The following is a 72089-nucleotide window of genomic DNA, read 5'->3' on the forward strand; positions in this document are numbered from 1 at the left end:
CAGGTCCTGTATACTTTTCCTCGTTTCATCATTATGTCTAGGTGAGTTTTTTTGTATCTCATTCAGTTTCCTTAGAATTATCACTCGAAATTCCTTGTCAGTCATTTCAAGGGCTTCTTGTTTTATAGGATCTAGAGTTTGAGATTTATTAACTTTTGGTTGTGTGCTTTCTTGATTTTTTGTATTTCTCGTATCTTTTTTTTGATGTTTATTCATTGTGGCGGGGGGTTTCACAGTCCACAGTTTGAGACTATTGACCAACTAAGATGTTGCTGTGGTTGCCAATTTGGTATGGCTACCTCCATGACTGCTCAGTTGGCCTCTAGTGCCTTGCATGTGTGGTTGCCTCGGGCCTTGGGCCTCTCCGGGGAGCCGCCTCTCTGGTCAGCTTGGACTCTGCTGGGCTGTTGGATCACGGGGCGGTACCGCAGTGTGTGTGGTCTCTGCTGAGCTTCCACTTCCCATGCAGGACTTCTCCCTGTTCCATGCACTCTGGCCCGGGCTGTTGGATCACGCAGTGGCGACCCCACAAGGTGTGTGGTTTCTGTCGAGTCTCTGCCTCCCTAGCCGGACGTCTCCCTGCTCTGTGTGCACTGGGCTGGGCTGGGATGTGTCTTCTGCAGCCCTTGTCTATCAGCTGGGCCTTCAAGACCCTGCTTGGCACCACCTCGCCCAGGAAGTCTACCAGGTTTCTGCTAGGCACAGATGACCGGTCACTCCGGGTGCCTTTGTAGCACTGTGTAGATCTTTGTCGGGACTTATCACCTTCCTCCTGGTATCACGGTTATTTGTGTACTTGTCTTATCTCCCACACCAGAGCATGAGCACCTCGGGGGAGGAGCCCGCAGCATATGGTTCACCTTTGAATCCCCTGGCGCAGACTGAGTCCGTTGCCCACCTGCAGTCAGCTCTCTGGCAGGTTCAAGCGAACTCAGGAACTCTCCAACCACACTGTTCCTAACCAGAAATAAGTTAGGCGTTTTTCTTAACTGGTGGCCGCAGAGATGGTATCTGCCTCCCGGTAACAGGAAATTTACTGGGGGCCGGAGCCCAGGGTGCGGTGGAGTGACAGTCAGCCCAGCCCATACTTCCTTGTCCTCCCAACGCTAGCTGGGACGCCCCACGCCACCATCCCCGCCAGAGAACCGCGGAGGGTGTGGGAGGGGAGGCCAGCCCGCAGGCCCCGGGAAGCCCCGTGCCAGGGCAAGCAAGTGGGAAGGCTCAGTAAGGAGCCGAGCCGGGCGAGGAGGACAGGCCTGGCCGAGCCAGGCCAGAGCCGCCACCACCTGAGAAAATGGAGGCAGCCCCGGGGCCAGTGAGTGGCCCGGTGGGGCAGGCAGAAGCCGGGCGGGCGTCCGCCTTCTGAGCAGGGCCGGGCCGGGGTCACTCACAGGGCTATGCCGGGTCGGGCGGCTGTCTCTCTGCCTCTGCGTAGTCACTGTCCCCGTTCTCAGCCGCCGCCGCCTCGGGCTGCTCACTCAGTCCCACGGTGTGGCTCGGGCACTCCCAGGAATCTTCTTTTATGCCGGCCTGAAACCTCGAATCCTGAATAGGGCAGCTGGCCACCTTCAGCGCGGCCCCGGCCTCCGGGATCCTGGCAGTGTCAACAGCAGCCCCGGCGCCGTGTTCCCTGTTTTGAGACTCGCTTTTGCAGCTAAGAAACAGTTCTTTTCCTGCTCCATACTTCAAAGCTGTTGCCTGTAAACAAGGCAGCCTCTCCTGCCAAGGGCAAAGTGGTGGTCAGCCCCCACGACCAGCCACCAGGAGCAGTCCTCCCATAAGAGATGGCAAGAGCCTGTGCCAGTTTTGAATTTAGAAAAAAATTAATTTACAAAGTTTTTCTTTCACAAGCCATACTTCATTGAATAAGAAAGGCATGACAAGATATTTTAAAGTGTTTTTTCATATATTTTTCACAGAATATTGCTTTCAAATTTATTGTTTAGTGGGTTTTTTTGTTATTCATTTTTACTTCCTGTAGCATTTTTTTAAAAAAATTCACCAATGTTTTTTGGTCTGATTCATTATTAAGGTAACCATTTTTTTTTTAAATGAGCAACATTGTAATATATTACAAGCATTACTTAATACCAGCAATGAATATGATATTTGGTGTCAAAACTTTTACATATGTGGTAAATGTGTTTATTTTTCTTAATTTAGAAAAATGTCTGATCAGGAGGAAGAGTTTGATGCTCAGAATATAATTTATTCAACAGAAGAAAGTAATGGTGATGATGCTTTTGGCATTGTCAATATTCCAGTTCCTTCAGAAGATCTTCAAGAGTCAGATCAAACTGAAGAAGGTGAATTTGAATTAGAACCATTCAGTGAGGGCCATGACACAGGTGTTAAGGAGCAGAGTGACCAGAGTTCTTCAAGACTGGAGCCAACTAATGAAGAACAACTGATAGAAGAGGTTTCGTCACCCAGACAAGTTTCACATACTCCAGGATATGATACAAAGCCGTATACAGTGCAGCCAGCCAAACAGAGTCCAAGTGATGATACTATGACATTTCTGGACAAAATAAAGGCTATAAAGGACTCTTTGCAAACATCAGCAAAAGATTCCTTAGCAACAGGTATTACCTAGGGAAGATAGGATATTACATTTCCTCATTTTGAAGTATGGTTGCTTTTCCTTATGTGTTTGCTTATTTTTGTTTGATGATTTGTTTTGTATTTGATATTACTTTCCCTTTTCCTTATCCACCAAGCTTTCATAGCCACCCAACCTCAGTCTCTTCACTATGTGTGAGAGGTTCTCTATTCTTCCTCAATAAATGAGCATCATTAAATTATAAATTGATATTCATATACTTTTTAAAATTTATATATTTTTCCAACTAAAGTAGGTTTTAAAAATGTTTAGGAACTTTGGAAAGTGGTGAGTAAATTCTTGAGAATTATTGGAATTATTGTGCATGACAATTTGGAATTAATTATTGTATATAGCCAGCAAGAGGTGGGATGAGAACTGGACTCCAGATTTCCTAGTTTCATATCCAGTGTTAATTCCACATATCATATTGCTTTTACATATTTTCGTAGTCTGATTAGGGTTAACCTTATATTTAGCTTCAGAAAAATCATCGTTGTCTTTGTTGTAGGTTAATTTTAAAGTACATACAAAAAATAATATTAATAGCATGTAGGAGTTGTTGTTCCATTCTGGGTAACAGAGTGAAGAGGGAGCAGTAATAATGTGGTTACACAGAGAACCGTTCTACTTACATGGTTAACTGACTGCTCCTTTTTCTCTCTTGCCATGAGTTTTGAATTTTTACCCACAGTGTAGAGAACATGGGCCATCATTTCTTTTTTTTTTTTTTTTTTATTTCTAACTTCTCAAAATACATTGTAGTTGATTTTCGTGTCCCTTTACCCATTATGGGCCATCATTTAACAATAATAATAACAGTAGCTTAGTTTGGCTGGTAAAATGTAGCTTTTGAATCCAGTGGGGTAGTTTACCCTTGTGTGGTGTGTTCACACAAGTAAAGAATGAAAAGGAAGAAGGAAAAGAAACTAACTAAGCCCAACTATACCTGACTGAAGCAGGTGTCTCTCAATTTCATTACTCAGTGTAAATTTGGGTTATTTATTTGGATATTTCTGTTATTCCCTGATATTGTCACTTATAACAACATGGTGATTAAAATAAAGTTGTCTTGGTCCTGTACTTCCTGAGGTTCACAAATTCCTTAATGTACTTCCCTTCCCAAAGCTTAAGAAGTCACTACTGTGAAAGTTTTAAAATATATTTATCATAGCTTTTTATACCCAGAAAACAATTAAAATAGCCTCCTGATAATTTAACATCCATGAAAGTGTTCTCTTTTTTGATAGAGAACTATGAAAAAATTTTCATTTTGTTGGCGGCTGGCTGGTACAGGGATCTTAGTCTTTGACCTGGGTGTTACAACACCGTGCTCTACCAACTGAGCTAAACAGCAAGCCCTGAAAACAAGTTTTAACAAGCACAAAGAATCTTAGTATCACCAATGCCTAGCTGAATTTTGTCATGGGATTGTTGATAAATGTCTCAGTACACTTTATGAAAATTGTCATGTTAGGCATCTAGAAATATACAAAACTTTTTGGCCTACAATGTTCATTCTATACTCCATCTTACTTATTAGATCTTCCCCACTAAAATTTAAAATCTATAGATGTAAAAGAAAAAAGTTACTCCATATTATTAGTTTTTAAATACTGTATTTCCTTCCTATAATTTGTGAGCAAGCAATCATTTTATGATAAAAGTTTTTATTTTTAATATGTAAGCATCTTGATTTCCTATGTTGTAGAGTGGGGAGTGAGTCATATAATGTCCACTTTTGTGAAAAGTAGTTACAGTGCATTTCTAAGTTCTGGGATCTCATCTCAAGGTCTCCCTTTTCTATACTTGCTACACAAAAATACTTGATTTTCTGGGATGTTTCCTTGCTTATGTACGAATAATATATACCAGATGTTTAACACTGGTGCTAATTCTTGAGATTACGGATTAATTTTCAAAGCAAAAGGTTGCAACTGAATGTTGGTCATGTCTCCTTATAGAAAGTTAAAAGTAATTCTTATAATTAGAGTGTGGTGGGGAAATATGGCAGAAGCAACTTGCATTTCATGTTGATTAAAAATTGGCCCATAATTCTATACTTATTTGTGGACCTTAGGTTGCTGACCATTGCTGTATTTGACTATGATTCTTTCTCTTCTCTTTTTATCTACAGTAAAAGTTGTACTTATTCCTGTGGGCCAGGAAATTACCATGCGTTTTAAAGTTAACACTATTTTTAAATACCTCAAGGACCATTTTGCACACTTATTAGGTGTCCCACCTTATATACTGCAGATAAGATATTCAGGTAAGTTTGGAGGCTAATAAAACTTATCAAGACTTATCTAGTTTTAACATGTAAACAATCAAGATCATTGATATCTTGATGTTTACTATTTGAACATTACATTGGGTTATGCATTCATTCATTCAGCATTTTTATTGAGGACATACTTTGTTCTAGATACTTTGCTAAGAACTGGAGGTACAAAGAAACGTGAAACAATATTCCTGTTTTCAAGTTGTTTATAAACTAGTAAGGAAGAAGATACTAGTTACCACATAATATATAAATGCAATAATTGCCACATAATGCATAAATGCTTTAAATGGAAATATTCACAGAAAGCTATGAGTGGAGAAAGGAACTTGGGAGATTCTAGCAAGTTTCATTTAATAAAAGTGATAGTACTTGTTCTAAGTTCCAAAGAGGTGAGAAAACCTGGTACTTTGGGGATGTGGTAAGTAGTTTTGAGTGGCTGGACATAGTATATGGGGAGTGGGAGGAGATGAGATTGAAAAAATAGAAGATGAAAATGAAGGAGAATGTATTGAACAAAAAGAGAACTATAAATGGTTTATGAGTATTCTATACATTAAGGTCAATTCACATTCCCATGATGTCAGGTTTGTTTATATTTTGTGGATGAAATTGAGCAGCCCGCTGGAGTTATATTACCCTGTGTCATGAGAAAACACAGTCTTTGTAACTGCAATAGAGTTAGCCAGACCAACATAGCTAAATATATGTTTCTATTAAATGTGTATGAACAAATCCTAATATTTTAGTTTTAAAAGTTTTGGTATTAACTAGTAAAGATGCCACAAAAAGTTTCCAGAGAAAAAAAGTAGTTTAATTTCAAAATTATTTAAAAAAATCTGTTATAGTGAATGTACTCCAAAAGTAAGATGTTCATGTATTTGAATAACTGATTATTAAAGCTTGATGGGGGAAACAAAAGTGAAATTTAAATAATTATTAGTAATAATAATGAAAATGATCATGACCATGTTGATGATGATGATGGTTAATTTATTGAGCACTTACTATGTGCTAGTACTTCTACAAAATGTTTTGCCTACATTATCATTTAATCCACAGCAGCCCTTTGAGGTAGCTATTATTATTATTATCAACTCTTTTTTTGAGGGAAGGAAACTAAAGCTCGGAGAACTTGTGCAAAGTCAAAGAGCTGATAGGTGGCACAGTCTGAACTTAAATGTAGGTATGACTCCAAAGAGGGAATTTGGAACTGCTGGGCATTAACTATAAGGTGAGGTTCAAAACTGAAGAAGAGAGAGAGTACTTTGAAACTGGAGTAGCCAACCGGTGGTACTTAAGGATCTCTCTGTTCTTTGCACTTCATGACCTGTCTTCTTTAACTGTAAGTACCAGGCATCACCACTGGGTAACAGCTTTATTCAGCAGCAACTACAGAAGAGTTTGATTCTCTGCCAACTGTCCTTTAGGTAGGTACTTTCTTCTAGTGCTAGAACTGGAGCTCAAGTTTGGTGGGACTACACCCACTAGAGAAACATGTAAAGGAATGAAGAGGGCTCCGGGAACCTGTATTAGTTTCCTATGGCTGTGGTAACAATTAAACACAAGCTTAGTGGTTTAAATGCTAAATCAAGTTCACTAGAATAAAGTCAAGGTGTCAGCAGGGCCACTGTCCCTCGGTAGGCTCTAGGGGAGGGTGTACTTTCTTGCCTTTCCAGCTTTGAGTTGCATTCCTTGTACTCTTTGGCTCATCGGCTCCCTTCCTCCATCTTCAAAGCCAGCAATGTAGCTTCTTCAAATCTCTGTGTTTCTGTCATATCACCTTATCCTCTGTAGTCAAATCTCCCTTTTCCTTCCTCTTATCAGGGCCCACGTGATTACACTTAAGGCCCAACCAGATGATCCAAGATAATCTCCCTATCTGAAAATGCTTAATCAAATCTGCAAGGTCACTTTTGCCCTATAAGGTAACAATCCTGGAGATTATGAGGATGTGAATATATATTCACCCTATCACAAAGCCTGTATGACACTCATGCTAATTTTTAAATTAAAAATTTAGGTTGTGAAATTGAAACTCAAAGGTCTTAGAATGTATTTTTTTGAACATAGACAAAATTGAGTGGTGGTGTCTGATGTATTTCTAAGAATGAGTATAGCTTTTGCTGTGGTCAGATTCCTAACTGTAATTTAGGAAGGCCATACATTTGGAGACTGATATAGTTCCTGTGACGCAAAATAGTAGCCGGTAACATTATTACATTTTTGGATGCCTTAAAAATAGAGAAATAAAATTAGCTAATTTATTAAATACACCAATGGTGGGGTGGAAGGTAGAAGAGGGAGTAGAAGTTGAAGCAATGTGACATAAAAATAAAGTGTTGTACACTTTTCCCAGCACAAAACTGAGGCTTACCTATACCTTGACATGAATTAATTTATAATGAGTTTCTGATTAACAGAAAGAGAGAAAGGAAGGGATTCTTTGGAATTATGAGTATATGCTTTTCTGTGCTGGGGAGTGGGATGGGTATTAAAATAATCATGCTTCCCCTGACATAGATATGTCTTGTGCTTATATAGAACAAATTATGGTTTTTTATAAAGTCAATGTTTAGAGTATGATTCTATTTATCCTATACAATGTTTTTATTTTTAAATGTTTATAGAATTTCATCGTTATTATATATTTGTATTTCTGATGAGTAGAAAGTTGTTGCTTTATTTAAAATGTTGAATTCCTGCTCAAGATGCCACTATAAATCTTACTATTGTGGAATTTTCTATACTAACATTACAGCAAGAGATGTGAACCATTAATACTATCTTTAGTAAATAAATAATATGTGTTCCTACAAGCATCTTTGATGTTTTCTATACCATCAAAATGAGCACATGTAATTAGCCATTTCTAGAGACCTACTGTACATCATGGTGACTATAGTTAATAACAATATATTGTATGCTTAAAAATTGCTAAGAGAATAGATTTTAAGTGTCCTTACCACAAAAAAATGATAAGTATGTGAGATAATGCATATGTTAATTAGCTTGATTTAGCCATTCCACAATGTATACATATATCAAAACATTACATTGTACACCATAAATATGTACAATTTTTATCTGTCAATTAAAAAAATAAAAAAGAAAATAAATAGCCATTTATTTGTCATAAAACTTCTTAAAATTTTATTTCATTTTTTTTAGGAATAATTCTTAAAAATAATGAGACTCTACTGCAACATGGTGTTAAGCCACAGGAAATTGTACAAGTGGAAATCTTTTCTGTCAACCCAGATCAATATCCAATCAAAAGAATAGTTGCATTAAATGAAGTCTCTCAGATCATTACTGTTACCATACAAACTGGTTAGTTATTTGATATCTCTTAGATAAAGTATTTTAGAGTCCCTTTGTATTTAAACTTTCACTCAATCTTGGTTTTATCTACTCAGGCATTGATCAGTACCAGGAGGTAGCTGTTGAGATTACAAAATCTGACTTTCACAAACCATTTCTTGGGGGATTCAGACATAAAATAACAGGAATAGAATATCACAATGCTGGAACACAAACTGTACCTAAAAAGATTCCTGAAGGAACCAATGTATTTTGTAGGAATACACAGGTAATGTTTTTATTTTTCCATTTAGGTTTTTAAAACTATAGAATCAATACTGTTGTACTATATGACTCTCACAAATTCAGTTTTTCTAATTATATGACAGTTAAAATAATAAAAGAAAAATTAACTTAAATATGTAGGAAAAATATTCTCTTCACGCACTTACGTGAATACTTATTTAAATTTTTTATGTTTGTATTTTAGACAGTTTTTCAGAAAAAAAAGATTCAACAAACTACAAATACAACATCTACACAGATGACTAAAATTGGTGTATATGTATCAAATATGACTGATAAACTTGTAAAACCAGGAAAATATTTTTCAGCAGCAGAATACCATGCTCAAAGATTAAAGGCGGTAAGATAACTTTTATTGTAGATGAATACTAAAAATTGAGTATATAAGCCAATTGTTTTGTGTGTGTTTGTGTTTGTTTTCCTATGCCACATTAGCTTGAGAAAGAATCCACGTTAGTGTGGGTTATGTTTTACTGGTAATAAAAACAGTCTTTATCTCCAATATTCTCCCATATACTGAACCAGAATTCTAAATGATCCTAATTCTTCACTTTCCCTTAGGGAAATCCAGGTGCCTTGTGTGTTGCCTTTGGCCATTATTAGCCTTCTCAACACCTCTGTCTCTCGGTCTTAATATTTCTCACAATACAATCACCTAGGGAGCTTTCTAGACTAATTGAAACCAAATAGCACATTAAAGTCTGTTTTCTCTGCTATTAGTATAACCACTCCAATTCTCTTATTTCATTGTTTGCATGGTCTGTCTTTTTCATCCTTTTACTTCCAGCCTGTTTGATCTCTTGTAGACACATAAAGTCGGATCCACTTCCTGTAGTAAAAATGACCTGAAAACAGTGATTTAAACAGATTTTGTTTTTCAAATGACAATAAATCTGGAGCTAAACTATTGCTCCAGCTTAACAAATTTTTATTTTTTCAGTCCAAACTAATTTTCACCAAATAAAGGAAAAAATGGATCTATTAGAGAATTTGGGGAAAGAGTAAAGGTTAGGTGAAATTTAAGTGAAGTTTAAATTTAAACGATGTGAAATTTAAAAGAGATATAAAATATTGTTTCTTCTCTGAAGTTCAGCACTTTGGTTGTAAATTGAGGCTGCTTCTCTCTGTTAAAGTGGCTTAGATTGTGTAGGCAAGAGTGGAATGTTTCATGCTTACTGATTTAATTTCAAACAGCAAAGTTTCTGATAGTTTATGATTTTAGAGAATGAAGTTTCTCAGTGAGTAAGAAAATAGTAGTCACCCAAAGAAGGGGCCTATTATGACATTTTACAGCTGCAGAGTGTTCTTGGGAGAAATATTGTTTCCTGTTAACTTTGTACTGACTTATCAGTGCCTGTTATTTCAGCCTGGTGATTTTTTACTTTCAGTTTAAACTAATTTTTGCTTTCTTAGTGTACCGGGCTTGGATAGTGGCTCTACAATGTTATCAGGAACATAAAGATTTTCACTCCATTAATCTCATCTGAGCTTGTTACTGTATGATGATAAAATCATTGACCAACCTTCATCATTGTGTCTGCATTCTGTGCAGGAAGAAGGAAAAAGTCAAGGCAGCATGCCCCATGTATGCCACCTTCATGGGTTTCCCCTGAAAGCCTCACCCAGTTACTTCCACTTGCATCTCATTGGTCTGAACTATGTCCTGCAGCTGTCCTTACACTAGAATGTGTGATGAATGTATTTTTAAAGTAGCATTTTCTTAGTAAGAGGACGTAGGGGAAACTGGATATTAGGTAGGCAAGTAGAAGTGTCTATGACACTTTCCGAACTCCAATAAAATAATATTAAAGGAATACAAAAATATAAACATAAAGGGACAAAAAAAAATGTGAAAAGAGAAGAATAAATGCCAGTTGATCTTTTTGAAGTTGTACACCACATAGAGAAGTGCTAACTTGCCTTACCAGAGCAGAGGAAGTGAAAAGCGAAATGCCTGTCAAGGGGGATGACATCAGGAAGCAAGTCAATCTGCCCCATGGAATCTTGGAAAGGGAATTAAAAGGTTGTGTGGGAGATGGAAGTGAGGTCTGAGATGCAAAGAGAAGGATTAGTTAAAAGCCAAATTAAGAGTAAATTTCCATTTAATACTTTCTTCTTTTATCATCATCGATTCCTTTCTACTTGGGGGGGTGATGTTTATTTTATTCTTCATACTGCTTCTTGAATTCAGTGCTTAGTAATTATTTTAAATCCTGTTTTAGGCAAGGTTATATTATGTGTGACTACTGTTATTTTTGCACTCATTCCCACCATCTCATTTTGTCTTTATGTACTCATCATTCTTGTTTTTTATTATTATTATTATTATTTTCTTAACCCTTCCTTCTTTTTATTAGTTTGACTAAATTTATCTTTTTCATTTTTTTTTCTTTCATAATTTGGAAGCAGGTACTTTATCTCTATTTTTTTAGTGGTTACTCATAAATTTTTTTAACACACATAAGTTTTTATACCAAAGGCATATGTAATATGAACAAGCCAAGAACCTTAACAGGCTTTTCTTCTCTTCATTTACTTGCCCTCTTCCCTCATTCCTCTTATCCAGCGAGGATTTTATCTGGAATTGTAATTATATATAATTTACTATATAATTATAAATTCAGATTGTTGTTTTTGTATATTTACATTGATAAATATGATTTTTTTCAAATAAAATATATTTAGCTAAATAACTTTTTGAAGTTTTTCTCAATGCTTTAATTTTTCCCCTTGAATTTATTATTCTTGCTGGAACACATTCTGTAGTCATTCTTTCAGAGATTATGCATGAGAAGTAAACCATCTGAGTCCTTATTGAATGAACCTTATATTTGGATTTTTGTTTGAGTGGATGTAGAAGGTTAGACTCCAACTTATTTTTAGGATTTTTTTAATAATAACTTTAAAATTGTATTTGACTAAAAATCTGATATCAATCTGATTCTCATTTCTTTGTTTCCCCTTTCTGGAAGGTTTTAGGATTTTCACATTATCCTTGGTATTTTGTAATCTTATTGTGATGTGCTTGAGACTTGGTGATGGACCCTTTTTGTCTGAGAACTTATGTCTCACTTTGGGAAATGTCCTCTATTATGTTTGAAGTAGTGTCTGTAATACACTTTCCTCATTCCGTCTGCAACTTGTATCAGACATATTTTGGAATGTCTGGATTTATCTTTCATGTCTTTCATTTTTTCTTTATTCTTTCCAATTTTTATGATTTATTCTTTTATGTTCTAAAAGATCTTCTCACCTAAGTTTCTTGCTTACTAACTCCTTCTTAGGCTCTGCACACTGCAGATCCATATATAATAAAGTACTTGTTCTCTGCCAATTTCTATTCTTCCTTTCTCTACTTGTAGTAAACACATGCTGCCCCACTGAAGACCACATTTTATAACCTCCTTTGTATATCAGTGAGACTATATAACTAAGATCTGGACAATGAAATGTGAGGAGCAATGATGTGCCACTTCCAGATATTGCTCTTAAATTGCTCTTTGTTCCTTTCCCCCTCTTTACTGGCTGGAAGAAGATAGGAAGTGGAGCAGGCCACTGGGACATACAAGTAGGAAGCCATTTGTTAAATATGGCAGCGCTTTCTACCTGCGTGCCAGTCCTTGGATTATTATGTGAGAGGCGAAAAACTGTTGTTTAAACAGCTGTGTTTTAGTGTCTTTAATGAATTTAACACGTTTAATAGCACCCAAGGTAATACATATTCTGTTGACTTTTGCAAATTTCAAAAATAAAAATTTTGCCAGTCTTTTGTTTGTTCTTTTATATTGATTATTTAATAATTATTTAATATTATTTTTATATTAATTATTTTATATTTTATAGCCATCCCTTTTTCCCTGAAAATGTTGACTATATTTAGTCTGGTTTTGTTTTTTGTTTTGCTTTGTTTTACTCTAGTAAGGTGGTTCTAAAACCTCAGCATCAGCATCACCTGGAGGCATTGTTAACATGCAGAATACTGTTCTCCGCCCCAGAGTTTCTGGTTCAGTAGCTCAGGGATGGAGCCTGATAATTTATAGTGCTCATAATTTTCCACGTGCCACTGATGCTGCTGGTCTGGCCACCACTCTTTGAGAACCACTGTCGTAGTAATTCTGTTTCGCACAAGTATGTATTCTTCTCTTTATTGAGTGAGGGACCTTTAATGTTGTTGGCTCTTCTCAAATGTTCAGTTATTCTTGGGTGTGTACTCATAAAATATTTGAGATTTTTAATGTCCCCTGTGCTAGCAATGTATTTGTTTACCACAGTCTGACCCAGTGGTTTTAGGGGATGTGTAAGGCTTGATTTGGGGCGAGAGGTAGTTTTCTGGATAGAGATTTTCTATCCAGCCTTCTAGTACATTAACTACTGTTTCCTAAGCACAAATATCTCTGTTGCTCATTGCCTAAATTGTTTCAGAGAAGCCTGTCCCTTTTTCAGTCTTCAAGCAGTTGCCCCGTGAGTTGCCTTTCTGTTCAGAACATCTACCAGTTTTAGATTTGAAGCAGTCCTAGAACCACTTCTATATTTTCTAGCTTGCCTCTCCGGTGTATGATTTGGTTATAGATTCCTTCTTCAATTTATTCCACCTGCCTCTTTTCTTGAAGGAATTCTTCAAGGTTTCTATTCCTTGGGGGTCTTCTTCAGTATGACCCAGTGTCTTTATTGATTTCTCCTGTATGTAATTTTTCTATAATTATGAGGCATTAGGATAAGGGAAAGGGATGTGTCAGCTCTGTCCTCAGTCTCCATCCAGCCTCTCCACATTTTATTTTTATTTATGTTTTGTAAATAAAATTATAAATTCTCTCAGCTATATCATGAACTTTTTGAGGGTCTGGTAGTATGCCGTACCCTCAAACCTATTTATATTTCATACAGTTTAATAAATACCCATTTGCTTAAGTCTTTCTTTTATCTAACCTGCCTTTGGTGGTTTCCACACATACCTACCTGCTGTGTGTTTAGAAAATTCAATTTTGTTTTAAATATGAGCCTAATCTAATGGCAGTTAAGATAAGCTAGAGACAATTAACATTCACAACAATACTAATATTTACTGAGGGTTTGTTATGTACCAGGCTTAGGCTAAGCATTTTTTTTTTTTTTACTGTTATTATTACTGTTTTACAGCTGAGGGTACTAAAACACAGAGATAGCAAGTAACTTACCCAAACTCAAACAACTAGTGAATAGCAGAAGGAAGATTCAAGAAAAGTTTTACTCCAGGGCTTATGCTCTTAAACGTTGTACTAACAGCCTCCTATGAAGGTGTATTTACTAGATTCCAAAGTCAAATAGCAGTGACATGCATTATCCATGGTTTTTATTTTGGTGTATGTGAGAATAGATTCACAGTATGTTGCTGTTGTTGTTGTTGTTGAATTGGAATTGAAATAATCATTATTGCCTTTCTTTATTGTCTGATCAAAAAGTCGATGACAGACACTTTTTATTTCCTTCTAATATAACTATAGGTGATAGTGATACAGACTTACTACAGGCAATGGCATGCTAAAATCTTTGTGGAGAACTTAAGAACACAGAAAAGATTGAGGATGGAGTGGGAAGCACAGGAAGAACAAAGGAAGATAAGGGAAAAAGAAGAATGGATGAAGTTGGATTATTACAGGAGGCATAATCCTAAAACAAATGAAGATTTTGAACTTCTTTATAATGCACTAGAACGTAAGTTTGTCATAGGCTTTGCATAAAATATTAATTTTTAAATATTTTATTGATAGAAAAAAGGTTTACTGAAGACAAAAGGAAGACTATTATTATTTTAGGGAGATATCTTGGGAATCTGAACTAGAGAATATAGAAAGATGAATAAAATTTTACATTTGGGACAGGAATTAAGTCTGGAATGAAATTGGAAGTGCTTTTATACTAATAATTAATAAAATGTGCATACTGCTCTGTGAATTATGCAGTTTTAGTATATTAATTTTACTTGATCCTCATTTATGTGAGATTAAGAGAAAAAGTGCCATCTAATCTTTCTGGTGGCTTCTCAACTCAGAGTTGAGGTGTCCTTTAATCCCTCAACCCAGCATCCTGTCTGATTTTACTCTTGAGAGCAGTGGCTTTGCCATACCTTTTAAATTCTCCTCTGTTAATAATAACATATAAACGTGTATTCTCTGCACACTGACTTTTATTCCCCATTTCTTCCACAGTATGTGTGCTAGTCATTGATAAATTAAAACATGTTACTTGCACAAGCTAAGCCCTCCTTCCTCAGGACAGTAGATACACCATTCCCCCTTCTTGGAGCCTTTTCCCCATTGCCCACCTTCACATCTCAGGTTGAATGTCTACTACTGACAGGTTTATGTGACTGATAATGTAATTTGGATATCCTATTGTTATCTCACTGTCCTCATTGCACCTCAGACTTATAATTTATATCACCACAGTTTGTATTAATGCATCTTTTGCTCAACATTTTCACCACTGGATTGCAAGCTCTATGAGGGAATAACTAATTTATTTTTTGTCAATTTCACTTTCTGTGCTTAGTTCACATGCCCAACAAATGTTGGTAAAATGAATGAATGAATGAAGGTAAGAAACCCAGGGATGTAGTAATGCAAGTGTCTCTAGCTTCTGTTTTGCCAGCAATACCTACAAAAGTACATATAAATGGCACAGAAGAGTTATTTTTTATACTAGATGTTTGAGAGTGGAGAAATTGGACTCTTGTGAAGACATAGAAGAATTTTAAAAATTAAATATAGCCTTAGTTTTTTTTTTTAGTTCAACAGAGTCTTCATTTGAAAAAATAAGTCTAACTTCTCTATGATTATTCATAACATTAACTTTGTTTATGTACTATATTTTGTGGTTGTTATGATATATTCTATTACTCAAGTCACAATTTCCTCTCTAATTAAATACATTTTATAGGTGTTGGATATTGGGTCTATTTAAATAGCTGTATGATAATATGCTGTGTACTGAAGATAATATACTTAAACTCTAGGTCTAACGAACAATACTTATAAATTTATCTCTTTGGTAACACACAAAATTGAGTGGCTTTTTAAGGAATGTTTACAGCATCTATAGCAGTGTGAGGTAACTGTTAAACCTGCTTCTTAGATTTGTATGTCTGTTTCCCCCTTTCTCCTATTGTTGAACTCTGGAAATACTGTTTTACTTTAAACTTCATTTTTACTTCCATTTTCTCTGTCAGAGGATAACAAAGATTATTTCTAAGTGTCAGTAGTTCAGTAGAGAGCTTTGTTAGCCAGGTATCTGTGAAAGGTCTTATTGACAGTGTAAAACTGAAGTTCTATGAAAGCAGAGCTCTGTTAAAATACTCCAAACTCCTATATGAATAAACAAACGATACCATAGTTATTTTTGTTTGGTTAATAGGCTACTGTGCAAAATAATAGAAAATATGGTGAATGAGTTTCTACCTTTCTTCTTATTAGTGGTGTTATCTAGGACAAGTTACTCACTTCTTCTAAGCCTCAGTTTCTTCATCTATAAAAAGGACTTAATAATTTCTGGCACATCTTCTTCAGAGGTCTTAATAAAGTGAAAAATACAAAATATTAAATTTAAGAAAGTACTTTAAAAAGTGAAAAGATCTGTACAGATATGTGTTAACATTCTATGGCAAATAATTTTATACAGAATTTCAATATTAAAGTAGAACAGATATATTATAAATAAATCCACACATGATTGGTTGGGAGGAAAATGAAAGTGAATCAAATGAAATTTCTTACATAAAACAGACATCTCTCAGTTTTTTCCAGTGCTGAAATTCTAATTAAAATCCTCATAATAATGATTTTTAAGTTCTCTTTTGTTGTAGTTAGAATCTCTGGTTCACAGGCTTTCTATATTGCTCTTCTATTTAGTATAGTTTTCTTCATTCCATTATCATAACTTCAGTCCTTGGAACAACTGCCCTCTTGTGGCTCATAGTGACAATTGTATAGTATGAACTATAATTCAGAGTATGAAACTTTTCACTTTAGGATAACCTGTCCTTCAGTAATAAAAGCAAGATGGTATTAATTAATTTAAGAAAATAAATTTAACTACATAAGATAACATGTCAAAGACAAGACGACCTCTAGGCAACAATGTTTGATTTTTATGTCATTTTTTCTTATAGCAATATGTTGAGAGTGACTTTTTCATTGATCTGAATTGTCACTAGAGTTGATAGTTGAAGAAATAAACAAAACAAAACAAAACAGGCGCTGAGTATCCCTTATTCTATAGAAAGCCTGCAATAACTAGGTTTGTTTTGCCTGTTTAACATTTTTATATAAATGTGTTAAAAGAAAAATTTTAGACAAATTAAATTTAACACAGTTTAATTAAGCCAAGAACAATTTGGATGCAGCAGCCACTAGAACCAGAATAGGTTCAAAGTGACTCTGGGGTTGTCACGTGGTCAGCTAAGATTTATAAATGGAAAAAGGAAGGCGATGTACAGATAACGGAAGTGAGGGACAGAAACAGCTGGATTGCTTACACCTGGGCATTTGCCTTATTTGAGCATGGTTTGAATACCTGGTTGCCTGTAATTAGCTGAGACTTGGCTACTTGTTACAAGAGTAGGTTACAGTCTGTTTACACATCAGGTTAGGTTAGAGTTCACTATGTCTGAAGAAACCTTTAGGTCAAACTTAATTTAACAATTCCCTCATTTTGGTCAACCTCTCAACTCTGAGAGATAGACCAAAATTTTAGGCACTGAAATCACTCTGTGTCACCACTGTCAATTGACATATTTGGTCTCAAATTTCACTGGGAAATAGCATAACTGTGGGTTTTATAAGGTGAAATCAAGGAATCAGAGCAATAGGAAAAAAACTGATTAACATCAGGTTACTTTTTCATAAGGGTTTAGAGCAGAGGGGACTTCCTTAGTCTGGAATCTCCTGTTTACAGGAGGAAAAAATGGTTTTGTTTCAAAATCTATCTGCTTTTTTAAAGTTTCAGTTTGATTATGTGGCACTTAACATGAGTGCCTCCATTTTGGTTTCATCTGATTTGTTGCTGACGAGTGCAGGAGCTCAGTCCCATAAGTTTGTTTAACAATTGCAATTACACAGAATGATTTTTTTGTGCCCAGCTTTTATAATTCGTATTTGTGTCATCAGACTCATTCATGCTGTTGTGTGTAGTTGAAGTTTGTTTGTTCTCATTTCTATATAGTATGCCATCACATGAATTTACCACAATTTATTTGTTCATTTTACTGTGGCTTTTTTTTTTCCTCCCCAGTTTTTTGGCAAATACAAGTAGTACTGCTACACATATCTTTTGGTGAAAATATATGTGCACTTCTCTTGGGTGTAAACCTAAGAATGGAATTGCTGGTTCATAGGATATGTATATGTTCAGCTTTAGTGGATCCTCCTAGATAATTTTTTAGAAGTTTTACCAGTTTATACTCCTACAGGGGAGTATGAGAGTTCTAATTGCTCTGTCATCCTCTCCAACATTGGACACTTCTGTCTTTTTCATTGTAGCCACTCTGGAGGGTATACAGTGCTATCACCCCACCTCATTTTTGATGAAGGCTCTGATAGGTGAGATATCAGGATACCAGAGTCAGTGTGGGGCAATCTCTCTCCCTCATAAAAAATTTACAAAGGAAATGAGGTGGAACCTATTCCTTGGCCCAAGGACCATTCAGGAGGATCAAAGATATAAAAAAGGAGAGGAGAGAGAATTTGAAGAGATTAAGAAAGTGGTTTCTTTGGACAGAGCATGGCTGTGCTTTAGGGTGGGAATAGAGGGTTTTGCTGTTTTCTAATTACATGCCTAGTGAGAGAAGCCTCAACATAGCCCTCTTGGGGAGCTTCAAAATATATTCCCTGTGTCATGGAGGACTGCTGCCTGAACCTTATCCTGGATGGTAGATTGGGGTCTGACTACAATCTAGGAAACTTATAGAGCTAGTGGAGGGCTGACAAACTTCTTTGATTGTGGAGAGTGCTGCTGCATTGATATCTACAGCACTCCCAGGATTTTTTGAGCAGAGATATGTTTGTCTTCTGTCAAAATGGGACTACACAGTAGAGAGAGCAAGAGAGAGTGAATGTGCAGCAAGGTGTTTAGAGGTCCTCTTGGGTCCTCTTCAATAGGGCCTACTGGGGAAATGAGGGGATCTTGCCAGACAGAAGCTTAAAGTGAACAGCTGGATCATTCATAAGCAGCTACCTGGAGTGCAGATGCATCTGTCTGGGGTCAAGGGAGCTGCAGGAGGAGGGGTTCAGCTCAGAGCCCCAGGATAGTGAGCGTAATCATTTGTCAGGCTTGGAGAGCCAGAATCTACCCAGCCACATAAGGAATAGTGAGGAGAAATAGGAGCTACGAAGGCATCACTTATGAACCAGGAAACAGTCTCCCATCTGACAACGAATCTGCTTGCATCTTGATCTTGAACTTCCTAGCCTCCAGAACTCTAAAAAATAAATTTATGTTGTTTATAAACTATACAGTCTACGGTATTTGTGATAGCAGCCCAAAAAACTAAGATATTGATGAAGATACAAAGGCAATTCAATGGAGAAAGGACAGTATTTTCTTGTAGGCAATGTATAACAGGATCTTATTTTTTTAAATCCAATAAGACGTCTCTGCCTTTTAATTGGGATACTTAGGCCATTTACATATAATTTGATTATTGGAATGGTTAAGTATAAATCTGTAGTCTTGCCATTTGTTTTATATTTATCTCTCTTATTATTTTCAAAAGTCTATTTCCTTTTGATATTCACCTGTTTACTATTAGGTGTTTGAATTTGCATACACTTATCTATTTTTATCCTGCTTGGAATCATTGGGCTGATTATTTCTTTGCATCACAAGCCCGACAATCTATGACTTTTGTAAATTCTGGATATTTCTTTTCTGCTATCTCTGAGTCTAATTCTACATTCCTGTTGATTTTCATTTATGGTGGCAGCTTTCTTCATATTTAAAGATGTTGAAGTATAATATACATATTATAAAGTACACAAGCCTTAAGTGTACAGCTCTATGTGTTTTTACATATGTGGAAAGATATATAGCAATTACCCATGTTAAAATATAGAATATATTTATGCCCCAGAAGGTTCTCTGATGTTTTATCTAGGTCAATACCCCAGTTCCACCCCTACAAGCTAACCACTAGTCTGACTTCTATCACCATAGATTAATTGTGCCTGTTATTAAGTTTCACATAAATAGGATCATGTAGTATATTCTCTTTTATTTCTGGCTTCCTTGCCTCGGTATTATGTCTATCATTCATCCATGTTTTGCTTAAAGCTTTAGTTAGTTCATTTGAATTGCCACATAACATTTCATTATGTAAATACACCACAGTTTATCCATTTTCCAGTTGCTAAACTTTATTTAATTTTTTGGCTTTTATGAATAAAATTGCAATTAATGTTTCTTATATATGTCTTTTTTGTGGATATATACACTCCCATGAATATTTTAAAATATCATATTGCAAACATGTGGGATGGAATTTTTTTCTTGTTGGTAATTTCTGCAAGGCTTGGGGTGAGGTAATTTTTCTTGGATAAGCTTCTACTGGTTGCTTTTTCTTGGTCTATGAGTACTGTTTTGAACTGAAGGTAAACTCTGAGTTTCCTGACTCTGTGTGTGTGTGTGTGTGTGTGTGTGTGTGTGTGTGTGTGTGTGTGTGCATGCACATAGGCATGTATGCATGTGCCTGCACACATGTGGCCTGGGAGGGTAGAGAGAGACTCAGTTCCATTTTCTTGCCTTTCCAAGTGTCAAGTTCTGTTTATCTGTTCACCCCTTCTATAACCTTTACAACCCTTGCCTTTAGATACAGAGACTTGCAAGTGTGTTCAGAGCTCTTGAAGCTGTTAGTACTTACTTACGACTATGGATTCTAGCTTCCTGCTTTTTGACACATAGGGGTTTTTTTACGTTCTTGTTAGTTCAGCTGTTCTTTGAGAAAAGTGTTTGTTATATTTTCCAGGTGTTTAGTAGTGGGAAATTTTTGTTCAGAATATAGATAGAAGTTCCTATTCTACTGTTTAGTGATAGAGTTACTGCTGGTCATTGGTTTTCACTGTGTTTCAAACTATCCTTAAGGAAAATTACCTGGAAAAGCCTTTGGATGAATCCTGTATGACAAAAATATTAAAATACCCTCACACAGGGATGACTTCTGTAGTGAGACCTTTAACTTTGAAAGAAAGTACATGTAGAAATGTGTATACATTTCATAGCCAACAGCACCTAGGTAGCGCATATCTACTGAAGTTCAGCAAGTTAGTAAGTTGCAGTTGTATTGGCATTTCTGCTCTTAACTTAATGATTTGCATTATTCTCTCCACCAATGGATACAGCACATAGAAATAGTGGTTTTAAAAAGACTAAACATAAGCATAATTTATCATTTCGGCAGGCTTGAAAAATTCTTCTCTGGTATGCTAATATCTTCTATTAAGAGCAGGAACCATTAGTTACTGCATATGGTTTCAGACTAAATTGTCATTTCAGGTGCAGTCTACTAATTTGTTGATTAATGGTGGACTTTAGTTGTGAATAAAAACCTGAAAATCACTTAACAGAGTTTCAATTGTCCTGTTCCAAAGAGCATGAGTTTTTACCAGGGTTCTCTGTTACACCAAGATAGGACTTTTGCCATCAGTCTTTGTAATTGACCTTATAATACCTAAGTAATCCTTGGGCAAGATGACCCAGGAGAACTTGTCAACTCACTTTATCAATCTTTTAATAACACTCGATTAGGCCTAATGCAATAAATTATATATAAGCTTGTTACCTGCACACAACCAACGTCCTTTGAAATATGCTAAGGTCTACTCCAAAGCATGGGAGTCATGATACGGCATGTGCTTCTATTTATTTCTGACTTTTTACCTCCTCAAAAGCGTAGTGTAGTCCTAGGAAAGTATAGAGCTAATTAAATGAGAGAAAATACATAAAACAGTCAGGATAGCACCTTACATTTAGTAAGTACTCAACGTGGTAGTGTTAAGTGTAAAATAGTTCATCTTTATTTTTACTGAGTCTCTTCAGGCTTAAAACTACCTTCATCATTATTTTTCCTATGTAATAAATATTTATTAAGGTCACTTACTATGTACAAATTAATTGTGCTAGGAATCAGGTACCTAGGTAGGAAGGGTAAGTCACATTTATCATGACAGTAATATAAGGTACAATCTGATAATTGCTATAATAGGGAAATAAAGTTATTAAACATTCAGCAGATTTAGGGAGATGATGTCTGCTTCGGGGTGTTGTTAGGGAAAGTTTCAAAGGGTGTGCAAGATTTTTTATTTGAGTGGGAGGTCTTCCTAAAGATGACCTCTCATATCAGGGCTCCAGTGCATATCACTGGTAGAAAGCATAATTTTCACTGTTGGGGATCTAGAGCTGTATGTATATATTTAGTGTGCATTTGAATCTATCTTCTCTTTCAGTATCAGATGATTGCTGGTCCTTGCTGTGGCCAGAGTGATTTACTAAAAACACAAATCCTACTTAAAAACCTTCAGTTGTTTTCTTTACATACATAATTAAGTCCATGACACTCCAGGAGAAGGCCTCCTTATACCTTTCCAGCTGCATCTCTCAAGACCCCCTACACTGAGCTGCTTTTGTGTCTCCCTGAATTTATCACTTATGTTGTGCCCTTCACCTGGAATGTCCTTTTTCCTTTCAGCACTTGGTTGACTCTTACCTCAGGCTCAGCATAAGAGTCATCATCTTCCAGAAACCTTTCTTGATAGCATGGATAGAGCTTAGTCTCTTCTTGCCCCATGATTCTCTATATACGCCATTCTCTCAACTGTTCAACTTTGTACCTATGGCACCCGATAGGACCTTGCTCATTCTGTCTAGTGAATATTTGTTGAATTGAATTTTCTAACACTTTGCCTTTCTTTAACTTGTATTAACTGTGTTTTCTGACTCTTCTCTGATTATTACCTCTTGATATCAAGGTACCTTGACTTCTACCTTCTGGAAACTCCCTGGGTTCAGCCCATTGACATATCTTACCCTGGGATTTTAAATTGAATTTTACTTGGTTCTCTCCATTCAAGCTTCCAGTTTGTGATGAGAATTTAAAAATGCAGATATATATAAACTGCCAGTGTTGGACAAAATACTGTATGTTCATGCTACTTCTTTCTTGGAAATTGCAAGCATAGGTCTTAGAAATTCTAGAATGAGTATGGACTTCAGATACTAGTTCTATCCTTTCATTTTGTAGTTGAACTTCAGACCACCCTGGAAATTAGGTGATTTACTTAAGAAGATAATTTAAGGAGACAAAGTAAATGTATTCTTTTAAATGAATCAATTTATTATCTTTTAATTACAAAATTTTTGTAGTTATTGACATCTGTGATGAGTTGAGCTGTGTTTCCCCCAAATTCATATGGAGAAGTCCTAACTCTCAGTACCTCACAAGGTGACTGTATTTGGAGATAGGCCTTTTAAAGAGGTAATTAAGGAAAAAATGACATATAGGTGTGCCCTAATCCAGTATGACTGGATTTCTTATAAGAGGAGGAGATTAGAACACAGATATGTATAGTGAGAAGATCATATGAAGACATCAAAAGAAGATAGTCATCTACAAGCCAAGGAGAGAGGCCCTCAAAAGAAACCAACCCTGCCAACAACTTGATCCTTGATATTGAACTTCTAGCCTCCAGAACTGTCTTTCTGAGTAAGACTTCTGTGAAGAAAAGACTGGTGTAGCGAGGCCAGAGCATTTAGTATGTTACACTGTGTTCTGGAGTGAGGGTATCTTGCAAGAAACTAAAGCTATGTAAACCTGTATGGATGGGAGACAAGCTTACTGCCTATAGGGAAGAATCCATGAGCATCCTGCTCTCAAAAGTGGAAGGGCAGAAGATACTCTGCAAATTCAAAACCGAGGTTGTTATGTGTGAGAGGCACGATAGACAAGAACTACAAAGAGTGGCACATAAGATTTTCAGGAATAGTTCTGAAAATCCAAAAACCTGGAATAAACTGAAACTTATGATAAATATCAAAGACTAAAGTGACTTTGGAATATTTGTTCATAATGAAGAAAAGTAGTCTCCAGTTTCAACCTCTGCTTTGCTTCTATGTTCTATGAAGTGCATAGTACAAATGTGGCTTAAACAAGTTCAGGACCCTGCTCCAGATGTACATCCAGGGTCCTAGAATAATTATCAAAACTGCTGTCAGTCATGAAGTATGGGAGAAGTCCCCAGAAGACATGACCTTCCAGAGAAGCTTGTAGTTGACTGTTGAAAACATTACAGCTTTATATAGGTCCTCCCTATCTTTCATGGGTACCTGATTGGAATTTCAGGCTTAATTCCCTGAAATTTATCTTAGTGAAATTTTCCTTGCATTTTGATATGTAGTGTTTTTTTCTTAATAGTTGTCATGCTTTTTACTTCTTTGATTAAAATGTTATTTTTAATAATATTTCTTAAATTTCCAAGCAGTTGGGAATATTTCTGTTTAAACTTTTGTTATTAATTGTTTTGTTTTTAATTGTATTGTGATTAAAAAATGTAGTTTGCAACATTTCTGATTTGGGAAATTTGTGTTTTCTTTTATTCCTATTTTTACAATATGATAAGTTTATATAAACTCTTTACAGACCTTTGGAAATAGGTTATATTTTCAGCTTTTGGTGTTCAGAGATTGATGTATATCAGTTATTTTAAGATTGTTAATCGTATCATTCAACTATTTTCTGCTTTTAATATTTTTTTACATGACTCAGCTATGCATTAACTCATTTGTATTTTAACTATGTTTCTATAATATGAAATATACTTCCCACAGTTGTGTTTCTAACTGATAGAAGTTTTTCATTACATAGTTTGATGGTATGTGATTTCCTGTATAAACATTCATTATAGTCAAACCTTTCATCATAAAATTATCTTGTATCTTGAGGACTGAATTTTGAGGTTCCCCCCTCCTACTTTTACATATTAATATTGCTGCTGCTTTCTTTTTTGTTCATGTTTGCCACCCTTTTATGTTTCACCTTTGGCGTCACTTTTAAGTGTGTCCCCTGAAAGCATCATGTTGTTGAATTTTTACAAAATTATTCTATTTTCAATAGAAAAAAATATATATAACAATTTCACATCTTAAAACGTAAGTATTATGCTTTGTTTTGCATCTCTACATCTTGCTTTATGCTTTCTTTAAAATTTTTTTTCTTTTTCTGCATAAACTGTTATGGTTGTTATCTTTTGCAGTGATTTGAAATATTAGGCATTCTTCATAAAGATTTTCAAAGACTTCCTTTAAGCATGGTAAACTATCAGATGGCTTCATAACCTACGCTTTTCTCTAGCTCTGAGTTACTTAATTTGGGATTTGCTATCTTCTACTGCTACAATGTCCACTTTCTGAAATGACACAGTAGCAGTTTGGGGGACAACATTTATGTACCTTTTGACAGTCTTCCATTTATTTAGTGGTATCTGTACTATATCTTTTAGGAATTTCCCAAGGTTTCTACCATAAGGAACTAATCCTTCCCTAATTTCCAGTACTGATTCAAGTTTTTCTCTCTTCTCTTTCCTTTCATATTTCTTGTATTGTTTCAGTAGGAACTTAGGAGAAGGGAGGTAGAGGCTTGTGTAGAAGCCTCTATCTTGACAGAAATTTGCTCTGCTATATCTTAAGAGGTACTGTGATAAACCAGAGGAGCTTGACCTGGATGGAATAGGAAATGATGCCACATGATAAGCAATTAAGAAATGGAAGTGTTTATGTCTGGAGAGGAGAAAACATAAGTGGACTGTGACAGCTACCTTCAGATACCCAAAGGGATACTGTGTGTCCCAAGAAATAGACTGACTCTGTGTTTCCTCACAGGCTACTACTAGGGCCAGGGTGGGCCAGTTAAACCTGTCCAAGTTGCTGAGAGGAGGATACTTTAATTTCTAAGGTTCTTTCCAACCTTATTTGTATGCTTCTGTTAATGTAAATAAGGTTTTTGAAATGTGGGATACAAAAGGATTTTCTTCCCCAAATTTAGCATGTATAAGAATTGAATGGAACACTTATTAAAATGCATATATCTGAGCTCAGAAATTTTGATTCATTTAAGTTTGGGTATGACCTTGCAATTCATATTTTATGATGTAGTTTAATTTTGAGAATATGGTGTTACTTTTTAGATGAAATGAGTTCATTCAAATATTGCTCTTTGGCATTTTATGGTTTGGTCTCAGTATATATTTCATGCAAATCTTTATTGGTAGTAACCAATATTTTAAAATATCCTAAGTATTATTATGACATAATACATTGGTTTGAGTAAAAAGTAAATGCAATTACCTTATAATATTTGCTGCTATGATTTAGGGTTTTGTAAAGAAATGGAAAATGGTACCTAAGTGAACCAAGGAAACAGTTGAAGTCAGCACTTCTACATAAAACTGTCAATTTTGGTTCCCAGGGAAGGAGACATCAAGGTAGAGTTAGGAGTAAAAGAAAAAGGGGAGAGGGAGAAGGGGAAGGCAAGGAAAGTCTTCAGATTGAGGTGAGGTTCGACACCTGTGGAAGATGAGAAGGAAGGAAAGAGGATTGAGTATGGATAAACTCAAACTGATACAGCTCTGAAGAAATCTAATCCAGCCCAATGATCAGCTTTGATATGACTGACTGCAGAAGAATTTATTGTTGGGTAGATATGGCCAGTCCCTGATTCCCTCATAGTTCGGTTATTGCTGAGAGCCTTGTGGCCAGAGTATGGCCTTTGCTCCAGCACTGCTGCAGATCTGAAGTGCTGTAGCTGGCACTGTCAGCTATCTTGAACTCCTCATGACAGATGCTCTCTTGAACGGAGGAGACCTTAGCAGCGCACATTCACGACTGCCACAAAACCGAATTTTTTTCAATGCTGGGGAGCATGCATGCTTACTTGGAGGCATAATTTGACATTATCTGTATTTATTTCCTTTGGCTTCTTCTTGACTCTGCTTTTATTGCTTTAAGTCTTTCATCCTGCATTCTATCCAACTTTATTCCCCCCACACATCAGTTGTACAACATGAATGATTCTATTCGTGTATAATTTTGTGTAAATTGATGCAAAAATAAAATGCCTCTTGTCAGGGTGTGATGGTAAAAAGTGCTCTATAAAGATGTGGGATTTTAAAAACTCAAGGGTCTTTCATGTTTTTCTTGTAGTCTGGAGGCAAGAACAACTTATACACATTAGCCAGTCTTTAACTGGAGCTGAAAGGAAAGCTGCTTTGTGTGAACTTCTGGAAAAAGAAACCCAGATAATTGCTTCCATTGGGAGGCACAGACACATCGCTTATTCGGCGAGGCAGGAAACAGCAATACAAGCTTTTCTGGATAAGGTTAGTGAAGTAACTATTAATTAAATATGAATGTATTCTGAGATTAAAAGTGTGGAATAATGAAGTAAGGGAGAGACTTACATTGTAATAATTTACACAATTTTTTTTTTTTTTAAACCTGAGTACTGTTCTGTAGAGTAGTCCTTTCGGGAAGCTGTGTGCTTGTTTTGGGGATGTTACTTTTGTTTGAAACGTTTTTAAAACCTCTTTTTGGGAACTTCCTTCAAAGCCTTTTGTAAGCTATAGCATTCATCCAAAATTAATAATTTTATATATTATTCTATACTAATAATGTAATAATGTGGTTATTATATAATTTAATAATAATTATAGTAGCTATTTGTTGAGTGTTTACTATGTGATAGCAGCCACTTACATAGAGTACCTCATAAAAGTCCTATGAATTAGATCCTATTATTGTCTCCACAAACCTACTGCCAAAGGCCACATAGCTGTTAATTTTATTTAGCATTTGATGACATATTTCTTTAAATTGCTTATATATTTTTCTTCTTATGTAGCTTTAGATTTTAACTTCAGCCTAGAATAAAGATGAACAAGTAACATGAAATTGGCATGTTCTTAAGTAAAGGGTTTGGCCATGAAGGAAAAGGTGGAGACAACTTCCTGTGACTATTCATTTAGACATAGGCTGACTATATAAATTAGAGTTGCACACTCTGATAAAATGCGAAATGTTAAAGTTACAAAATGTCTGAGTCTGGGGTACCTTGATAGTAAGCAACCTGTGAGAAATAGCTATAGACAAGTGTTTTTGCTTTGGCTTACCTCGTTATTAATTGCAATTTCCGACCAAAAGGATATACAGTTATTAAAAACCATGAAAACATGCAATTAAGGGAAAAACTGAAGTAATTACCCTTTTGTGGTCAAACTGCCTGTTTGATATTGAATAGCCTGTTTCCATAGTGACCAATTTCCTTTTATAAACCTAATCTTTAGAAACTATTTAAAGCCAATCCAGCCATGAGAAGAAAAGGGATGCATTTCTCCAGAATATTAGCCTGTGATGATTCTAGTTCTGTGATTCTTATTATTTGAGAACATTTGCTCTTAAAAACCGTATGTTTTTTTGATATTGTAAATACCCTTCTCTCATCTTGCACACTCTCCTATTTGATTTCAGTTTATCTGTGGCTTTGACTACTAGCTATATCTGGAAATCCCTGCAGTTCTAAGCCATACCTCTCTTAGGAGCTTCCAAGTAATATATCCAATTGCCTACTGTCATTGCTCTTTGGACATCCCAATAGAACACCTCAAGATGACATGACATACCCCTAAGTCATATCATCTCATCATTCTTGCCCCCCTCACTTCCAAACTGACACTGTTCTGTGACACTAACATTATCTGTCTCTGTGAATGTTTTATCATCTACTCAGTTGCTCCAGACAGACACCTGGGTCTTATTCTTGACTTCTCCATCCAGCCACCGATCTGTTTTATTATTTCAGGGTCTCCTTAATTTTTTACTTCTTCCTTTGCAAACCCATTACCATTGCCTGTAGAGAGTTGGCTCTGCCATGGTGCTCTGATGACCTGGGATGTAACAAATAGGCCATGTAGGTAAAGACTTGAACCACAACTAATCTCAGTCTTGTCAGAATGCCTTGTGATTCTCCTAGAATACGAAAGGATGGGAGGTTCTGAGGAGCTGCCCCATAGCAGCCTGCCTCCCTGTCTCGCCCAGGGGGATGTCATGAGACAGGCCTTGCCTTGTTTTTGTTGTGTGTGTGTGAGCTCAACACTTATTTAATTGTATCTGGATTTCCTTCTCATCTGGATTACTTTATGTTTCTTTCTTTTTTTTTTTTTATTCACAAAATATTTATTTATTTATTTATTTATATTTTTATTTTTTTTTTAAATTTTATTTTCTCGATATACATTGTGGCTGATTATTGCTCCCCATCACCAAAACCTCCCTCCCTTCTCCCTCCCCCCCTCACCCCCCCACAATGTCCTTTCTGTTTGCTTGTCGTATCAACGTCAAGTAATTGTGATTGTTATATCTTCTTCCCCCCCTCCCCGGTTTTGTGTGTGTGTGTGTGCGTGTGAATTTATATATTAATTTTTAGCTCCCACCAATAAGTGAGAACATGTGGTATTTCTCTTTCTGTGCCTGACTTGTTTCACTGAATATAATTCTCTCAAGGTCCATCCATGTTGTTGCAAATGGCAGTATTTCATTCGTTTTTATAGCTGAGTAGTATTCCATTGTGTAGATGTACCACATTTTCTGTATCCACTCATCTGATGATGGACATTTGGGCTGGTTCCAACTCTTGGTTATTGTAAAGAGTGCTGCGATGAACATTGGGGAACAGGTATACCTTCGACTTGATGATTTCCATTCCTCTGGGTATATTCCCAACAGTGGGATAGCTGGGTCGTATGGTAGATCTATCTGCAGTTGTTTGAGGAATCTCCATACCATTTTCCATAGAGGCTGCACCATTTTGCAGTCCCACCAACAATGTGTGAGAGTTCCTTTTTCTCCGCAACCTCGCCAGCATTTATCGTTCAGAGTCTTTTGGATTTTAGCCATCCTAACTGGGGTTAGGTGGTATCTCAGTGTGGTTTTGATTTGCATTTCCCGGATGCTGAGTGATGTTGAGCATTTTTTCATATGTCTGTTGGCCATTTGTATATCTTCCTTAGGGAAATGCCTACTTAGCTCTTTTGCCCATTTTTTAATTGGGTTGCTTGTTTTCTTCTTGTAAAGTTGTTTGAGTTCCTTGTATATCCTGGATATTAATCCTTTGTCAGATGTATATTTTGCAAATATTTTCTCCCACTCTGTTGGTTGTCTTTTAACTCTGTTAATTGTTTCTTTTGCTGTGCAGAAGCTTTTTAGTTTGATATAATCCCATTTGTTTATTTTTCCTTTGGTTGCCTGTGCTTTTGGGGTCGTGTTCATGAAGTCTGTGTCCAGTCCTATTTCCTGAAGTGTTTCTCCTATGTTTTCTTTAAGAAGTTTTATTGTTTCAGGGTGTATATTTAAATCCTTAATCCATTTTGAGTTGATTTTAGTATACAGTGAGAGGTATGGATCTAGTTTCATTCTCCTGCATATGGATATCCAGTTATCCCAGCACCATTTGCTGAAGAGGCATTCCCTTCCCCAGTGTATAGGCTTGGTGCCTTTGTCAAAGATCAGATGGCAGTAAGTGTGTGGGTTGATTTCTGGATTCTCTATTCTATTCCATTGGTCAGTGTGTCTGTTTTTATGCCAGTACCATACTGTTTTGGTTATTATAGCTTTGTAGTATAGCTTAAAGTCAGGTAGTGTTATGCCTCCAGCTTTATTTTTTTTGCTCAGCATTGCTTTGGCTATGCGTGGTCTTTTATTGTTCCATATAAATGACTGGATAGTATTTTCCATTTCTGAGAAAAATGTCTTTGGAATTTTGATGGAGATTGCATTAAATTTGTATATCACTTTGGGTAGTATGGACATTTTCACTATGTTGATTCTTCCAATCCAAGAGCATGGGATATCTTTCATCTTCTTGTATCCTCTCTAATTTCTCTCAGCAGTGGCTTGTAGTTCTCATTATAGAGATTTTTCACCTCCTTGGTTAACTCAATTCCTAAGTATTTTATTTTTTCGGTAGCTGTTGTAAATGGGCAGGCTTTCTTGATTTCTCTTTCTGCATGTTCACTATTGGAGAAAAGAAATGCTACTGATTTTTGTGTGTTGATTTTGTATCCTGCTACTGTGCTGAAATCATTTATCAATTCCAGCAGTTTTTTTGTAGAGGTTTTAGGCTGTTCGATATATAGGATCATGTCATCTGCAAACAGGGACAGTTTGACTTCATCTTTTCCAATCTGGATGCCCTTTATTTCCTTCTCTTTTCTGATTGCTCTGGCTAGAACTTCCAACACTATGTTGAATAGGAGTGGTGAGAGTGGGCATCCTTGTCTAGTTCCTGTTCTTAAAGGAAAAACTTTCAGCTTTTCCCCATTCAGGATGATATTGGCATTGGGTTTGGTATATATGGCTTTAATTATGTTGAGATACTTTCCCTCTATACCTAACTTATAGAGGGTCTTTGTCAAGAATGAGTGCTGAACTTTATCAAATGCTTTTTCAGCATCTATAGAGATGATCATATGGCCCTTGTGTTTGAGTTTATTAATATGGTGTATCACATTTATTGATTTGTGTATGTTGAACCAAGCTTGCATCCCTGGAATGAATCCCACTTGATCGTGATGAATAATTTTTCATATGTGTTGCTGTATTCTGTTTGCTAGTATTTTAGTGAGGATTTTTGCATCTATATTCATCAAGGATATCGGCCTGTAGTTTTCTTTTTTGGTTATATCTTTACCTGGTTTTGGTATCAGGATGATGTTTGCTTCATAGAATGAGTTTGGGAGATTTGCGTCTGTTTCAATCTTTTGGAATAGTTTGTAAAGAATCAGTGTCAATTCCTCTTTGAATGTTTGGTAAAATTCTGCTGTGAATCCATCTGGTCCTGGGCTTTTCTTTGTTGGGAGCCTTCTGATAACAGCTTCAATCTCCTTTATTGTTATTGGTCTGTTCAAATTTTCTACGTCTTTATGGTTCAGTTTTGGGAGCTTGTGTGTGTCCAGAAATTTATCCATTTCCTCCAGATTTTCAAATTTGTTTGTGTATAGTTGTTTATAGTAGTCTCGAGTGATTCCTTGTATTTCAGATGAATCAGTTGTAATATTGCCTTTTTCATTTCTAATTTTTGTTATTTGAGTCTTCTGTCTTCTTTTTTTTATTAGCCATGCTAATGGTTTGTCAATTTTATTTATCTTTTCAAAAAACCAACTTTTTGATTCGTTGATCTTTTGAATTGTTTTTTGGTTTTCAATTTCATTCACTTCTGCTCTGATCTTAATTATTTCTTTCCTTCTGCTAACTTTAGGTTTGGATTCTTCTTGTTTTTCTAGTTCTTTAAGGTGAAGTGTTAGGTTGTTCACTTGCCATCTTTCCATTCTTCTGAAGTGAGCGTTTAATGCAATAAATTTCCCCCTCAATACTGCTTTTGCAGTATCCCACAGGTTTTGGTATGATGTATCATTGTTTTCATTAGTTTCAATAAATTTTTTGATTTCCTGTTTGATTTCTTCTTGGACCCATATGTCATTGAGTAGAATGCTGTTTAAGTTCCATGTGTTTGTATAGTTTCCAGAGTTTCGTTTGTTATTAATTTCTAGTTTTAATCCATTGTGGTCTGAGAAGATACATGGGATAATTCCAATTTTTTTGAATTTATTGAGACTTGATTTGTGACCTAATATGTGATCTATCCTGGAGAATGATCCATGTGCTGATGAGAAGAATGAATATTCTGAGGTTGTTGGGTGGAATGTTATGTAGATATCTGCCAATTCCAATTGGTCTAGAGTATTGTTTAGATCTTGTGTTTCTCTACTGATTCTTTGCCTAGATGATGTGTCTAATATTGACAGTGGGGTGTTCAGGTCCCCTGCTATTATGGTATTAGTGTCTATTTCCTTCTTTAGGTCTAATAGAGTCTGTTTTATAAATCTGGCTGCTCCAACATTGGGGGCGTACATATTTATGATTGTTATGTCTTCTTGATGGATCAGTCCTTTTATCATTAAGTAGTGTCCCTCATTGTCTCTTTTTATGGTTTTTAGTTTAAAGTCTATTTTGTCAGATATAAGAATAGCCACTCCAGCTCGTTTTTCTTTTCTGTTTGCATGGTAAATCTTTTTCCATCCTTTCACTCTTAGTCTGTGTGAATCTTTATGGGTGAGGTGGGTCTCTTGTAGGCAGCATATAGTTGGGTCCTCCTTTTTGATCCAGTCAGCCAGTCTGTGTCTTTTGACTGGGGAATTTAAGCCTCTTACATTAAGAGTTGTTATTGAAAGGTGTTGATTTATTCCTAGCATTTTGTTGGTTGTTTGGTTGTCTTAGGTCTCTTTTGTTCCTTGCTTTCTGATTTACTGATTGGTTTCCTTGTTTGTTGGTTCCTTATGTTGTAGATAGCGTTTTTGTTTGCTTGTTTTCTCTTCATGAATGCCATTTTTATTATGCTAGTGGGTTTTGATTTTTCTTGGGTTTTTAGTGCAGTGGTAGTTATTTTTCAGGAACCAAACCCAGTACTCCCTTGAGGATTTCTTGTAAGGGTGGTTGTGTGGTAGTGAACTCCCACAGTTTTTGTTTGTCTGAGAAATATACTATTTGCCCTTCATTTCGGAAGGATAGCCTTGCAGGGTAAAGTATTCTTGGCTGGCAATCTTTGTCTTTTAGTATTTTGAAAATATCATCCCATTCCTTTCTAGCTTTTAGGGTTTGTGATGAAAAGTCTGATGTTATCCTGATTGGTGCTCCCTTATAGGTGATTTGACGCTTCTCTCTTGCAGCTTTTAAGATTCTCTCTTTGTCTCTGAGTTTTGCCAATTTGACTATGACATGTCTTGGAGAAGGCCTTTTTGGGTTGAATACGTTTGGAGATCGTTGAGCTTCCTGGATCTGAAGATCTGTGACTTTTCCTATACCTGGGAAGTTTTCTGCCACTATTTTTTTGAATATGTTTTCAATGGAATCTCCATTTTCCTCCCCTTCTGGAATACCCATGACTCGGATATTTGAGCGCTTAAGGTTGTCTGATATCTCTCTCAGATTTTCTTCCATGACCTTGATTATTTTTTCTTTCTTTTTGTCTGCCTGTGTTATTTCTAACAGCGCATCTTCAAGTTCAGAGGTTCTTTCTTCAACTTCAACAAGCCTGCTGGTTAAACTCTCCGTTGTGTTTTTTATTTCGCTGAATAACTTCTTCAGTTCTGCAAGTTCTGCTACATTTTTTTTCAGGACATTGATTTCTTTGTACATTTCCTCTTTCAGATCCTGTATACTTTTCCTCATTTCGTCATGATGTCTAGCTGTGTTTTCTTGTATCTCATTCAGTTTCCTTAGAATTATCACTCGAAATTCCTTGTCAGTCATTTCAAGGGCTTCTTGTTCTATAGGATCTAGAGTTTGAGATTTATTAACTTTTGGTGGTGTACTTTCTTGATTTTTTGTATTTCTGGTATCTTTTTTTTGATGTTTATTCATTGTGGCAGGGGGTTTCACAGTCCACCGGTTTGAGACTAATGAATAACTAGGATGTTGCTGTGGTTGCCAATTTCGTATGGCTACCTCCGTGGCTGCTCAGTTGGCCTCTAGTGCCTTGTGTGTGTGGTTGCCTCGGGTCTTGGGCTTCTCTGGGGAGCCACCTTTCTGGTCAGCTTGGACTCTGCTGGGCTGTTGGATCACGTACCACAGGGTGTGTGATCGCTGTTGAGTTTTCACTTCCTGTGCAGGACTTCTCCCTGTTCCGTGTGCTCTGGCCCAGGCTGTTGGATCGTGCAGTGGCGACCCCACCGGGTGTGTGGTTTCTGTCGAGTCTCCGCCTCCCTGGCCGCACGTCTCCCCACTCTGTGCGCACTGTGCTGGTCTGTGGCGTGTCTTCTGCAACCCTCGTCTATCAGCTGGACCTTCAAGACCCTGCTCGGCACTGCCTCGCCCAGGAAGTCTACCAGGTTTCTGCTAGGCACAGACGACCGGTCGCTCTGGGTGCCTTTGTAGCACTGTGTAGATCTTTCTCGGGACTTGTTCACCTTTGTATCCCCCCAGTATAAACCGAGTCTAGCGCCCGCCTGCAGCCAGCTCTCCAGCAGATTCAAGCGGACCTGGGAACTCTCCTACCACACTATTCCCAACCAGAAATTGGTTAGGCTTTTTTCTGAACTGGTGGCCACAGAGATGGTATCTGCCTCCCAGTAACAGGAAGTTTACCGGGGGCCGGAGTCCAGGGTGTGGTGGAGTGACAGTCGCCTGCCCGTACTTCCTTGCCCTCCCGACACTGGCCGGGGACGCCCCACGCCACCAACCCACCAGAGAACGGGCAGAGGGAGTGGGAGGGGAGGCCGGCCCGCAGGCTCCGGAAAGCCCCGCAGCAGGCCAAGCAAGTGGGAGGGCTCAGTGGCGGCTGAGCTGGGCGGAGCTGCCTGGGCCTGGGAAAATGGAGGGAGCCCCGGCACGGTGAGTGGCCTGGTGATGCAGGCGGGAGTCGGGTGGGCATCTGCCGCCCACAGGACTGGTCCAGGGGTCACTCACAGGGTTGTGCCAGGTCGGGCGCTCACTCTCTGCCTCTGGTTTGCCGCCTTTCCCGTTCTCGGCTGCTGCCGCCTCGGGCTGTTCAGTCGCGGCGCGGCTCGGGCACTCCCAGGAATCTTCTTTAATGCTGGCCTGAAACCTCGAATCCTGAATAGGGCAGCTGGCCACCTTCAGCGCGGCCCCGGCCTCCGGGATCCTGTCTGCATCCACAGCAGCCCTGGTGCCGTGTTCCCTGTTTTGAGACTCGCTTTTGCAGCTAAGAAACAGTTCTTTTCCTGCTCCACACTTCAAAGCTGTTGCCTGTAAATGAGGCAGCCTCTCCTGCCGGGGGCAAAGTGGCGGTCACCCCCCATGACCAGCCAGCAGCAGCGGTCCTCCCTTAAGAGACGGCAAGAGGAAGGTCCACAAGTTTCCCGGCTGCCTGAGGCCCAGTGGCCGCCTTTTCCACCTCAGCTACTCCGCGCCAGCCGCCGCAGCCACTGCCATCTTGAAAGTCCCTTTATGTTTCTAAATTGGGCCTCCAGTCTCATTTCTCAACTCCCTCATCCATCATCCATACTGCTTGCCATAGTAACCACACTAAACACAACTCTGACCCTGTCCCTCCCCACTGTCCTCATGGAACAAGGCTTTTCATGATCTATTCTCTGCACACCTCAGTCATCCCACTGTCCTCTCTCCTTGCACACTATACTCACTGCTCCAGCCATGCTCAGTTACTTGCACGTCCCCATATGCTCTTGATGCTCTTGCATCTGGTGTTGCTTCTACATAAAACATCCTTTCCTTCCTTCCTTAGTAGCCAACTACTCACTGCTTAGCACAGTGCTTATTGATAGCACAGACTATCAATGAATGCTTATAGAGGAAGACAGGGAGGAAAAATAAGGGGCAGAAATTATGGTTGTGTAATTTTATATTTTAAGTATCATTAAGAAATTATATAATATAGATACTGTCATTTCAAATTCTTGAATATCTTAGTTCTAGGAAAGATGAATCTACAAGACATAATATTCACATTTCTCAGGAGTCATATTTCAAACTAAACTTATTCCTTTAGCAAGTTGCTTTATCTTATCTGGCTTTATCACTGGGAACTGTGTTCCTTTTATATCTGAATGTTAACCTCACCAGAGAGGATAGCATGGACCCAGGGCAAAACAAGTGTTTGAAGTAGCTGGAGACTTCTGAGTGTCAGTGGACAGGGAAGATGTGTGGCCCCCACCCTTCCTTATTTGAGGCTGGGCCTTCTACAGGATTTCCGATTTGTGCTATCATTGCTGCTTGCTGTTTCCTATAAACTATTCTACATTCTATTTTTATGAGTACGTACTTATTCAATGTCTATTCTTCTTGATGCACTAAACACTGCCCACCCCAGGCCCCATGTCTAGCATTGTCTCTAAACATTTTTTGAAATTATATATAGAGCATCCATAAGTGGATCAAGGCCCAACATATAAAAGCAATTCTAGAGCCAGTTGAAGACCACTACCCTTTCTCATGAGGTATAGCACTCTAAGAAGGCCTTTATGTAAATATCATCAAAGAAAAGATGAGATGGAGAAATTTGTTCACAAGAATTCATGTAAGGAAGGAAGATCTGTTTTTTGTTTTTTGTTTTTGTAAATAATTTGATAACTTGTTGGAGTAAAACTGAGGCCCAAAAGGACCCTGAGGGTAGGAAGAATTGCTCTGTGGCAGGAATATGGAAGTGTTTGAGTACTGCCCTAGAGAGAAAGCAGAGTGAGGAGATAGTTGGCAGTGGGGATGCAATGTGACTTTTTGTGACCTCTTTAGCTATGTTAGTAAATAAATTAAATATTAAATGTCAGGTGAATTTTTTTTTTTTTAAGGGAAGAGGGAACCAGAGACATGAACTAGTCTTCATGTTCAAGACTGATGAACATGATGAAAAGATGAAAGGACAGAAGAATGAGGGAAGGATGGAAAAGCAAGCCACAGGAGCTTATAGAAATCCCAGGAGAAGGCTTTTTGTGGGTCACGGGCTTTAGAACTGGAGTTCTAAACCCACAGTCACCCCAGATGATAAACCAGTTAATTTCATTAGTCCCTAGGCTAAATTCAGGGGGAATGGATATTTTAGTTGATATGAAGAATTTTCCCTCAGTTTTGACCAAAGTGCTGTACTAGATTCAAGAAAAGCACAACCACAGAATGGAATAACTGCATGTGAGGAAAACAACCCCGGTCTCTTTACATAGCTTGGTTAGTCCAGTCCTTAAAATTAATGACTAACAGTGACTTTCAGCCTTCTTCTAACCTATTACAGTAAATTAAAAACTCATTGCTATTCTAAAATAAAATAATTTCTAATCGCCTTTTTATATATGATGACATGCTAAACATCATAGAAAACAATTAAGGTAAATTTTATAGTCTTTTGTCATAAGTACTTATACAACATCTGTTCCTCTTTATGCTTGTCCACTGCTCCCACTCCCATGCCTAGTATTGTCTCTAATATTCAGGAGCAGTCGGTGTTGATTTCATAAAACTTGAAGTAACTTATCATTCTACAGGTTTTTTTGATTGCTTATAATTAATCCTTGAAACTAGACAAGGTCAGAGTCTTTTCAGATATAAAAACTAACAAATAACCAGAGCCATAATGCAAATTTCAAGGTATACATTTAGCAACATAACATAGGTAAAGACAGGTAAAGAGAAATATTTACTTTCCTATAATTTGGAAATAACTTTGGAGATTAAAATTTTGTGTTTTGGTGTGTTTAACTTCATTGATTCTAACTACTATGTGGTTTATTGAAGGAATATTTTATTTTTTAATTTCTTATCCTGAACATAGAATTCCTCTGAATAATGAGTGATATGATTTTTTTAATTAGTCCCATCAAGGCATTGAACTAATAAGTTATAAGAGATTCCATACTAAGTTCTCATTCTTAACAAAAGGCTGACTAAAGATTTTTTTAAGCATTAAATGTTTAGTAATTTTAACACATCAAACATTGACTTCCACAGGTTATCAAATATTAAAAACTCATAGATTGACAGAGGTGAAGAAATTCAGGTCAAGAAATTTGAATGAAGAAGCGTCAGCCAGTATCTAATATATCTTGGGTGTTCTTTATCCAAACTGTGTGAAGAGACTATTTAAATTTCTGTAAGAGAAACTTACAGAAAACTTGACCCTAGGATCAAGGCCATTTATTTCTTTGATTCTCTTTGATTTGTATACCACTTCTCACAATCACAGGTTACAGACTGCAGTCCACATTAGCTGTATCATTTAAATGTTTTTTTGCTACACTCAGGTGGCCAACAGCTAATGGGATGGAAAAACACAAAGGCCTGTTTCTGAGCACTGCATTAAATAGGAGTGTCATTGTGGATGAACAAAACCCGTTTGCTGTGTAAAAGAAAAGTTGATCACTCCTCAGTAGCTTTTGAGGGTTAAGGTTATTCTTAATTTGTGTCCCTAGAGGCTTGAGAATTAATTTAGGAGGAAGAAAAATTCTGCTCTCAGAGTGCAGTTGTTTCTTCTCTTTTGTGTAAATCTGCTGCTCTCAAGGTTTTTGTTTTCTCACCACCTTTCCTTCCCAGAAATGTGTCTTCCTGCCATTCTTCTGTTTGTCTCTTCCACAGTCTGTGCTGTCTCATTTGTTGGCAGCTAAATGGAATTTATTATGCTCCTATTTTCTGAAGCAATTTAAGAACATGATTGTTGTACATCTCTTGTTATAACCAAGGCTTTCAAAAAAAAAAAAAAAAACGAATAGGAAAGAAAAAGAAGCAAAATTGACATTTTCCAACCTCAGAATAAAAACCACCCTAAGGACTGGAATAAAGAAGCCTAGACTTGAAGACCAGGTTATCAGCGTTGGCAGAAATAAAACAGCTTTGCCGAGCAGATTTTTTTATATCTTCTCAGTGCCAGCTCTAGGGAACTTGAACTTCAAATGTAGGATTCTTTGATTGTATCATTCAGTTCCCTTTAATCTGACTAAATCCTAATTAGATACTATTTTCTTTTTACCAATTAAGTACTTCATAGCAACCCATAGTTACATACGACTGGTCTTCAAAAAGTTCATGCAAAGATTTGTGTTATCTTTTAATTCCATTTTTCCACAAACTTTTTGAAGTACCCTTGTATTTATTTGCAATCATCAAGCATACTCATCCTCTATATTAATTACTTTCTTACCTTTACGTCTCATGAGATTTGAGAGTTCTTGAAATCAAGACAGTTTTTTATTTACTCAGTGCCTAATACACTGAGTAATATACAGAAAACACAGTAAGTATTTGTTGAATGAATGAATGAGTACTGTAGGCCCTGTGAGACATACAGAATTACATGAGAAATTTATTTCTTATAATTTTTTGGGAGAAATAGAATTAACAAACATAAAACAATTATAGAGCAAAACGAATCCAAATTTCCTTGCCTTGAATGACTGAAATAGTCACTGCATACTTGTATGTGTGTTTGTGTGTGTGTTAGTGTGTCTTTACAAGTGAAATATATCACAGGATTTCAGATTCAAGAAAATTGCATCCAAAATTGAGGCATTCGTTAGACTTCAGAATATTGCAATATGAAACAGCCTAAGATTGCTTATTCCTTAACACTTTTAAAAAGATCTTTAAAATAAGCACTAAACTTCAATAATACTCTGAGGCTTACCCAAAACAAGGCTATATCCACTGAGAAATTATTTGATTTCTAAGTGATAATAATTAAAGAAGATATTTTATTATTGGGCTATTTTTCTTTTATAACTCTTTAATCAATTTTACTTAATTCTGTCAGTCTGCTAATTCATAATACATTATTTAATACTACATTTATGCTCTAATAATATAAATTAATTATAAGGCTGCAGCTTCTCATTTACTGTATTAAAACTAGAACTAAGAATCTAAAGTTTCTGACAAAGTTTCCTAGCTCTGAACAACATTCATTTTGGCTTTGATCAGAATATTATGCTATTATTTTGAAAATATATCATATATGGCTATTTTTAAGAGCTAGCTTTGCAGTTCTTAATGTAATTCAGTTAATATTAAATGTGAAAAATTAAAGGTAAATTGATGTTATAATTAAAATAATACTGTCATTCTAAATACAACCTTTTGTCTCTGGCTAGTCTACATTCTTGAGATTTGTTCCAACACACAAATCTTGTATTTAAACTTTAAATTATATCATATCTAAGATTTAAATGGTTGCAAGCATCACATAAATTGGTCTACAAGGACCGCAAAGCAATGACCAATTAGCCTACAAAAATACCTAACATTTGAACAGTTAACAATCATGATTAACATGGCCTTGTTTCTGGAAGATTTTAATCAGGGGAAGAAACTGGGCAGCTTTATACCCTATAGTAGAAGAACAAATAGTAAGTTTTCACTGTGAAATTTCTAGGTGAATGCATCTATCTTCTCTAAAAATCTCAGTAGGAGGGAACAGAGGCATTGGCAGACACAGAGGTACTATCATTAAAGATTATCCTGGTGTCCCCAAGCCTGTAGAGGACTCATTCCATCTCCTGTCTCTGGTCTCTGAATTCTTAGCCTGGAGTTCACAGATGAGGTTCAGGGCAAGTGAATTCCATCTTTGGCCCTCAGTCTAGAGGTGGACTAGGTTGGGAGGCATCAAGCCAGATTTGGAAATAGGAAGTGAGAGTCCTAGCCATCATCAGGAGGCAGGGACCACAGCACTGCTAAGATAGCTAAATATAGCTGTTCCACTATGGACAACTGCTTTGTGAAGAATTTTGAATTTGTTATAGATTTATTTTTATAGGCCACCCAACCATAACTCACAGAGTCCCTTTTTGGTATATCTTGAGGTCTAAACATATATCCTCATGTATTGAGGATTGTCACAATTGCTCTACAAAAGTTGTCTTCAATTGGTAAGGAAGGCATGATGAAGATACACTTATACACACTCAATGTAATTAAACCAGGCAGATAATTTATTTAATATTCTAAATAGCATCTTTTTCCTCCCATGGTGTTAACAAGTAATTCCATATACTTATTAAGCCATTCAGCATGCCATTAGTACAAATTAGTAGCAAATCCTTAATCCTGTAGAATGTTTGCATGTCTACAGACTGAACAGTTCTCCACTTTTTTTTCTAAAATGTTTTAATTTTACCTAGTCTATATATTCTTCAATTAATTTTCTTAAGTTTTAGTGATACTTTTAGTCATAAAGTAGATGATATTAACATAAACTCTTAGTAGAAGGAACAAAATTGTTATTTTTAGCCTTTAATTAACTGATTATTAAAACTTAATATTTTTTTAAGTGCTCAGCTCCGAAGATATGGAGAACATCTGATGGAAAAACAATTGAGATGGATACACAGTTCACTATCAGAGCCAGAGAGCTGCAAAACATCTATAAATGCATTATGCTGAAAAATATCTCTCAAGATGAGAGGCTGGATGTACTCTTAACACTTAAACACACTGTGAAGGTATGTTACCTTTCTTTTAGTTTGGGGGTAGTGTTCACTATCAGTAAAAAAAAAAAAAAAAAATGAGTACTAAAACAAGCAAAGTGCTTGCTTTGCCTTAAGTAATTGTAAATATTCTTGATAAATGTTTATAAATGAATTTTTATTTTGTCAGTTATATTGTTTTGGTATTGTTTGGGAAGGATATGGTTTATGCACTAATTTTACTTAAAAGTTCTCAAAATATATATTAGGATACATAATAGATGTAAGCATAGCATAATGGTCTAAATACAATATATTTTCATGCAATGAATGTAAATATACGCAAATATATAGTATGAGATTAATACTTAACTCAGTTCAATAAAACAGCAATTATTGTATACATATTTTGACATTTTTCAATTAATAATTTATTTTTAGCAGTTTTAAAACAGTACCAGTATATGTTTTTTTCTTGTTAATTATTAATTTTCTTTGTTTTTAAAAGATTAATGAAAACAAAGTTAGTGGACTTCACAGGTCAGGTTTCCCCAGGAAGCAGACTCTGAGATGGGGGTTTGTGTTCAGGAAGTTTACTGGAGAATACTATCAGCCTACCTCCTGTGAAGGAGTAGAGAAAGCAGGATTGGGCAGATGGCTTTAAACTCTGGTGGAGTCTTAGAAATGACTTCAGCCAATTTCACAGGGAACTCTGAAACTGGGAAGGCCCGGTTGTCCTGAACTGAGGCAAAGGGCCAGGACTTTTTACTCCCACATTGACAGTTTATTGGATGTGGCTGCCCCTGGAAAAGAGATGTGACTTTGGATGAGGCATCTGTCTACATCAGAGGGCAATTCTCAGAAAGGGGCTCAATTGAGAGTTGTCAGCCAACAATTGGCCAAGAAGGGAAGAGTAAGTTCTTCCGATCTACATGCAGCACACCCTGTGCATACATACTGCTGCTTGGATCCACTTGCTTTACGTCGTAAGTTTTGGGAGCAGCTCTTGTAGATTTGGATAGGCCCTTTTTCCTTGAGAAAATTACAGGAGCAAGATTAATGAGAAAAACTACAGCCCCTGTTGTAGTCATTGATCTTAAGGCCACAACAGATACTCATTGTCTCTTTACTATCCATTTTAGATTTCCTTCACCCTCCACTAGCACCTTGACTGATCTAGTTAGTGTAACTTTTGGGGTGACCTGCACCTTGAGAGGTGTAGACCACAGATTACTATGCTCTTCTCAAGCTGAGGCTACTAGACATCTATTTACTGTCAAAATCAGGCAAGGATAGATCAAGAAGTGTTCATTACCTGGGTGTCAAACATACTCTTCCCTGTCCCCATTGGGTAATAACAGCCTCACTCCTTTTTGAAGATCATAGTCAATTACCTCTATATGCATGATAACACTTTTCTTGTCCCCAGGTTTCTTGGCTTGAGGAGCCTAAACAGTAATTGTAGCTTAAAGTTTAATAGGACTCTTGCTTCATCCTCTGCTATAAGCATATTTCCTTCAGGAATTAGGACGTCTAAATTTAAAGAGCTCAAAGTTGCAGGGACAGGAAGCAAAATTCTCCAAGTAGCAAGCAGGGCCATTTCTAGTTCCATCCCTTTTGTTCCCAGAATAGAGCAGTTTAAGAGGCTTCCCAATCATGTTACCTCTTATCCCACAGATCATGAAATCAAGGGTAGGGAGGCTGTGCCAACTACCAAGTATTCCATTCCGATTATTTATTCAAGGTCCAGGGAAATGAACTCTGCACTGCTCTGTGATCCCAGTAGATCCATTGTTAGCTGGACCTGGGCCAGGATTCCATTTATTTTCATAAAATAAAAGGTGTCTTAGACTTTCATAGTGTTTAGGCCTTTATACTCCCACTTCGATTAGTTATTTGATTCAGGATGAACTTGAGAAGAAAGCATGACCTTAGATGAGGCAGTTCTTTTCAGCTGTCAGTAGCTACCTTCAGCCAAGATGACTCTCTTTAGTGGAGGGCAATCCCAGAGAAAGGCTCAGCCGAGAGTTGTCAGCTGCCACAAGATGCAGCTCGCAGACTGCATGCTTCAGTCCTCTAGTGGGAATAGTCTGCACAGCACACCACAGCACTCACTATAATGCATATGTTTTCTATATTCGTAATTAAAGGGGAAAACCTTAGTATCATCAGGACCATTGGTAAAGCTTTTGTGTTTTATAGCTCAAATTGAAGGTACTATTTATTGGGCATATATTATTATCAACATAAGTGAATTAAATGGGCAATTGAGCTAAAAATATTTGGCTTCTGAATTGTACTTTTTAATTCTTGAGGTTAATAAGACACTTGACAGATGATCACTTTATTTTATGAAATATAGATATAGGTTGTTTCTGAATGATCATCTGTATGAACCAATTAAAGTTTGTATATAAGCAGTGCATTGGGTGATAGCATAGTCAGTCTGTTTTGATCATCAGTATAGCCCAAATTGCCAGAGCATGTGTAAAACTACACTACTACAATTGTTGGGTTGAGTCAATAGCTACGCTAATTACATGGCTAGGCATTTCATAACTAAAGCCAAAACTTTTCAATATTTTAGTTATACTAAATTTCCATTTGTATTGTCAGGGCAAGGGCTCAGACCCTTCAAACCCATTGTACAGACTGGGTCACCAGACCCCTCACTTGTCAGGCTAGGTCACCAGACTCCTCACACACAGGTCCATGGTTGGTATTTGAGAAAGATCCCAGGAGCCATTGGCAGACGACACAAGCTCAGTCCGCAGAAATAGCAGCAGTAGCAGCAGTAGCAGCAGCAGCAGCGGTGGCCTCTTGGGGCACCCTAGGGGCACTGGCAGCAACAGTTTTCAGCAATAGCCTGCAGCAGCAGTAGCAGCCTTCCTGTAGCCCACCAGGGATGGGAGTCCCCATAGATCAGAGCCACTCACCCTTTATTCTTAAGTCATGACCCAAGACACCTAGGTGCACATGCTCAATTACAGTAGACAATAACCAAGGAACACCTGGGCACATGTGCCTATTTACATCAAATGCTCAGCAAGATTCTGAACATCTGAGGAGCCCTGACCATTTTCCTTTACTTTCCCTACAGCATGTAAATATACGTATTCTAATAATAATCATGGTTCACTGTAATAACTGAAAAAAATATCAGCCATATTTAGGTCCATCTAAATGAGCTACATGATTACAAGCCTGAGAATTTCACAAGCCTATCTCTTAGATTCCCCATGTGTGTTCTTTGTCCCCTAACTACAAAGAATTCGTTTTGTTGAATAGAAACAGGGCCTGGACACATAAAGCTCTTAAAACACAAATAGTTGAATAAATGGTTCTTGTTAAGAGACAAGTCTCCACAGATATTTTGCATTTCTGCCCATCTTGAGAGCAGAAGCATTGACTCCCTTTGTTTAGGACTACCTTTTCACAGATGTTTGTGTAGTGACCAGCCTTGGAAGAAAGAGATGGTTGGGTAGAGAGGGAGAAGCCATAATAGGTCCAGAGGTAGGAAATAAGCATGATGTTTACGGAGGGCAATAAAAAGGCCAGAATGGCAAAAAGAGAGTGTGGGTAGGGAATACAGTAGAAATCCTCTTACCTGACATAATCAAGACTGGTACCTAGTTAATTAAAAAAGCCAAAGGATGGACTCATAAAAGATAAATCATGCATATCTTAGTATGTTTAATCTAAAATATTCATATATGCATTTATTTAACAATACTTTGATGAAGGATTAAGGTCTTTAACCATGACTGAGATTCTTATTCTATTCATTTATGGCTGCACAACCTTAAATAAGTTATTTAATATTTCTGAAAATTAGTTTTGTCATTTGTAAAATTAGTTGCTTTGAAGATATATGTGTGTATCTATTTATCTGTCTACATGAAAATATATATACATACAGATTTAAAAATATATATATATCTCAGTGCCTTACAAATAGAGAACCCTCCATAAATGATAGGTATTATTTTGATGACAGTTGCTAATACAGACCAGTAAATCTTAAACCTGAGTACACATTAGAATCACATGGTGAGCTCGAGAGAGAAAGAGAGAGCAAGAGAACGTGAATGAACATGAGAATAAATGAAAATGATATCTATGCCCCATTTCAGAGCAGTTAAATTGGATCCTCAACTGTGAGGGCAATATTAAAATATTTTAAAATCTCCCTTAGGTCCATCTAATGTACCTCCAGGGTCAAGGACCACTGATGCAGACTCTTGGATTAGCTTTACCAAGTAGTATGGAAGAGCATTATTTTATAGTTACTTGCATTATGGTCTGACTCCTTCATGCAAATAGTTTATCTTCTAGTCCTCCCTTGGGCAGTTGGAGGAACTTCTATTTTACTACTTATAAATACTTCTGTGTTGATCATTTAACTCTTACCTGCGGCTTTCTCATTCAACCATGCTCATTCTTAATACTTTATTAAAAAATTATTGTGAATGATAATAAACATGCAGGAAAATACATAAAAAGTATAGTTTAGCAAATATTAAACAGAGCATTGCCAACATTTCCAGTGTCCCCCTTTCCCTTCTAATCGCAATCCCTCCTCTTGTCTCCTAGAAGTAACTACCATACTGATTTTCATGGTAGTCATTTCCTTGATTTTTCTTCATAGCTTACTACCTCTGTATAAATCTCTAAATAATATGGGTTAATGTTGCTTATTTTTAAATTTTATTTAATGAAATTATACTATATGTATTATTTTGTGCCTTGCTTATTTTGCTCAAAATCTATAAGATTTAAGCTTGTTACTGCATAGAACTATATAGTTCATTAATTTTGATATATTAGATAATATTCCATTGTATGAATAACCCATAATTTGTTTATTTAATCAATTTATTGATGGATATCTCATTGTTTCTAATTTTTGGCTACTGTGAACAATAGCTCTATGTGCACATTTCTCTAAAGCGCATACGAGTAGATTGCTGGGTCACAGATAAGGCATATCTTCAGTTTTACTATTAGATAATGCCAATTTTTTTCCAAATTAGTTGTACCAGTTTATAGTCTATCAGCAATGTTTCATTTCTTTTGGAATGTAGCTTTTGCTTTGCTTGGGTAGTCATTTTGAAAATAAACAGTGATTTTTAAAATTTTTCTGCTGAATGTTTTTGTGTTTTGTATAGGAACATGAGTGTAAACTGACTCAGGAAATTCTAGAATTGATTGACAGAGAAGTTGACCTTACGATGAGAGGAGTAAAACATTATAACCTTGAAGGACTCAGAAAAAGAATTGCAACACTCTTTTTTTATTATATCAAAACACCTCTGTTTAATCCTGAAGCTGTTAGACACCTTAAGGTACTCTACTTTTTTCCTGTATTTTTCCCCCCCAATCCTAAAATATGATATAGTAAATTGAAGAAGTATATTCAAACTTTGCTTTAACAATTTACTTGGAATCCATATGGAAGATCATCTTATTGGTGAAATCTTTTTTGAATAATTATTTTTATGTTGATAAACTAAACTTACTACTCATTTAACTTCTTCTGTGCCTGTATTTCTAACCTTGAATAGTTTCCTAATCTCTGAACCAACTTTCCAATTGAGTATCATTGCATTATGTTGAATGCATCGTGATCTCTCACACCTCCATGCTTTTGCATGTACTGTGGCTCCTACCTGGAATGCTATCCCCTATTTCACCCAGCCAACTTGTATTCATTTGTTAAGACTGAACTCTCATGTCCTCTTCTTTATGAGACATCAGAGAATGTTAAATTCTTTATTTCTGAGATTCCATATTGCACCTTGTTTTGTATTCAGTTATAATTATTACTGAACATATCCACGTAGCTATCCTGAGAGAACTTCAAACGTAACATCTATTTGAATTAAACTACCTTCTCCAACTCTAACATGCTTAGGCTTCTGTGGGGGTTTTTGCTCTGAAGCCAAGAGAAATTTCTCATTGTCTTCTTAATATGCAAAATTATTTAAGACACTTTTAGTAAATCTGGGAGGGTTGCTAAAGAATTATAAATAGTGTTTTATTTCAATGATTATTTTAGAGTTATAATTTATTTGAGAAGCTGTCTAAACATTTTTAGCTTTTTTGACAAAACAAAATCTCAATATTTAGTTAAAACTTTTAGAGGAATAAAAATTGTTTAATTTTTATATGCTTTTTAATTGATTTTTTAAAACAATTATATTGTGAAAGGAATATTAAAATATAACAAAGGTCCAAGAGAAAAGTTGCCCATTACATTATTTCTTATTCAAATCAGTGTTTTATTTGTTCAAGGTACCTTCTAGTCCTTATCTATATACTTATGGAGTTTATATATATTTGTAGTAATATAACTGAATTTAAAATTCAAAACTTCTACATAATGTTATGTTATTTTCTTCACTTTTTAAATTTACCTTTGGTAAAATTCACTCTTTCTGGCAAGTTGTGACAAGGGATCATATGGTAAATATTTAAAATCTACCTTGAATAAGAGAAAAATATTACAGAAAATTGATGCCCATTTTCTTCATTATAAACCATATTTTTGAAAGTTTCATATATCAAATGCCAACTCTGTTGCTGCTTGATCTTTCCTCTCCTGGAGGCCAGAAGTACTGATGTATCATAAGTTAGGAAAGACTGGTTTATATACATCCTGATTAAGTTTGTGTTGAAAATGTTCACTATTCATTCATTCATTCATTCATGGTACTTTAGTCCATAAAGGATCAATGGATGATCCTTCTGTGTTAGAATTATTTCCTCCCTACTGTTTTAGATTTTGAATTTCAAACTTTGAAAATTTATCATTGAACTAATGCAAATTTTTAAAATTGATTATGAATATTCATGAGATCCAAAGCTGATTGTCACCCCTCGTGCCCAAGATGTGAAGGCTAGATCCATATTGGCAGCATGCCCATTACCACAAATTGCAATTGTACCCCATGTCCCTCACCCAATTATCCCCAACTCTCTCCCTCTCCCCCTTTCTCCTACTCCACTTTGTATCCCTAGGTATGTTCTCTCCCTCTGCAAGTCCAACACACCACTGTGGTCTTTCCTTCCTTCCTTCTTTCTCTCTTAGCTCCCACTTATGAGTGAGTACATGCAGTATTAATCCTTCTGTGCTTTGCTTATTTCACTCAACATAAGTGGGAGAAAATTTTTGCTAAATATGCATCAGACAAGGGATTAATATCTATAGTGTACAAGGAACTCAAGCAATTACACAGTAAAAAAACAAATAACCCAATTAAAAAATGGGCAAAGGAGCTGAATAGACATTTTTCAAAAGAAGACATACGAATGGCCAAGATGTACATGAAATGCTCAACATCACTAGTCATCACGGAAATGCAAATTGAAACCACATTGAGATACCACCTCACCCCAGTTAGACTCGCTATAATTAAAAAGATGTTGAATAACAAATGCTGACGAGGGTGTGGAGAAAAGGGAATGCTCCTGCACTGCTGGTGGGACTGTAAATTAGTACAACCACTATGGAGAACTAATACAAATTTAAGATAAATGAAATGAAAAGAACAATTGTTTAGTGTGCTTTTATTTATATGTGAATCTAACTATTTCCTGTAGGAATAATTAATGTAAGATAGCACCATAAAAATCTAAACTCTCTTTAAAAATAGGTGCTGAAAGCCTCTGCCTACTAATTTCTTTTCAGTCAATTTTCTGAGTGGCACATTGTGGTTTGATAAAAAAGGGTTGATGAATAATACATTTTTGGTATTTTGGCATGGTAAATAAATAGTGCTTGAAATTTAAATTTTGTATAGAATAGGAAGTTAAGGGATAATATGACTTTTAAGATTAACTAACTTTTCATTTCATTCTAAAATAAGTTAGTCCTTGGTGCTTCTGTTGGTTAGTATTTAGCCTGGATTTTATACCTTTCTTTTTTTGTTTTACAATTTAGGTCCCTCAAGACCCATTGAAGTTTTACAAGAAGATTTACTTCTGCCACAGTTGCCAGCTCTATTTGCCTTCCACAGAGTTTGCAGTCTCATCCACCTCACACCGCATCTACCGGTGTCGTAACTGCATTAGCCTTGAGAATGAGGCTCAACAACGGGAATCATTTTTGAAGTACAAGTGTTTACTTCAACGGCTCTATTATACAGAAGCTGGTTATGAAGACGATTCTAAAATTGCCTTCTTGATGCAGGTATGATCAATAAGGGGTGCCAGTCATGGCTGAATTCTGTCTCTACCAAAGAGGCTGTCTTGCAATCTTGTGTGTGTGTGTATGTGTGTGTGTGTGTGTGTGTGTGTGTGTGATTGTTTAATGACTGTCTATTCCACTAGACTGTAAGCTCTGGGAGGGCTGGGCTATGCCTTTTTTCTCCTCCTGCTCACCATTATGTCTCTATAAGCTATTACAGTGTCAAGTTCATATAGGCCCTCAATATTTTTTGAATGAATGAATGATTTTTTCAGAAGCCAAAGTTGCATATAAACATACTAGTGTTCATGGATAATGGTAATAAGTTGTATATACTGAATATGACCATGATGGTAAATAATATGAAAAGTAAAAACTAAGACTCAGAGAAAGTAAAATAAAACCTTAGGGAACAGCTTTGAGTGGATACTTGTCTACTTAAATTTTCTATATAATACCACCCACAACTGGAAAGTTTCTGGCAGCTGTTGTAGTATCATCTTTTCTAGCATTACGTAAAAGCTAGGTTGTATTAGTTGAGCTTAATATATTGAATTAGCATGGAGGTTTCTCAAACAATTACAGATAGGTATACCATGCGCTCCAGCAATCTCACTTCTAGGTATATACCCAAAGGAATGGAAATCATCATGTTAAAGGGATACCTGCATTCCCATGTTCATTGCAGCTCTATTTACAATAGCCAAGATATGGAATTAACCTAAATGTCCATCGATGGATGACTAGTTTGAGGAAATGTGGTATATATACACCATGGAATACTACTCTGCCATAAAAAGAATGAAATTCTGCCATTCACAGCAACATTGATGAGCTAGGAGAAAATATCGTTGAGTAATATAAGCCCGGCACAGAGGAAAAGTACTGCATATCCTTACTCATAAGTGGGAGCTAGGAGAGAAAGAAAGAAGGAAAGAAAGACCACAGTGGTGTGTTGGACTTGCAGAGGGAGAGAGCATACATAGGACTGCACAGTGGGGTGGGGAAGGGGTGAAGGGGAGAGAGGTCAGGGATTGATTGGGTGAGGGACATAGGGAATAATCACAATTTGTGGTAATGGCCATGCTGATAGTATTGATCTGGCCATCACATCTTGTGCGCAAGTGGTGATGGTCAGCTTTGTACACCATGAATATGCATAACCAATAAAGTAAAATAAAAAGAAAATCACTATTGACAGGAAACTTTTGTTCATACAAGTACATAATAAAGAGTGTAAGACCATTTTGTAATCATTCAAACATGTATAACACTTGCAATTATATGCAAAGAATCTGACAGCTAAAAAAAAATATTGAATTATCCGTTTATGAAACACTGTAGTAGCTGGTGGTGACAGGTTCTTTTTTTTCTTTTAACTATAATAAATTGTTTAGGTTTTTCCATGAATTTTACAGAAAAGATTCCTGGTTTCCCAGACAAGCTTTTTAAAATAATGGTTCTTTTTTCTTTGCTTATTCTTTGTGAAGTTTGCCCCTCTCTTGCAATTATAAATTTATATATACAGACCTCATGATAAAAATTTATTCCAAGAGTTTTAGCTAATACATTTTAAATTTTTAAAAATGTTTTAAACAGTTATTTTATTTCCCCTTTCACTCTTTTCTATTAAAACAACAGTCTTTTAATTAACAATAAGTGAATTACTAGATCTTTATTAAATATCAGCTTTCTCATTTGTAAAATGGCCCTAAAAATCCTTAAAAGGTTTCTATAATGGTCCTGAGTATGATGATAGCTACTAATGAATTTTTGAAAAGTATTTAATACCATATCTCTATTAAGGCTATATTAAGGTACAATTATCATACTGAAAAAAATATATAAAGCTTACTCTGAATTAAAGATGGGGTCATTACTGTGAGACTGATGAAGCAGTTTAGGCAGAATGAACAGAAGTTTGGCAGAAAATAAAAGGCTATGTGCCACTGAAACCTCATAAATAACGTTTCAATTTAAAAAAATATACTAAATATAATTTTTCTTGGAAGTAATACAACGATCTTTAAAAAAATTTATGTTTAGAAGGAAACATTATTTTTCAAACTTATTTTGGCATGCAGCTACAGGATATTCAGTTCCTAACAGAGAAGATCTGGGCATCCCAGTCAGTACTCAGTGCCTCGGATGATCTCAATGACCTGGTCATGGTCAGATGGGATAAGTCCCTGGAGTGGTCCCCCTGGAACTGCATTCTTCTTACCAAAGATGAAGGGGCTGCTCATCTCAAGCTGAAAAATATTGAAGAGGTAAGAAAGTTAAACTTTATTTGGGAGGTTAATCATTGAAACGATTAGAGATAACTTGACTGCCTTTCAATACATTCCAAACATAATTTAAATACTTCCATTGGATTAAGAAATAGAACTCATGGATTAGCAGTAACAAAATATGTAAATGGTATGTATGGGGGAGATTAAAATTAAAACGAAGTTAAAGCATGTAAAAGATAAAGAGATTTGAATGTATTACAAGTACTGAAACATGATACACCCCCTCCTAATAGCTAGTTTAACCATAATTCCACAGTAAGTTCCATGAAGGCCGCTATTTTGTTTATCTTATTTGCGTCTATATCTCTAATGCCCACAATTGTCACAGACTAGGAGTTTAATAAATATTTGCTGAATGAGTAAATAATTATTAACAACATATGGCTATCATGAAACCCAGAATCTGTCCTCCTTTGATTAATCATCATGAGTCTTCCTAAAAGCACACTCAATTCTCAAATAAATTTTGTTTATAATTTTGTACTGTAAACAGCAATCATACAGATGGGCTATATTTCTGAGGTTTCATTTTTTATTTGCTTATGGCCAACTAGGACTGGAGAAAGCACTGCAAAAATTAAATAACATTTAATTTCAGTAATTTACAAGTGGTAATCTGTGAAACATTTTTGTGAACAAAATTGAGGGGTCCCTGATGAGTTCCTAGAGAGCTCCATTTGCACTAGGCAAGCCCAGGATCCCAAGAGCTGATACTGATATCTCTGCCTTCCATTGAGTAAATTGCTGCACCTTTAAATCCATGCAAGATGTCAGCTCAGGGAAATTCAAATATAATAGTCATTTTGAGTAGTGCTATTCCGTCCCTGTTTTGGGGGGGGAGGAAGAGGAATGGTATAAAGAGAAGAAACTAGTTAAATTTTTAGCTTTTTCGAATACTTTTTGAGAATTGTAAGAAGCCAGGCTAAGAAAAAATTCACTCTAGGGATTGAAAGGGCAGCAAGAAATTGAAGCTGTGTTAAATGTTATATTTAGTAAACTGAGCTGCCTCATAAATATTTAATCACTGGAAGCATAGCCAATACTAGCAATATCATTTCATCTAGGACCCACAATGAGATTGAAGTTCATTCCCAAAGCTGATATTCCAGTGCTTCTTCAATTAATCCACATAACTCCCTTTGTGTATTTAATCAAATTACTGAAGTATCAAATTAAATGTTCTATTCACATGCATTTCTAATTCCAGGATGCCAATCTTATTGAATTTCTATAAATAGATGTAAGGTTCTCAATCAGCCAAACTAAAAAATATTTGCATTTTTTATGGTTTGGGTCTGTCATAATCTTTTACGTATTAACATTTAGTTTAGTTAAGAATAGTTTATATCTTGTAGCAAGTTAAAGCATTTCCAGAATTTCCTTAATGCAGGGATATATGCTTTCTCGGAAGGTAAAAAATATTTGAAAGTTAAAATAATCTTGAATCCCTTAATTATGACACAGATTATAGGAAATACATGAAAAAAGATTTTTGTGAAATCTGAGGCAGATTGATCTCTCGTAGTGTGCACATTGGCCAAAGTAGGAAGAATTATGGGCTTCAAATCAGCAGTACTGACCCAGTTCTTCCCCATCTCTGTCACCAACAATCTGCAGGACATTGAGATCTGCCCTCTTTGCTTCATAAGTATTTATAAAGATTAGCTAAAAATGTAGACTCTGTAAAGAGGACAAAAGTAGGCCTGGCTTTGAATTCTGGCTCTATCATTTACGATATTGGGCAGGTTTGTTAATGTCCCAGTGCTCCAGTTTTCTCATCTATAAAAGGGGGATGATGTATCTCATCATAGGGAAGCTTTGAGGACTAAATAGACCATTATTTAAAGTTGTCAGCATAGTGTTTGATATGAATCAACTTAGGTAGTAACTATGTATAAAAAAGTACTTTAAAATTTTTTGGTGGATTTTTTTTTTTATTTTTATTTTTTTTATTTTTTTTTATTTTTTTATTTTTTATTTTTTTATTTTTTTATTTTTTTATTTTTTTATTTTTTAATTTTATTTTGTCGATATACATTGTGGCTGATTAATGCTCCCCATCACCAAAACCACCCTCCCTCCCCCCTCCCCCCTCCCCCCCAACAATGTCCTTTCTGTTTGTTTGTTGTATCAACTTCAAATAATTGTGGTTGTTATATCTTCTTCCTCCCCGCCCCCCGGTTTGTGTGTGTATGTGTGTATGTGTGTGTGTGAATTTATATATTAATTTTTAGCTCCCTCCAATAAGTGAGAACATGTGGTATTTCTCTTTCTGTGCCTGACTTGTTTCACTTAATATAATTCTCTCAATGTCCATCCATGTTGTTGCAAATGGCAGTATTTCATTCGTTTTTATAGCTGAGTAGTATTCCATTGTGTAGATGTACCACATTTTCCGTATCCACTCATCTGATGATGGGCATTTGGGCTGGTTCCAACTCTTGGCTATTGTAAAGAGTGCTGCGATGAACATTGGGGAACAGGTATACCTTCGACTTGATGATTTCCATTCCTCTGGGTATATTCCCAACAGTGGGATGGCTGGGTCGTATGGTAGATCTATTTGCAATTGTTTAAGGAACCTCCATACCATTTTCCATAGAGGCTGCACCATTTTGCAGTCCCACCAACAATGTATGAGAGTTCCTTTTTCTCCGCAGCCTCGCCAGCATTTATCGTTCATAGTCTTTTGGATTTTAGCCATCCTAACTGGGGTTAGATGGTATCTCAATGTGGTTTTGATTTGCATTTCCCGGATGCTGAGTGATGTTGAGCATTTTTTCATATGTCTGTTGGCCATTTGGATATCTTCCTTAGAGAAATGCCTACTTAGCTCTTTTGCCCATTTTTTAATTGGGTTGCTTGTTTTCTTCTTGTAAAGTTGTTTGAGTTCCTTATATATTCTGGATATTAATCCTTTGTCAGATGTATATTTTGCAAATATTTTCTCCCACTCTGTTGGTTGTCTTTTAACTCTTTTAATTGTTTCTTTTGCTGTGCAGAAGCTTTTTAGTTTGATATAATCCCATTTGTTTATTTTTCCTTTGGTTGCCCGTGCTTTTGGGGTCGTATTCATGAAGTCTGTGCCCAGTCCTATTTCCTGAAGTGTTTCCCCTATGTTTTCTTTAAGAAGTTTTATTGTCTCAGGGTGTATATTTAAATCCTTAATCCATTTTGAGTTGATTTTAGTATACGGTGAGAGGTATGGATCTAGTTTCATTCTCCTGCATATCGATATCCAGTTATCCCAGCACCACTTGCTGAAGAGGCAGTCCCTTCCCCAGTGAATAGGTTTGGTGCCTTTGTCAAAGATCAGATGGCAGTAAGTGTGTGGGTTGATTTCTGGATTCTCTATTCTATTCCATTGGTCAGTGTGTCTGTTTTTATGCCAGTACCATACTGTTTTGGTTATTATAGCTTTGTAGTATAGCTTAAAGTCAGGTAGTGTTATGCCTCCAGCTTTATTTTTTTTGCTGAGCATTGCTTTGGCTATTCGTGGTCTTTTATTGTTCCATATAAATGTCTGAATAGTTTTTTCCATTTCTGAGAAAAATGTCTTTGGAATTTTGATGGGGATTGCATTGAATTTGTATATCACTTTGGGTAGTATGGACATTTTCACTATGTTGATTCTTCCAATCCAAGAGCATGGGATATCTTTCCATCTTCTTGTATCCTCTCTAATTTCTCTCAGCAGTGGTTTGTAGTTCTCATTATAGAGATTTTTCACCTCCTTGGTTAACTCAATTCCTAAGTATTTTATTTTTTTGGTGGCTATTGTAAATGGGCAGGCTTTCTTGATTTCTCCTTCTGCATATTCACTATTGGAGAAAAGAAATGCTACTGATTTTTGTGTGTTGATTTTGTATCCTGCTACTGTGCTGAAATCATTTATCAATTCCAACAGTTTTTTTGTAGAGGTTTTAGGCTGTTCGATATATAGGATCATGTCATCTGCAAACAGGGACAGTTTGACTTCATCTTTTCCAATCTGGATGCCCTTTATTTCCTTCTCTTCTCTGATTGCTCTGGCTAGTACTTCCAACACTATGTTGAATAGGAGTGGTGAGAGTGGGCATCCTTGTCTAGTGCCTGTTCTTAAAGGAAAAGCTTTCAGCTTTTCCCCATTCAGGATGATATTGGCAGTGGGTTTGTCATATATGGCTTTAATTATGTTGAGATACTTTCCCTCTATACCTAACTTATTGAGGGTCTTTGTCATGAATGAGTGCTGAACTTTATCAAATGCTTTTTCAGCATCTATCGAGATGATCATATGGTCCTTGTGTTTGAGTTTATTAATATGCTGTATCACATTTATTGATTTGCGTATGTTGAACCAACCTTGCATCCCTGGGATGAATCCCACTTGATCGTGATGAATAATTTTTCGTATGTGTTGCTGTATTCTGTTTGCTAGTATTTTAGTGAGGATTTTTGCATCTATATTCATCAAGGATATCGGCCTGTAGTTTTCTTTTTTGGTTATATCTCTATTAGACCTAAAGAAGGAAATAGACACTAATACCATAATAGCAGGGGACCTGAACACTCCACTGTCAATATTAGACAGATCATCTAGGCAAAGAATCAGTAGAGAAACACAAGATCTAAACAAGACTCTAGACCAATTGGAATTGGCAGATATCTACAGAACATTCCACCCAACAACCTCAGAATATTCATTCTTCTCCTCAGCACATGGATCATTCTCCAGGATAGATCACATATTAGGTCACAAATCAAGTCTCACTAAATTCAAAAAAATTGGAATTATCCCATGTATCTTCTCAGACCACAATGGATTAAAACTAGAAATTAATAACAAACAAAACTCTGGAAACTATACAAACACATGGAAATTAAACAGCATTCTACTTAATGACATATGGGTCCAAGAAGAAATCAAGCAGGAAATCAAAAAGTTTATTGAAACTAATGAAAACAATGATACATCATACCAAAACCTGTGGGATACTGCAAAAGCAGTATTGAGGGGAAAATTTATTGCATTAAATGCTCACTTCAGAAGAATGGAAAGATGGCAAGTGAACAACCTAACACTTCACCTTAAAGAACTAGAAAAACAAGAACAATCCAATCCTAAAGTTAGCAGACGGAAAGAAATCATTAAGATCAGAGCAGAACTGAATGAAATTGAAAACCAAAAAACAATTCAAAAGATCAACGAATCAAAAAGTTGGTTTTTTGAAAAGATAAATAAAATTGACAAACCATTAGCATGGCTAACAAAAAAAAGAAGAGAGAAGACTCAAATAACAAAAATTAGAAATGAAAAAGGCGATATTACAACTGATTCATCTGAAATACAAGGAATCATTCGAGACTACTATAAACAACTGTACGCCAACAAATTTGAAAATCTGGAGGAAATGGATAAATTTCTGGACACACACAAGCTCCCAAAACTGAACCGTGAAGACGTAGAAAATCTGAACAGACCAATAACAATAAAGGAGATTGAAGCTGTTATCAGAAGGCTCCCAACAAAGAAAAGCCCAGGACCAGATGGATTCACAGCAGAATTTTACCAAACATTCAAAGAGGAATTGACACCGATTCTTTACAAACTATTCCAAAAGATTGAAACGGACGCAAATCTCCCAAACTCATTCTATGAAGCAAACATCATCCTGATACCAAAACCAGGTAAAGATATAACCAAAAAAGAAAACTACAGGTGCATTTTTAATTGTAATAAAAAAATCATTATTGGTTTAAAAAAATCTGAACAGAATAAAAGGTCATAATATAGAAAATAAGTCTCCTGGGCTGGCCCTGTGGCTCATTTGGGAGAGTGCGGCACTGGTAGCGCCGAGGCTGCAGGTTCAGATCCTATATAGGGATGGCCGGTGTGCTCACTGGCTGAGCCTGGTGCAGACCACACCGTGCCGAGGTTTGCGATCCCCTTACCGGTTAGAAAAAAAATTTTTAAAATAAATAAATTAAATAAAGAAATAGATAGATAGATAGATAGATAGATAGATAGATAGATAGATAGATAGATAGATAAAACAAAATAAATCTCCTGATAACCACCCATCCCTATATCCAAATTTCAGGGATAACTACTATGTCTTGTGTATAATTTATTGAAGTCCTCTTATAAGTTTTCTATATACATGTGAGTATATATTCTTTTTTTGAAGCATTTATTTCATGTTAAGTTATTCTGCAACTTGGTTTTTAAACTTTACTTAATAATAGTTATTGAATCTTTCTGTATTATATTACTCTTTAAGAGTTACTTATTATTTCTTAGAATATATGTAACATAATATGCTTATTTTGTCTTTTTTTTTTTTTTTTTTTGTCTTTTTCGTGACCAGCACTCAGCCAGTGAGTGCACCGGCCATTCCCATATAGGATCCGAACCCGCGGCGGGAGCGTCGCCGTGCTCCCAGCGCAGCACTCTCCCGAGTGCGCCACGGGCTCAGCCCTTATTTTGTCTTTAAAAATAATTTTTGGTTCTATAACAGCACTTTGAAAACCTGTAAAGTTCTGCACATGCATAAATTAATATAGTGTAATAGAAATGTGTTCATTTTCCTTGAATGAAATGTGGGCTAAGAAGTGGTAGAACAAAGACTAGTGAAAAGGATGAGTATTTTAACCAATTTAGCTAGAATAAAGGCTAAGAAAGTTGGGCACATGACACCCTATACGAAATCAAGCCTCCAAATACAAATGGAAGAGAGAATGAATAGTTGGTTGGTCACTAGCAGTGGTTTGGATGTAGAGAGAACATAAGGAGAATCAGGGAAGGCTTCCAGGTTAGAGCGTTATAGAAGCTGAGCTCTGAAAGATGAATGAGTTAAAAAAAAAAAAAAAGTGTATTCTGGGCTGAAAGAACTGAGAAGCCAGGCAATAAGGCAAGACAGTGTTTTTACCTGGCAAAATATATCTGTGACATTTAACAGAATTTGATTTTCTTTTCTTTGCAGGGATATGGACGTTCATTTATTCACAAGATCAAACACAAACACATTCTGGCTAAGAACTATTTTTCTCAGATTCCAGTGCTGGCTTCATTTATACTTGATGATGGTGAAATAGAAGATATCAGGAGGAATCATTGCTCAGACACAACACCTAAAATTATAGAAATCCAGAGGCCTTGTCCTTAGAAGATCCAGGAATATTTGTCTAATGATCGGTATTTTTGTCCACTGCTAATAGAGTAAATACAGAGGTCACACAATATGGAAATAGAATTTTACCTTTTTATTAATTTCAATTGTTTTTATTTTTCATAGTATTACAAGTGGTATGAAGAGAAAACATCTCTATATAACTGTTTTATTGTTAGGCAATTAGTGTTAAATCAAAATGCAATTTTGTTACTGAAATTAATATTTTAAAGTAAGGAGAACATTTTGTTTTTACATATTTTCAAATTACATTTTAAAAAAATTTCGAGTGCATTATAGTTAAAATCCAACAGCTAAACAAAAACTAGGCTTAATTTTTAAGCCAAATAATTTATTTTAGGTAAAATGTACTTAGAGGAGAGTAATCAACATATGGATAGGAGGAAATATTATAGAATTCTCTTTCTTGAAAATATATGTAGGATAATAGACTTTATATTTTATTACAGGGATTTGAATCTTCCTTTTATTGCCCACTTTTACCTTTCATCCTTCTCATAATCCCAATAAAACAACTGAAAACAAAATATCTGTATTCCATGCTAGAAAATAAGGTAAACAGTGGAACTATCATCCTGTGGGAGAAAAACTCCCTGTGGGTTAATGATGAAACTCTGCAGGAAGAATAAACAGGTCAAGTAGACTATAACAACCCCGTTCTCCAGTAAACCAAAGGAATAACCTTGACCACATACAAGGGTACTCCAAAAAGTTTATAGAAAGATTCGCATTATCTTTTAGTCCTATTTTTCCATGCACCTTTCAAAGTGCCCTGGTATACCTCGTATGTCAGGGACCTACAATGATGAACAACGGGGTGTTAGTCCATCTTAACAGGAAATAGATGGCACACTCAAAATGGCATAACTGAAGGAGAGTTTATTTACAAAGGGGCTTATGATAAGGTAAGATGTGGGCAGAGTGTAGGGAAACTAAAGGAATAGTGCAAGAACCCAGGGCCAGTATCACACGGGCTGTCTCCACCCCTTGTCTCAAATGAACTTGGTGAGGGAGAAGTCTGGAAACCCATGGAGTGTGAAGAAGATTACTGAGAGGATCATGGCCAGTTGTCAAAGAAACAGCCAGCCCTAGGTGATCTCATGAACCAGAGACGTGAATACTTGACTTCACGCTTCTCCCTTCCTCCAGTCTTCTGCTTGGGTTTCCTATTGGCAGAACCCAAAAGGAGAACAGGAGTTGGAGCCTGTTGACATAATTCACACAGCTTCAAGGCAAAGAGAAGAGGAGATAAGGGGAAGAGCAGATCGGAAGGGTTAAAGAGAAAGTATTCAGACAGAGAAAGAATTAAAAGTGAAAATCTAGAATTCAGAAAGCGATATTTTGCACACACACATGCACACACAACATAATTATATATACATATAGACTTATAATTTTTCACCTAATTCCAATCAACAATTAATGAGGCTGTGCTTTCAAGTTTACTGATCAAGAAATTCAATCTAAATTTTTGTCCTGTATAAATATCTGATAACATCTTAGCAACACATTTTCTAGGATGTCTATGATTTTTCTGTACTTAACAAAAGCATAGCACACAGCAATTGTTCTTAAGGACCTAAACATCAAGGAGAAAAGTGGTATAATGCCGTTATTTTCAAGGTTTCATAGACAATCCAGACATTCTGGGAGCTTTCTAAACCATAAATTACAGATGAGACTAGATTGAGGACCATTCTGATCCCTGATAAACTGGTGACAATTTAACACAGACAAATGCAAGTTTTCGCTGGAATGTAAATGACCGGAGTTTTGCACTACTGTTCAGGAGAATCCCATAGCTCAGGTAAGGAAGGGCTGGGACGCAGCAGGGACGGACGGGGAGGGAGGCAGTGAGGGGGAGACAGCCAAATGGGGCAAGGAAACGATTGTGAAGCAGCTGCCTGCAGCATTCAAAAATAGGAATGGAAGACTTGTCACTGGGGGGTGGACAGGAAATTTGAGGTGTGAAAGAGAGAAAGAGGTTGGGATATTTATTCCCCTGGCTTCTCCCATCTGCTGCTTGGTCTGTCGTCAGTGGCTGCATTTCTCTACCTGAGCCTACAGCTCCAGTGGGGTGGTAATCCCTGCTACACCATGACTGTCTTTGAATTCTGCAAATTGTTCTCTCCCTTTCCTTCTTTCATTTACTGTTGATAATGGCTTTCTTTTGTAGCTAGGTTTCAGGTGCTTCAGTTTTTCCTGTTGATTTCCTTAAATGTTGTCTTCTCCTTTGTAAATAGTCACTTTACTAAGTACTTCGCAAGCAGTTTGAGTGTGCCAACAGGTTCTTGCTGACCCTAACCAAAGCAGTAACTGGTGCCAGGAGTGGTACCAGGAAACTGACCTTGAAATGGAGTCCTAGGCTTGGGTTGTTCACGTATTTGAAGGGCTGTATGGGTAGACTTCCTTGCCTGGTGGAAATGGGACAGTGGTAACATGCAGCATGTGGTAGCATCATGGTTACTCAAATTATCACCAGCAGTGGCATAGAATGGGATGCATGTGGGGGACAAAGCATAAGGAGATCCAATGGCTGGCATAGTCACTTTGATGACAAAGATTGCGGCATAGGATGGGCATTTCTTACACTAGAGAGGGTTCATAAAGAGAAGGATAAATTGAAAGCCTTGAATGTTCAACTCAACACCCAGATAGAAATTCAGAAAGTTTTTATGACAGCTTTAAAGACATTCCTTACCTTCTAGATACACAGGGCACGTGTGGTTGAGGATTAAGTCTGGAGCCTGATTGTAAGATTTGCAGAGCTGCGTTGTCAATTAAACGTGCATTTCTATTAGATTTCATAAGGTAAGGATACTGGTGAGGAAGATCAAGGTGTGGTTTGGTATAAGTTAGCTTGCACACTGAAAGAGTTTCAGGATCTTGCCAATTTTTATCGAGTCGGCAGGTATAAGAATATATATTCATGTGTAAGAGTATATTCTAAGGGTATTACACTAAAAAAGGATAAAGTAAAATACATCTACCCAAATTTACATTCTTTCCTTTAATTTAAGGTTTAACATGTCAGATTAAGCCCTGAGAACTGCTAGATGTATTAACTGAATCCTGGACTCAAAAGTGGTGTTTACTAATGAGCTGGATATGCCAGAACTTCTCTGGAAAACATTAAAGATTCAAGAAGATGTGTTGTTGGAGTGTTTCTATTTATTATCTGCAACCTTCTCAGACATCTCCTAGAGATGTGTGTACCCCACAGAAGGGTCTCCACCAAGGCATTAAGAGTGCTGGTAATCCACCAGCATTATTACCAGCATCATTGAAGAGCTTCATGATGGCTGTTCCCTGTAGGCTGGAGATGACAGTAGACATGCTGAAATGAAATTTTATCCATTGCCTCCAAATACTAGAAACCAGGGTGGGGGTGAAGCTTAACCATCAGAGAACAAGTGGGTGGAGTTATAAAAAGAAGCCCTAGGGACAAAAAACCAAACACAGGAAATGTTGGCAAGGTTGTGGAGAAATTGGAAGCCTTGTACACTGTTGGTGGGAATGCAAAAATGGTGCAGCTGCTGTGGAAAACAGTATGGAGGGTCCTCAAAAAATTACAAGTAGAACTACTTGTAATCCCACTTCTGGGTATTCATCCAAAAGAATTGAAAGCAGAACCTTGAAGAGGTGTTAGCACTTCCATATTCATTGTAGCACTATTCACAATAGCCAAAATGGGGGGAAATACCTGAATGTTCGTCAAAGGATGAATGGATAAAAAGTGCTATATACATACAATGGAATATTATTCAGTCTTACAAAAGAAGTAAATCCTGCAATATTTGACAATATGGATGAACCTGAAGGACATATGCTAAGTGAAATAAGCCAGTTAGAAAAGGCAAATACTGCATAATACCAATTATGTAAGTTATCTGAGATAGTGAAACTAATGGAAGCAAAGAATAGAATTAGGTTACCACAGGCTGGAGGATAAGGGGAAATAGGAGTTGCTGATCAATGGATTTAAAATTTCAATTATGCAAGCTGAGTAAGTTCTAGAGATCTGTTGTACGGTGTCATGCCTATAAATAACAATGCTGTATTGTACACTTAAAAATATGTTAAGAGGGTAGATTTCAAGTTAAGTGTTCTTACCACAATAAAATAAAAATAAAAATAAATAAATAAATAAATAAGCCCTAGGGCCAGAGTGGTTTGACCTTGCAGGGATTTTTAACAATGATAATCAATCAGATCCATAGGAAAGAAATATGGGTAGCTGCCTTAGTTTCCTAGGACTGTCATAAAAAATTGCCACAAACTGGGTGTCTTAAAAACAACAGAAATGTATTCTCTCATAGTACTGGAGGTCAGAAGTCTGAAGTCAAGGGGTTGGCAGAGCCACACTCGCTCTGGAATCTTTACGAGGAAATCTTTCCTTGTCTTTTCCAGCTTCTGGTAGCTTTCAGCATTCCTTGGCTTCCTTGACTGCATCACTCCAATCTCTGTTGTCACATGTCCCCTTCTTGTCATGTGTCTGTGTCTTTTCTTCTGTCTCTTATAAGGTCACTTATCGTATTTAAGGTCCGCACAGCTAATCCAGGATGATCTCATCTCAGTATCCTCAGTTAAGTTATAGCTGCAAAGACCCTTTGTCCAAAATAAGGTCCCATAGGGCCGGCCCGTGGCTCACTCGGTAGAGTGCGGTGCTGATAACACCAAGGCCGCGGGTTCGGATCCTATATAGGGATGGCCGGTTTGCTCACTGGCTGAGCGTGGTGCTGACAAAATAAGGTCCCATTCACAGGGTCCAGGGATTAGGAGATGGGCATATCTTTTTAGGGGCCACTGTTCAACCCTCTACAGCAGCCTACTATGGCTCTACTTGAAATATATGAGCAGAGAAATTCTAACTCTGGAGGGCAGAAAAATAACTTACTCAAGGTGCTGTAGTGGGAAATCTTTTACAGAATTCTTTTACAGAGTTCTCAAACTTAAGTCACTTCGTGGACCTAGAGCCTTTTGATGGGAGGAGAGTCTGGCTCTTTAAGGAATGACTCTTTCGTACACTTACATATGTTTACTGTAAATGTTCCTCAGAGCCTTCCCCAGTGGGTCCTAAGCCATTTACCAATTGTCTGGGAAAGGCAAATTCCCAGACCTTCTAGGGTTCTTAGATACTGTCTCTGAAATAACTCTGATCCCTAGAGATTCAAAACATCAGTGTGGCCCACTGGTCAGAGTGGGAGTCTATGGCAGCTAGGTGATAGATTCTTGTCCTAAATCCATACAGTAATAGGTGCATAGACTCATCCTGTGTTCATTTGTCCAATCTCATAATATACAGTGGGATACATATACTTAGTAATTGGCAGTATTCCCATACAGTTTTTCTGATCCATGTGGTGAGGATTATTATAGTAGGAAAGGCCAAATGAAAGCCCCTGAAACTGTACACTGATCCTCTCTTCCTACAGAAAGAGTAAACCAAAAATAATACTGTATCCATGAGAAAATTGATGTCATCAAATACTGGAAAGGTGTTGATTCCTACCTTATTCCCATCTAATTACCCTGTAGGTGCAAATCCTATTCAGGTCTTAAGGAAAAGCTGTGGATCATCATAAAGTTAAACAGATGATGATGCTAGTTGCACCCATGGTTACAGACAAGATGTGGCATCTTCACTGGGGCAAGTCTATATAAATCTCTTCTTCTTTGTGTACACCTATTGACCTATTAAATGTTTTCTTTTCAATTTCCTTTAAGAAAATATATCATATGCATTTAGCCTTCATGAGGCAGGGGCAATGGTAAGTCTTTACTACTTACCTCAGGTCTCTGTCAACTTTTTTGTTCTCCCTCACAATCTAGAGGTACCTTGATTATCTCGATATCCCACAGAACGTTGTGCTGGTCCATTACATGGATGATATTTGCAAACTGGATCTGGTAATCCTAAAATAGCAAATGTCCTTTGTTGTGACTGAGTCTTCTAATTTGGGAGAAAGGGAAAGTTATTATTTGTATTGTTAGGCAGAAGCATAGGATAAGTTCAAATATGGGTAGAATGTTGTAAATAGGAGCTGAGATGCCAGAGGTGTTAACTGTACCGGTTGTTATTTTTATTGCCTTTAAGCTCCAAATCTATACTTCTTTGCCCTGCTTGTGATATTGAAGCTGGACCCTATAAATATTTCTCTTTTGCTAGCTGGGACCATGTTAAGTATTGTCAGTGGAGGGAGCTGTAGGGACAATGTAGCACGGTTCCCATGTGCTTTCTCATGCCTGTGCCTATAGCATGTGGTGGGAAGCAGTGAGCAGAACGACCAGTGGCACCTACTCTCCAGCAAGTCTTGCCAGCACCTCTGTAGGTAACTGGAACATCCAGTGGTGGTATTCACTCTCCACTGAGTTTTGTCAGCACCTGAGTGTGTAGTTTCCTAGTGAATCTTACCAGTAAGCTGCTGGGCAGTTTCCTGCTTGCCTACCCTGGCTTGTGGCCTACAACAAACGTTTCTGCCACATCTACACCCTCTTCTTCAAGGTCTGAATCTTTGCCTCATGTGGGGCATTCTTTCAGATTTATTTCTCCCTTGAGTGATCTGCCTCCACCTTAGAGGTAGTGGCAGCTCCCTATACCTGCTGTTCCTGTATATTTTAGAGTTCTCTTAGTAGTAGTTAATCCCTTGTTATTAGTCAAGAATTCTTTATATTACAATTTACCTGTTCAAATTACAGTCTTGTTTCTGTCTCCTGACTGGATTTCCTCTCTCAAGTGAGAAACCATCTATTGCACTTTGTATCACCCACCATAAAGGAAAAGGCACAATGCTCAGAAGTCTTTTTGGATTCTAGGGATAACATGTACTACTTTTGAGTATGCTGCTCTAGCCTATTTATTGAGTAAACCTTAAAGCTGCCAGTTTTGAATGAAGTAAATGTACTTCAGCCATGCAAACTTTCCTTCTGTGTGGGCCACATGACTCAGCAGACCCAACAGTATTGGAAGTATCTGTAGAAGGGGGAGATGCTATAGGAAGCCTCTGATAAACCCCCTTAGAAAATAACAGCTCAGTTACAGAGGATATTGGAGTAAGCCCTTGTTTTCTGCCAATAAGCGTTCTCCTGATCCTCTATCGGGTGGTGGTATAAACTGAACATCCAATTCTTATTCACCAAGTGACTATGTTACTCAAAATGCCCATGATAAACTGTGTTATCAGACCCACCAATCAGAGCTGACCATGCCAGGCATCATTACATTGTAAAGTGGAACTGGTGTATACACAAAATGGTTAAGTAAGTGTGTCTTTCTGAGTAAGCATGTTATAATTTCTATTTTCCATAGGTTGACCTACCAATAAATGGTTGAAAAAGAACGTTTTCACAATTTTTTTTGTTGCAGGGTTATTTTATTCTCATCAAATTTCATAAGTTAGAGTCCTTGGCAACAAAATGATACTCTAGTACTATGCTATAGTGCCCTATTATGCAAAACACCATGTTGCTTTACAGGATCTAAGAGATGCCTATAGGGGAATAATATATCATTATATAATTGTCATTATAAGACATCGTTTTGGACTCCAAAAACTATCACACACTGTACTTTGTAGAATAGTAATATATGTTTAGAAGTGAGACTGTTTCAGAGGGAGATCTGAAAGAGTTTAGTCAAGAAAATAGTATGTTGGATGCTCTTGGCTTGACGAGAATTCTGATAATCCTTTTACCAACTTAAATTTAATGCACTGCAGATTGAAAAAAAAACATTTTTTATATTACACATCTAATATACATAAAAAGTCAGATTAAAATGTTATCAATGAATGTCAATTTAAAAAACATATACTTACACTCAATTTTCCATCTTGATAATTCAGAAGGAAATATTGCCATAAATACTATACATTCGTCTAATGAGGAAAAGAAAATACATACTAAACTAGGAACCTTTCAAATATGAATAGTTTGTTGTAATGACAATCAGTTTCTGCTTCTCATAGCTGTTACAAGGCAGCTATTACAAGATGTTTGTGAAACATCAACTGAATTTGAATTTCTTCACTACCACATACCATGCAGATTTAAATTACGATCCCAACAAAATGCTTAGAGTGATTGTTCTCAGATTGTAGAGTTGACATTTTTATATTGTGTCAAAACAAATTAAGAGCATATCAAAACTGAATCCAGAAATGTTTAATCATTGCTGACTCAGGTGACTTGGTGTGAAGATGAATATAAGGGATGCAGAAACAAATCAATTTTGAATAGGGCATAAAAGTTTTGCACAAGTCAGAAGTCTGTATTTTTTTGGTTCTCTGATAAAGTAATTTACTGCAGTTTGGTATTTCACATCAGTATTGGATGTGCAAATTGAATTAGGTAGAAGCACAAGCAATGAAAGAAGGAGATTGGATTATTTTTTTTAAATAGCCGTTGACATGATTGTTATCTGTACTTACAAGCCTATTCTTCCGTGATAATGCATTTTCATGTGCTGGATTTTCTTTTCTACCTTCACTCCCCTATTTCTGTTTATTCCAATCCTATGTGTTTTTCAGGGTTGGCCTAACTGTACCTCGTTCATTCATTTACTCATTTATTCAGAACATATTTCTTGAGTTTAATATGGACTAGTCATGCGTTAGGACTATAATGTCAAGTAAAATACTATCTTGCCCTCAAGTAACCCATGGAGACAGGCAGACAAATAATTATGAATTTTCTGTGCCTCCTCATCTGTAAAGACAGGTTGGCAGTACTTCAGCTGCAGGATTGTTAAAAATTAGAGTGCGTATGTAGATTATATGGGACACAGGAAGTATTTAATGTCTGTGAAATGAATAACATTTGCTTGTTTAAATTATTTTTTAAGACACAGTAATTTGCTTTCTTCCTTTTATTGTTTTATGTGCAGTATGTTGGTGGGAGACTTCTGCAGCATTAGCTTTACCCTCCAATGATCGGTCATTTTCTTAGTGTCATCCATGGTTATTAACTGTGGGACAGGGATAGTGACATGGTGTAAGGAAAGTGAAAGTAAATGGTCAGGCTCCCTGGGGGGTACGGAATCTTACCCAGCATTTGATGTAAATATAATTGTGCACGTGTGCCCAGGTGTTCCTTGGTTATTGTCTGATGTAATTGCACCCAGGCTTCTTTGGTTGTCTGACTCCACCAGGTGTTCCTGGGTTATAAAGGACAAACTGATCCACAGTGCCCCCGCCCCCGGGATGCTGCTACTGCTGCTGGAGGCTGTTGCTGCCAGGGCCCCCGGGGTGCTCTGGGAGGCCGCTGCTGCTGCTGCTGGATCTGCTGAAGGCTGCTGTAAGCTGCTGCTGCTGAGGAAGCTGAGGACTGAGCTTGCATTGGAATGAACCTGTCAACTCTGCCAATGGCTCCCTCCTGGGATCTTTTCCAGTTACCTAGCTCATGACCTGCACACAGGGGAGTCTGTGACCCAGCCGGGCACGTGAGGGGGCTGTGATCCAGTCTCTACAACTGGTTTGAAGGGTCTGTGAGCCTTACCGAGCCCGACACGTGGCATGTGGGAATTTGCCCAACAGTACTCATACCCCAATTTCATCCCAGTGTCATCCTTTATTCTTACTGTTTCCTTTTAATGTCTATGAAAACTGTTGAAAAGACACAGAACTCTACTTTATAGAGGTGTAAGTTCCAGGTGTGTTAAGTGTGACCTGTTACTGCTCATACTTTGCAGCTCTGAAATTTACAAGTGCTAAGGAGGTTTTTATGAACTTTCTGTGGTAATTCCTGAGGAAAAACTTCCTCAACTTCACAAGAGTTTTATCTGCAAGTGGATTGTTCCGTCTTCTTCCTCCCACTCAGCTTGGCTTCTGCTAATGCTTCTGTTTGGCAGCTTCCGAGGGTCTTTCTAATCTGCGGTTCTCTCTCCCAAATTAGAGGCAGCTGGGCAATTTTAAGGAGACAACAGTGCACTAATTCTTTTCTAATTTGTAGAGTTAGTAATTCTCTCAAAGTTCAGGAGACTGATGGCTTCAAAACAAAGAACTGTAATAATGTCTTAATCTTTTTAGGCTTTTTCTACTTTACAAGTATTTTATAGCAATGTGAAAGTTTAAAAAATCAGTTGTTAGAATAAATAAATATTATATATTGTGATAGCTCTATTCTCCTCACCTGTTTTTAAGTGGATATGAATGAAAACTTTGTTGGTTCCCTATTGTGAGTAATAAACCATTTAATTCCTATTATGCACAGTAAATAGCCGGGAAAAGATTCTTCAGTTGAAAAAATATTTTTTTAAGTTGCTTTAGGATGAAGAATAAGGAATGCTCACTTGCTCAACAAAAATCCCAGCTGTTTTATATTAACAATATATTTTTGTATTTTTTTTTTTGGAGAAAATTCCAGATATTAACTATTTTTCGAACAAATTTGATGTCTGCTGTTTTTCTTCCAGCTTTTAAATTATATTATTATTTGACCTAACTCATCTTGATCTGCCTTATTAACCATCTTTTTCACACTTCTTTTGAATAACTCTTAGGGAATAACTTCATTATGTAAGCCAAAATGCCACATACTGGTCAGGCTCTCACCAGGAGGTATGGAAGTGTAGAGAAGGTAAGCAGCCTTGAATATGTGGCAAATCATAATAATACTTTGTTTTTAAAACAGTAATAGACTAATATAAATATTATGATTAAGAAATAACAAGAATAATAAGGTACTATTCTTTTAATAAAAGCAATATTTTCCAGAGCATAAATTTGACAATCTATCACAAGACACTCATAAAAAGGAACCCAAATTCTTCAACATACCTGTAGTTACAATTTTTTATTTGCAGTGGTTGAAGTGTACATAAGGAATTGTGTTTTTATTGCATCATTTTATTGTTGCGATAAAACTTGTATGCAGTGAAATACATAGATCCTAAATGTATAATTCAATGGATTTTGAAAAATGTATACACATAAGTTTTATACAGATGTTTCTGGACCATTTTTCCTATGCTGGTTTTAAATAATTTATAATACACACACACACAAAGAAAAATGTATACACCTGTATAACCAATATGCTGATCAAGTTACAAAATGTTGACAACACCTGAGAAAGTTCTTTTGCTGTCCCTTACTGTCAATTACCACCAGTCATAGAAAATCACCTAATTTGATTTTTAAAAATTTGATTTCAATCATCAAATATTAGAATTGCCAGTTCTTGATTTTTATAAAGGACTCGTCTGTGCCTGGCGTCTTTTGCTTAGTATATTTTTAAGATTCACTGATGTTTTTGCAGGTATCAGCAGTTTATTGATGGTTATTTTGGGCTGAGTTTTTTTTTTTTTTAGTTATTTCCTGTTTTGGTTATTATAAGTGTTTCTGTGAACTTTCTTTTACCGAGCATTTTCCAGACATTATGCTTTTATTTCTATTAGGCAAATGTCTAGAAACGGAATTGTTGGTCATTGAATAGGTGTATCTTTAACATTACAAAAAAGTGCTAAAAGTTTTCCAAAATGGTTGCATTATTTTACACTCCCATGACAATGTATGAGAATTCTGTTTGCTCTTTATCCTTACCAGCAGTTGATGGTGTAGGCCTCTTTAATTTTAGTCATTTTAGTAGATGTGATGTGGCATCTCGTAGTTTTAATTTGCATTTTCCTGATGACTAATGATGTTAAACAACTTTTCATGTTTATTGTGGGGAAAATAGAATAATTTAGTAAGGCTCCCCAACATTTTTTGTAAACAATTGTGTGTGGGTGGAGTTAGTGTGCATGTGCACCCATGCATCTTTCTAGTTAATTGCTTGTGTGTGTTCAGTTTGTGAAGCAGGCTGGGGCAGAGAGCTCAGGACTAACAACAGAGCATGTTTACTCTGCTGGCAGCTGCTCAGTTTCAGTTTTTTCTGGACTTTGCCAGTAGCAGTTGAGTTTTTGAGTTTCTCTTCATGCTGCCTGGCTCCTAGGTGTGTGTGTGTGCTGAATAAAGACTATTCCTTCTTCAACCACGGCTCCAAGGACCTTTGTGCTGCTTACCTAGCTCATAGACCTGCATGTGAAGGGTTTGTGAATGGGCTTGATGGGTCTGTAAACTCCAGACCCTAGACCTAGCTCTACATTTATATTGTCCATTTTAATGCTTTCTGCTTAAATGTTTTATTTTCAAGTCTTTTGCCCATTCTTTAATTGAGTTGTTTATTATTATTGAGGTGTAAGTGATCTTTCTATATTCTGGATACAGGTCCTTTGTCAGATACCTGTTTTATGGGTATTTTCTCCCAGTCTGTGACTTTCTGTTTAACTCTATTAATGAGGTTTTTTTCATGAGAAACTTCTTAACTTATTAAAGTCCAATTGATTGTTTATTTTGTGATCAGTGTTTTTGGTGTCCTCTTTAAGAAAATTTTGCCTTCCCCAAGGTTGAGCAGATATTGCTTCCTTCTACCTGCTTTGTAGTTGTAGCTTTACATTTAGGTCCTTGATCCAATTTGAAATAGTTTCTGTATATTGTGTAAAATAAGGATTAAAGTTTCTGCTTTTTTATGTATGGAGATCCAATTGTTCTAGCATCATTTGTTGAAAACAATTTCCTTTCTTCCTTGTGTTGTCTTGATGCTTTGTCAAAAATGAAGTGACAATATATGTAATGGTTAGTTTCAACTCTCTCCTGTTCCACTATTTGCCTTAATTAATGTAGCTTTATATTATGTCTTAAAATCAGGTAGTATGAGATCTCCAAACAGTTTTGGCTATTTGGGGTCTCTTGTTGTGCCATACAAATTTTTGAATTCTTTTTCTATTTTTGTGAAGTATGTCATTGTTAGTTTGATAGGGATTGCATTGAAACTGTAGATTGCTTTGGGTAGTATGGTCATTTTGATGATACTGATTCTTCTAATCCATGAGCATGAGATGTCCTTCTATTGTGTCTCTAATTTTTTTAATCAGTGTTTTATAGTTTCATCAAGTTTTATAGTGCTCTTTCACCTCCTTG

The 72089-nt window shown here is 36.6% G+C and overlaps 1 protein-coding gene across 1 annotated transcript; it reads left to right on the forward strand.

Moving 5' to 3' along the window:
- Window positions 1–2167: 2167 nt before the first annotated feature.
- On the forward strand, window positions 2168–59106 carry IQUB (IQ motif and ubiquitin domain containing). The gene is made up of 12 exons (XM_063101029.1): window positions 2168–2585; window positions 4740–4874; window positions 8058–8219; window positions 8306–8478; window positions 8680–8835; window positions 13976–14186; window positions 26712–26887; window positions 41342–41512; window positions 46645–46821; window positions 49419–49667; window positions 51749–51934; window positions 58924–59106. The coding sequence occupies exons 1-12, from the start codon at window positions 2168–2170 to the stop codon at window positions 59104–59106; spliced, it is 2397 nt and encodes a 798-aa protein (XP_062957099.1).
- Window positions 59107–72089: the final 12983 nt, after the last annotated feature.

Source organism: Cynocephalus volans, chromosome 6 (assembly GCF_027409185.1).
Source record: "Cynocephalus volans isolate mCynVol1 chromosome 6, mCynVol1.pri, whole genome shotgun sequence".
NCBI classification, from domain to species: domain Eukaryota; kingdom Metazoa; phylum Chordata; class Mammalia; order Dermoptera; family Cynocephalidae; genus Cynocephalus; species Cynocephalus volans.

Excerpts from the sequence above, each read along its gene's own strand:
- IQUB (XM_063101029.1), top strand. The coding sequence starts at position 2,168 with ATGTCTGATCAGGAGGAAGAGTTTGATGCTCAGAATATAATTTATTCA. Across the intron at positions 8,479-8,679 it reads TATTTTGTAGGAATACACAG|ACAGTTTTTCAGAAAAAAAA; the intron begins GTAATGTTTTTA and ends TTTGTATTTTAG. Across the intron at positions 51,935-58,923 it reads AGCTGAAAAATATTGAAGAG|GGATATGGACGTTCATTTAT; the intron begins GTAAGAAAGTTA and ends TTTTCTTTGCAG.